Source organism: Pinus tabuliformis, chromosome 8 (assembly GCF_031772625.1).
Source record: "Pinus tabuliformis cultivar Carrire ecotype Pingquan chromosome 8, CPIR1, whole genome shotgun sequence".
Classification (NCBI taxonomy): domain Eukaryota; kingdom Viridiplantae; phylum Streptophyta; class Pinopsida; order Pinales; family Pinaceae; genus Pinus; species Pinus tabuliformis.
In genome coordinates, this window is record NC_142294.1 from 1128975096 (window position 1) to 1129047184 (window position 72089).

The window sequence follows — 72089 nt, forward strand, 5'->3', positions numbered from 1 at the left end:
TGCTTTTCACGGGTTATTCACTTTTTGCATATATACATCAATACTTAGGCTAAACCCCTTTTTGTGGGTTTTTCGGGTAAAAAGGGATTCTACATGGTAGAAAGGGATTTTACATGGGGTTTTCATTTTTCTTAGGTAAAAAGGAATTTAACCTTAGGAAAAGGGGTTTTTTGTGGAAAATGAATGAATATGAAAGTATGAAGGTGGGAAGGGGAAATTAGTGAATATAGGGATGAATGGGGATGAATGGGAAGTTAATTAATTACTCTTGTAGACCTTCATTTGCTTTGTGTAATTGCCTCATGGACATAGAAACATATGGTAAAACATGATAAATGTACATTTTGTCCAATCAACCATTAAACTTCTGCAAACTTTCTTCTATTTCCCTTTGCTTATCTTATCATTTTTCTTCACTTAATGGGTGCATTTAAGCTAGCAAACCCTTTTCCTTTCCTTTTATCCACAAAAGTAAACTTTCTAAATCTACCCTTATAACCTCCAAGGGCTCAGATTAAGCTGCTGAAAACATTATTATTCTCTACCTAACTACTGATCTGCCAAGATTAAACAGTTTGGTCAGATCTTTATTCTCTAACTATAACATCAAATCTAAAGCATGAAGCATTCAAGATTAAACTATTTGACTGTCATGGATTGTGGCATTTAAGACAAGCTGCACACAACCATTATTTTCCAGAGAAATAGTAGTGGCATTTAGACTTGCTCACTTTCAGAGTTTATTTGTTTTCTTTTCTTTCTAACCTAACATTTTCTTTTTGTCTTGATTTTTTAGGACATCTAACCTAACATTTCTTTGATATGGGCATCATCATCAAGATATATTTTTTTCACCTAACATTTTATTCACTATTGTAATGTCCATATCCTAACTTAACATTTTTTTTTAAATATTCTATCTTATCAAAACCAAAAAATGCTACAAAATTGGCTCCAAATGGGGGCTGCTTTCTCCTGTAGAATGCAGAGAACCTGCAGAGCCATGTGCCTTCTCCTCGGGCTATGGAGTCCTTCCTGTAAGAAAAATCACACTGAAATCTTGAAAAGTAAAGAAAACTGGAGTATTTACAATGAAAGCTATTTCAACTTCTTAGTACTAAATGTAATGTTTGAGAAACCTTCCATTTATAGAATAAGTGGAATATAGCCCCTCAAGATTCTACAGCACAAAAGTGTTGTTACCCTTCACTTCAGCAATTGCTAAAGGTCCAAACCATAGATTGTCAAATTTGTCATGCTTTCCTTTCTCTTCTCTCCTGGCATCCCATCTTAGAACTAGATCACCTTCCTTAAAGTCCTTTTCCCTAGCTCTTCTATCAAATAGGGTCTTCATCTTATTCTGATATTTCATCAATTTGTATTGAACTTCATCTATGTTTTCATTAAGTTCAATAATCTGATTTATTCTTCTTGAAAAATCATCAGGTTCATATGTTGAATCCTGCAGGAATTTGAAAACAGGGAAGGCCAAATTGGTAGGGAAAGTTGCATCTTTCCCATAGACTAATTGAAATGGAGATTTGTTAGTTGATCTCTTTGGAGTAATTCTATTTGCGCATACTGCATAAATCAAATGTGAATCCCAACTCTTCTTAAGATTAGCTAAAGTCTTTTTGATTACCTTTACCAGGTTTTTGTTGGATGACTCTACAAGGACATTACCTTGAGGGTAGTATGGAGTTGAATGATGTAACAAAATCTGATATTTATGGCAAAAGTCAATCATTTTAATACTAGAAAAAGTTGTTGCATTATCAGTGACAATTTGAGTTGGGCAACCAAATCTAGATAAGATATTCTCCTCAATAAACTTAATTACTACTGAATCAGTAGAATTCCTGACTGGAATTGCTTCCACCCATTTAGTAAAGTAGTCTGTTGTAGTGATGATCCATCTATGCTGATTACTTGAAGTGGGGTGAATCTCTCCAACAAGATCTAATCCCCATTGAGAAAAAGGTGTTGAAACTATTGATGGAACAAGTGGAAGAGCTACTAATCTTTGTTTACCAACAAACATTTGACAAGGAACACAACCTCTAACCTTTGCCCCTACTTGTAAGAACAATGTAGGCCAATAAAATCCTCCCCTCATAATCTTTTATGCTTTTTCTCTCCAAGCATAATGTCCACCACAAAATCCCATATGAAACTGATCAATGATTCCTTCAGTTTCTGATTCTATTAAACATAATAACAAAATATTCAGTGGATCTTTCCAGTATAAATTTTCATTTATAATGCAATACTTGATTGATTTTAACTTAAGGGTTTTACACTGGGTTTTGGAGAATGATGTTGGACACTCAAAATGGATCAGGAAATTTACAATATCTTGATACCAGTTTGACAACAAGAATTTTTCATCAATGTGTAGAGGACTGATCTGCTCTGAAGGTAGAGGTTCTTGTGGATTCTCCCCTTTGGGAGGAAAGGAAGGTTCTTGTGGATTCTCCCCTTCTGCAAGGAGAGAAGGTTCTTGTGTATTCTTCCCTTGAGAATGAAGAGAAGGTTCTTGTGTATACTTCCCTTGTATTTCTAAAACAGAATTGATTCCAAGTAATTTGCAGTTGGATTTAGCTAGAAGCTTGGCTAATCCTTGAACTTCTACTAGCTTGGTAGTCTTGATAGTTAGATCAAACTCTAGAATTTTGGTGATCCATATACCTCTTTTCCCATCAGTATCTGGTTGGGTTAGGACAATTTTCACAGCACTATTAGGAACATAAGCAGTAATATGTGAATGTAAGACATAGATCCTGAATGACTTCAGGGCTTGAAGGAGGGCATAGGCTTGCTTCTCAATGATGTCATACTTAAGCTCAGCATCTCTCATAACCTTGCTAAAAAAGGCTATGGGTTGGTCATGGGAATCTTCATTTTCTTGTAATAGAATGGCAGAAAGGGTTGTTTTAGAGGAAAAAGAGAAAATACTAAATGGCTTAGTATAATCAGGGTTGGCTAAGGTGGGAGCTTCAGAGATAACCCTTTTTATTTGTTCAAATGTATGCCTAGAAGAGTGAATCCATTTGACTTCATGGTCCTTTCGGAGCATGTCAGTTATATTTTTACAATCTCTGCATAATTTGGAATAAACCTCCTTAGAAAATTAATCTTGCCTAGAAAAGCTTGAATCTCCTTCTTGTTTCTAGGTAAGGTCAATGTTTCAATGGCAGATACTCATTTGGGATCAATTACTACTCCCTCCTTTGAAATAATATGGCCCAACAATTTTCCTTCTTTGACATCAAACAAGGAATTCTTAGGGTTCAATGATATTCCAAATTTTCTACACCTATCAAAAACCTTCATCAAGTGCTTTAGATGTTTCTTATCAGATTTAGAAAAAACAGTTATGTCATCAAAATAAATAACCACAAATTTCTTTACCTGGCCTATAAAAGCTATGTCCATAGCTCTCTGGAACGTTGCTCCAGCATTGGTTAAGCCAAATGGCATCCTAGCGTACATGAATGTACCCCAAGGTGTAGTAAAGGTTGTCTTCTCTTTGCCTATTGTATTAACATTCACCTTATTGTAACCTGAAAAACCATCAACCATAGAAAGTCTTTGTGCTCCTGAAACCATTTGAAGTAACTTATCCATTTTGGGCAAAGGATAATTATCTTTTAATGATGCCTTCTTCAAATTTCTAAAATCCACACAGAGTCTTATTTCTCCATTTTTCTTTCTAACAGGAACTAGATTTGCAACCCAATTAGAATATCTAAGAGGGAGGATGATCTGAGCATCTAGAATTTTCTTAATCTCCCTTTCTACAGTTGGTAGAAAGGTTGGATTTATCCTTCTAAGTTTCTGTTGATAAGGTTTTGCTTCTGGCTTCAAAGGAATCTTATGCTATATTAATGAAGTATCATAGGTCTTTAGATCAACATAAGTCCAAGCAAAAACATTCTTATAATTTTGCAGTAACTTAAGATATTGAGCTTTGATCTCAAGGTCTAGAGATGCACATAATTTGATGTTTTTGATATCTTGATCAGTTCCAATGTTAATCTCTTGTATGTCATCTTTTGAAGAAATGGGTTGAGGGTTTCAAAGGACATCATTTTGATCAAACAATATTTCTAAAGGAATGAGTCCTTTTGGAATAAAATTATTTGATAATTGAATAATGTCATGATTAGCAATTTGGGTTTTAAAAACTGAAGTATCATTTACATCTACATTTTCATTTATTTCGGTTCTATCTTCATCAATTTGTAGAAATGAAAAATCATCTATTACCTGCAGAAATGATTTCAATTGTTCATCATCTTCAAAAATTTGCCAATGTTTCAGATTATCTGGGATAGATGGCCTATATTTGACTTGTATTTGATAGAGTAAATCAGTATGATCAGGAATTTTAAAAGAACTGGTAGAGACAACTAAGGCATATGCATGAATATTATGATATCTGGGAATATGAGTCAAATTAAAAGCATCAAAGAAGTTTTCAACTGAATCCCATACTTCATTTCGGTAGGACCTAAGTCTAGGCTGCTTAGTCTGGCAAGCATTTCTTACTTGCTTAACAATAAGTTCTGAATTAGTAAAAACACTTAAGTTTTGAACTTTCCAGCTTTTGGCTAATTGAAATCCTAAAAGGAAAGCTTCATATTCAACAACATTATTGGTAACTTCAAAATCTAATTTACACGATTGGGTTATATTTTCTTTTTTAGGTGAAATTAAAACTACTCCAGCTCCTGCCCCATGTTTTGTGCAAGAGCCATCAAAGAACAGTTTCCAAATATCAGTTTGGTTTGGTTCAGGACTTTCAACTACATCTTCAATTTTGACTTGAGTTTTATGTTGGTTTGAAGTGAGTTGAAAACAACCAAAGTCTTGATCTATTGCATAAATTGGATGGTTTCTTGGCTGGTCAGTTTTACAAACAGTATGTATAAATATTACCTCTCTATATAATCTTAATTGCTCTCCTCCATAAACAGGAATAGTAGCATGTGACATATCCATCTGTATATTTCCCCATAATTTGGCACAGCAAGACCTAGAAAGGAGCATTCCAAACTTGGGAGGGATATATGTGACAACAATATCAAGAACTACACTTTTAACTGGAATTTGGGCAAGGGTAACCACTAAATCCTTGATCAATCCTAAAGAGGGCACCTTTTTAGAATCAAATGTGTACAGGTCATGGTAGGATTTAGTTATGTCGAGTTTCAAATGGTCCATGATAGATTTTGGCATAAGGTTGTGTGATGCTCCTGAATCAAGCATACAATCATACAACATGGAATCATTTGCTTTAAGAGTTACATAGAAAGGAGGCACTTATCTCATCTATCATGTTTGACCTAGGGCCAAAAAATACTACTGGTTTTTCATCTTGCAGACTTATGACATCACGTTCAACATCAACTGAGGTATTTTGTATCCATTTTGTGAATTGGCTTTTGTAACCAGGGTTTTTAGAAAGTTCTGATAGTGGAATTGGGATCTTAACCCTCTCTAATTCTTTTTCAACATTAAATGTAGTCAAAATGTTTTTACCAGCTTGGGTAGTATCAATTGATTGATCTAAAGGCTGAATAAGAGTTGTTTGAGCTTCAGCAATTTTGGTACGTGGTTCAATTATTTGAGTTTCCTTTGGAGGTCTCCCAGGAATAGGCCTAGGCCTAAGATCATACCGCTTGTTTAATTCTGCAATTAAAAATTCAGAGAAAGCATGGTATCTAGAGACTTGTGAAGCTTCTTGATTTTCTTGAACCTGATTTTGTTGTGAGAGAGGAATGATGGCTATTTGATTGGAAGAAGAATCCATACTATTAATATCTTCAGTAATTGTCATAGTATTATCATCAGGTTGTTGGTCATCTATCAGTAGAGGAGTAGGAACCTGTTGATCATTTCTAGGTCTCTGAAGAATTTGTAGTGGTGGATTTCTTTTATACTGACCTTGATTTTGGTTTTGAGGTCTAGTAACTGTTTGTTGTATTGTCCTAGGCTGGGTTTCAATCTTTGAAATCCTATTTGATAGATTTTTAAGAAGAGATGTTATTTCATCTATTTTTGAGTCTTTTGATTTAGTCTTAGAGGAACTAGAGGCTTCTTGAATAGATTTGAGTTTTCTTTGGGCCTTTTCTTCCTTGAGTTTTAAAGAAGTTGAGGCTGCCCTATTTGCTTCTACTTCTATAGCATTTGTTTGCATATCTTCAAGAGTCCTTGAAGTTCTCTCTTGTAACATAACAACAAAGTCATCATCAAAAGCTTTAGAAAATCTAGACTTAGTTGCTGCTACAAGATGCTTACAGTCAGTAGGCATTTTGTGATAGAGTTTATTGAATCTTTTGATAAAATCTGATACTGGTTCACTGAAGTTCCTTTTAAGCTCTTAAAATTATATGAGGAAGTAAAGAGGATCCTTTTTCACACCCCATTGATTTTTAAATATGGTTGTAATCTCTTCCCAATCTCTAATGGAAGCTATTGGTAACTGTCTAAACCAAATCCTCACATTTCCTTCAAGTGACTGTACAAAAAATCTCATATAAACGTTTTCTTGTTCAATATTCATGTTGTTTGCAAAGTCAAGGAAGGCTTGAATATGGTCCTCAATTGAGGGACCAGTTTCTCCATTGTACTTGGGAAGGTATTTTAAGTATCTAGCTGGGAATGCATCAAGGTTATTAGGTAAGACTAAGGCAGCATATCTAGCCTGTACAATAGGTCAGAAAGCCATGACAGGAGGTGGTGTATGAGGTGCTTGAGGCATATGAGGTGCTTGAGGTGTATGAGGTTGTCTAGGTGGAGTATGAGGTGTTTGTGTGGATGTAGAGGATGAAGAAGAAGTAGAGGAAGAAGATGGTTATTGAGGGATTGGTGAACGAGTTGGAGGTGAAGGAGGAGGAGATCTCCTGAATGATTTCAAAGGAATCTTAAGAACTAGCTTTGGGACCTGTAAAGTAATACCTTCCTTTGTTTCAAAGAGAGAATTGGTATATATAGAAAAGGTCTCCTCAGATTGTTTAGAAGAAGAAGCTTCAGGTCGGTGAAAAATGGAAGGAAATGGATAGGTGGTAGGGGATATGAAATCTGTGGGTTTATATTCTGGTAGATCAACACCCAACTCAAAAATTCAGTTTAACGTGACCTTGGTGGCAATGTGGGTATTGGATGAGATTCTAATGAATGAATAAGGTAGGCTGACTTAAAATCAACTCCTCTATTTAGAAGTTCAGCAACCCTAGGTGATAAATGGGAGTAATCAGGATCAAATGGGATATTACTATAGGGGTCAAATGATTATAATTCTTCAGACTATAGGACTAAAGAAGAAGATGAATATGGATGGTGTCCCCTTTTAGAACTGAGTTTTCTTAGAAGCCTTTTAGGATCTAACATAGGACTAACTATGTCAGCGTCTGATCGAGATCTGGTATGTTTAAAAGGTGCCAGCTTGGGAGTGTGGAGTCACCTAGGTGAATTATTTTAACCTTTCTAAACCTTTAATCACCTTTAAAGGAAAAGAATGAATGAATATCGTTATCCCAAGGGAAACTTAAATGAAATTCGAATCCCCGACAACGGTGCTAGTCTGATTTTGTACCTCTGAGATAGTAGTAGGTCAGCTACCAATGCCAGAGCATCTAAAATAATTGTTTTGGGGTTTTTGGTTTTAGTTTTTTGGAAGACCAATGAATGAAGACAGATGTATAATTGAAGTAATTAATCCTTTAGGTTATATTAATATCTTAGCAGAGGGCTGCTATAAGACTTTACACAGTGATATAGATCAAAATAATGGTGAGAAGAAGACATCAAATAATATGATTATCACAGTTTCCAGACTGTAAAACAGAACAATCATAAGTGGGAAAACCTTTTGAACTACGTTCCAAAGGTTCAAGGTAGTATACTTAAGCTTACACAAGATGTTGATGATTTACTTATTAGAGGGGATTAGCTAAACAGACAGTTCATTAACCCATTCTCTTAATAGATGATCACTTCAGGAGCTTATAGGAATAAATTGAGACACAATTCTTCCTACCTAGATATCTCTATAAGTCATAAGCGTATGAAGAAAAACATAATGATTGATAACTGGAAAAACTTTCAGGATAACACAAACTATGTAAAACCATATTCAGAATCCTCTGCTTTGTATTAAAGTTCCAGAAAGACTGAGCACATCAAGTGTCCAGAAAATCTTCCTTCAAAGGTGGCTCCCAAGTTCAAAGTAGAATTAATAGTCAAGACTTAACAAGCAATGAACAATGAATCTTGAACTTTGAACCTATAACAACTCGAGAAGAGAGTTATTTATACAATTATGGAACTAAAAAATATCCTAAAACTAATTGAGATTTATTCTAGGAAAGGAAAATATCTTCATGTAAGAAGGTAAGGGTAGCATTTGAACTGCTTCTTGTTGTCCCTTTTATTTAGGTTGTGTTGTCTTTATTTGTCTGATATTTTTCCCTTTAAGCTGCTAAATTGTTTGAATCCTTTGTGCTGGTTGATTCCTTCATTCTATCTCTCATATGATACTCTTTAAACTCTGTAAATATCCTTTTAACCCTACAAAGTAACCTTTACTGTTTCTTTTTACCTTTACAGTGAATTTGAGATTTTTACTGTGTTTTTCAACAGTAAATCACTTTAGATTTTATGTTACAGGGTAAAGTAAATTGATATGATCTTCCTATTTGTCTTCCAACTGTACGCAGGCTTTTTTCTTTGTAAGCCTGGAACAGAAGCTTTACTTGCAAAACACAAAAACTATTAAGAAAAACATAGGTGACAGAAGGTCTTAAATGGCTTTACTAAGCTTGAAAGGACATTGGAAGGAGTCCAGAGCATATTGGAAGGAAAAATGATGGTTTAATTAGTCGCAGAGGCTTTATGGAGGGTTTACTATGAAAACAGAGAAAAATGTTGATTTTGGCGTTTAAACGAAAAAACAGTTCTTTTTTGAATTATGGCACAAAAATGCACAGTGGTTATTTTGTCATTATGCGGGAGGTGGTTTTCGTTTTCTTCGCACCGCTTTATGAGGCGAGGGTGGTTTTGGGAGAGATCACCTGAAACAATCTGAGCTGACACATAGTAATGGGAGGTCAGTGAATACCACTTTTCAGGTGGGTAATCCCTGTACAAAGAGTCAACCCGAAATTTGCCAAGGGCCGTTGGATTTGGATGTATGTGATCAGATGGTGGTGGAGTGAAAGAGTAGTATGGAGGGTTCTAGTGGTTAATTATGGCAACAATGGCTTTATTATGGTTAAAAACCCAGATTAGCGGTGAAATGGAGGTTTAAGGTTAATTCTTCATTTAAATTGTAAAAACGATTTAACAAAGAAAACCTTCGCAAAACACATATGGCGAATTTGAAATTTTATGAAATCGGGCGGATAATGATATCGGGTCCGAGTTTATATCATCGCAAAACGCAGTTTAGCAGGGGAAGGCCCATCGCAAAGGAATGCGATAGGGGTTGGACGTGGCCTAGGAATAAATCATATATGATATGTGATCGTGTCCGGGTTCCCATCGCAATCAAAGATCACAATGGTGGAGGGTTATTGCATTAGCCGGGACTTGCAATGGAGGCGGATGCAATATGAATATGGATTATAATATATAATGCGTCCGGTACGGGTCCATCATTGATCGCATATCGCAATCGGAGGAGGGTGGATGCACGTTGAAAGGTTGCGATACGATATTTTATTAAATGTATAGTTTTTATAATAAAACTAAGGGTTTCGGGGTATTTTAATAAGAGGAGTTAATAATATATGGTAAAAGGACCTTTTTAGGGGTTTAATACTATAGTTAGTGTTAATATGGAAATATAGGTGGAAAAGGGAAAATATGGCGAAAAGGGGAAATATAAGTGGAAAAGGGAATTACATTAAGTATTATGCTTTTCACGGGTTATTCACTTTTCGCATATATACATCAATACATAGGCTAAACCCCTTTTTGTGGGTTTTTCGGGTAGAAAGGGATTTTACATGGGGTTTTCATTTTTCTTAGGTAAAAAAGAATTTAACCTTAGGAAAAGGGGTTTTTTGTGGAAAATGAATGAATATGAAAGTATGAAGGTGGGAAGGGGAAATTAGTGAATATAGGGATGAATGGGCATGAATGGGAAGTTAATTAATTGCTCTTGTAGAACTTCATTTGCTTTGTGTAATTGCCTCATGGACATAGAAACATATGGTAAACATGATAAATGTACATTTTGTCCAATCAACCATTAAACTTCTGCAACCTTTCTTCTACTTACCCTTTGCTTATCCTATCATTTTTCTTCACTTAATGGGTGCATTTAAGCTAGCAAACCCTTTTCCTTTCCTTTTATTTACAAAAGTAAACTATCTAAATCTACCCTTATAACCTCCAAGGGCTCAGATTAAACTAATGAGCACCTTATTATTCTCTACCTAACTACTAATTTGCCAACATTAAACAGTTTGGCCAGATCTTTATTCTTTAACTGTAACATCAAACTTAAAGCATGAAGCAGTCAAGATTAAACTATTTGACTGTCATGGGTTGTGGCATTTAAGACAAGCTGCACACAACCATTATTTTGTAGAGAAATAGTAGTGGCATTTAGACTTGCTCACTTTCAGAGTTTATTTGTTTTCTTTTCTTTCTAACCTAACATTTTATTTTTGTCTTGATTTTTTAGGACATCTAACCTAACATTTTCTTTGATATGGACTTCATCATCAAGATATTTTTTTTCACTAAAATTTTATTCAATATTGTTATGTCCATATCCTAACTTAACATTTTTTTTAAAATATTCTATCTTATCAAAACCAAAAAATGCTACAACATTGGCTCCAACTGGGGACTGCTTTCTCCTATAGAATGCAGAGAACCTGTAGATCCATGTGCCTTCTCCTCGGGCTATGGAGTCCTTGTTGTAAGAAAAATCAAACTAACATCTTGAAAAGTAAAGAAAATTGGAGTATTTACAATGAAAGCTATTTCAACTTCTTAGTATTGAATGTAATGTTTGAGAAACTTTCCATTTACAGGATAAGTGGAATATAGCCCCTCAATATTCTACAGCACAAAAGTGTTGTTACCCTTCACTTCAGAAATTGCTAAATATCCAAACCATAAATTGTCAAATTTGTCATGCTTTCCTTTCTCTTCTCTCCTGGCATCCCATCTTCGAACTAGATCCCCGTCCTTAAAGTCCCTTTCCCTAGTTCTTCTGTGAAACAGGGTCTTCATCTTATTCTGATATTTCATCAATTTGTATTGAACTTCATTTGTGTTTTCATTAAGTTTAATAATTTGATTTATTCTTCATGAAAAATCATCAGGTTCATATGTTGAATGCTGCAGGAATTTTAAAACAGGGAAGGCCAAATTGGTAAGGAAAATTGCATCTTTCCCATAGACTAACTGAAATGGATATTTGCCAGTTGATCTCTTTGGAGTAATTCTATTTTCCCATACTGCATAAATCAAATGTGAATCCCAACTCTTCTTAAGATTAGCTAGAGTCCTTTTGATTACCTTTACCAGGCTTTTGTTGGATGACTCTGTAAGGCCATTACCTTCAGGGTAGTATGCAGTCGAATGATTTAACAAAATATGATATATTTGGCAAAAGTCAATCATTTTAATACTAGAAAAAGTTATTGCATTATCAGTGACAATTTGAGTTGGGCAACCAAATCTAGATAAGATATTCTCATCAATAAACTTAATTACTACTGAATCAATAGAATTCCTAACTAGAATTGCTTCCACCCATTTATTAAAGTAGTCTGTTGCAGTGAGGATCCATCTACGTTGATTACTTGAAGTGGGGTGAATCTCTCCAACAAAATCTAATCCCCATTGGGAAAAAGGTGCCGAAACTATTGATGGAACAAGTGGAAGAGCTGCTAATCTTTGTTACCAGCCAACATTTGACAAGGAACACAACCTATGACCTTTGCCCCTACTTGTAAGAACAATGTAGGCCAATAAAATCCTCCCCTCAGAATCTTGTATGTTGTTACTCTCCAAGCATAATGTCCCCCACAAAATCCTGTATGAAACTGATCAATGATTCCTTCAGTTTCTGATTCTATTAAACATAATAACAAAATATTCAGTGGATCTTTCCAATATAAATTTGCATTTATAATGTAGTACTTGACTGATTTTAACTTAAGGGTTTTACACTGGGTTTTGGAGAATGATGATGGACACTCAAAATGGATCACAAAATTTACAATATCTTGATACTAGTTTCACAACAAGAATTTTTCATCAATGTGTATAGGACTAATCTGCTCTGAAGGTAGAGGTTCTTGTGGATTCTCCCCTTTGGGAGGAAAGGGAGGTTCTTGTGGATTCTCCCCTTTTGCAAGGAGAGAAGGTTCTTGTGTATTCTTCCCTTGAGAATGAAGGGAAGGTTCTTGTGTATACTTCCCTTGTATTTCTAAAACAAAATTGATTCCAAGTACTTTGCAGTTGGATTTAGCTAGAAGCTTGGCTAATCCTTGACCTTTTACTAGCTTGGTAGTCTTGATAGTTAGATCAAACTCCAGAATTTGGGTGATCCTTCTACCCCTTTTCCCGTCAGTATCTGGTTGGGTTAGGACAATTTTCACAGCACTATTAGGAACATAAGCAGTAATAAGTGAATGTAAGACATACATCCTGAATGACTTCGGGGCTTGAAAAAGGGCATAGGCTTGCTTCTCAATGATGTCATACTTAAGCTCAACATCTCTCATAACCTTTCTGAAAAAGGCTATGGGTTGGTCATGGGAATTTTCATTTTTCTGTAATAGAACAGTAGCAAGGGTTGTTTCAGAGGAAAAAGAGAACATACTAAATGGCTTAGTATAATCAGGGCTGGCTAAGGTCAGAGCTTCAGAGATAACCCTTTTTATTTGTTCAAATGCATGCCTAGAAGAGGGATTCCATTTGACTTCATGCTCCTTTCAAAGCATGTCAATTATATCTTTCACAATCTCTGCATAATTTGGAATAAACCTCCTTATAAAATTAATCTTGCCTAGAAAAGCTTGAATCTCCTTCTTGTTTCTAGGTAAGGTCAATGTTTCAATGGCAGATACTCATTTGGGATCAATTACTGCTCCCTCCTTTGAAATAATATGGCCCAACAAGTTTCCTTCTTTGACATCAAACAAGGACTTCTTAGGGTTCAATGATATTCCAAATTTTCTACACCTGTCAAAAACCTTCATCAAGTGCTTTAGATGTTTTTGATTAGATTTAGAAAAAAACAATTATGTCATCAAGATAAATAACCACAAATTCATTTACTTGACCCATAAAATCTATGTCCATAGCTCTCTGGAACGTTGCTTTAGTATTGGTTAAGCCAAATGACATCCTAGCGTACATGAATGTACCGCAGTGTGTAGTAAAGGTTGTCTTCTCTTTGTTTGTTGTATCAACATTCACCTGATTGTAACCTGAAAAACCATCAACCATAGAAATTCTTTGTGCTCCTGAAACCATTTGAAGTAACTTATCCATTTTGGGCAAAGGATAATTATCTTTTAATGATGCCTTGTTCAAATTTCTAAAATCCACACAGAGTCTTATTTCTCCATTTTTCTTTCTAACAGGAACTAGATTTGCAACCCAATTAGAATATCTAAGAGGGAGAATGATCGGAGCTTCTAGCATTTTCTTAATCTCCCTTTCTACAATTGGTAGAAGGGCTAGATTTACCCTTCTAAGTTTCTGTTGATAAGGTTTTGCTTCTGGCTTCAAAGGAATCTTATGTTGTATTAATGAAGTATCATAGGTCTTTAGATCAGCATAAGTCCAAGCAAAAACATCCTTACAATTTTGCAGTAACTTAAGATATTGAGCTTTGATCTCGAGGTCTAGAGATGCACATAATTAATGTTTTCAATATCTTGATTAGTTCCAATGTTAATATCTTGTATGTCAGCTTCTGAAGAAATGGATTGAGGTTTCGGAGGACATCATTTTGATCAAACAATATCTCTAAAGGAATGAGTCCTTTTGGAATAAAATTATTTGATAATTGAATAATGTCATGATTAGCAATTTGGGTTTTAAAATCTGAAGTATCATTTTCATCTGCATTTTCATTTATTTTAGTTCTATCTTCATCAATTTGTAGAAATGAAAAATCATCTATTACCTGCAGAAATGATTTCAACTGTTCATCATCTTCAAAAATTTGCCAATGTTTCAGATTATCTGGGATAGATGGCCTATATTTAACTTGTATCTGATAGAGTAAATCAGTATGATCAGGAATTTTAAAAGAACTGGTAGAGACAACTAAGGCATTTGCATGAATATTATGATCTCTAGGAACATGAGTCAAATTAAAAGCATCAAAGAATTTTTCAACTGAATCCCATACTTCATTTCGGTAGGACCTAAGTCTAGGGTGCTTGGTTTGGCAAGCATTTCTTACTTTCTTAACAATAAGTTCTGAATCAGCAAAAACACTTAAGTTTTGAACTTTTCAGCTTTTGGCTAATTGCAATCCTAAGAGGAAAGCTTCATATTTAGCAACATTATTGGTAACTTCAAAATCTAATCTACGTGATTGGGTTATATTTTCTTTTTCAGGTGAAATTAAAACTACTCCAGCTCCTGCCCCATGTTTTGTGCAAGAGCCATCAAAGAACAGTTTCCAAATATTAGTTTGGTTTGGTTTAGGACTTTCAACTACATCTTCAATTTTGACTTGAGTTTTATGTTTGTTTGAAGTGAGTTGAAAACAACCAAAGTCTTGATCTATTGCATAAATTGGATGGTTTCTTGGCTGGTCAGTTTTATAAACAGTATGTATAAATATTACCTCTCTATATAATATTAATTGCTCTCCTCCATAAACAGGAATAGTAGCATATGACATATCCATCTGTAGATTTCCCCCTAATTTGGCACAGCAAGACTTGGAAAGGAGCATTCCAAAATTGGGAGGGATATCTGTGAAAACAATATCAAGCACTACACTTTTAACTGGAATTTGGGCAAGGGTAACCACTAAATCCTTGATCAATCCTAAACAGGGCACCTTTTTTAATTCAAATGTGTATAGGTCATGGTAGCATCTAGTTATGTCGAGTTTCAAATGGTCCATGATAGATTTTGGCATAAGGTTGTGTGATGCTCCTAAATCAAGCATACAATCATACAACATGGAATCATTTGTTTTAACAGTTACATAGAAAGGAGGCACTATCTCATCTATCATGTCTGAACTAGGGCCAAAAACCACTGCTGGTTTTTCATCTTGCAAACTTATGACATCACCTTCAGCATCAACTAAGGTATTTTGTATCCATTTTTTGACTTGGCTTTTGTAACCAAGGTTTTTAGAAAGTTCTGACAGTGGAATTGGGATCTTAACCCTCTCTAATTCTTTTTCAACATTAAATGTAGTCACAATGTTTTTACCAGCTTGGGTAGTATCAATTGATTGATCTAAAGGCTGAATAAGAGTTGTTTGAGCTTCAGCAGTTTTGGTACGTGGTTCAATTATTTGAGTTTCCTTTGGAGGTCTCCCAGGACCAGGCCTAGGCCTAAGATCATACCTCTTGTTTAATTCTGCAATTAAAAATTCAGAGAAAGCATGATATCTAGAGACTTATGAAGCTTCCTGATCTTCTTGAACCTGATTTTGTTGTGAGAGAGGAATGATGGCTATTTGATTGGAAGAAGAATCCATACCATTAATATCTTCATTAATTGTCATAGTATAATCATCAGGTTGTTTGTCATCTATCAGTAGAGGGGTAGGATCATGTTGATCATTGCTAGGAATCTGAATAATTTTTAGTGGTGGATTTCTTTTATACTGACCTTGATTTTGGTTTTGAGGTCTAGTAACTGTTTGTTGTATTTTCCTAGGTTGGGTCTCAATCTTTGAAATCCTATTTGATAGCTTTCTAAGAAGAGATGCTATTTCATCTGTTTTTGAGTCTTCTGATTTAGTCTTAGAGGAACTAGAGGCTTCTTGAACATATTTGAGTTTTCTTTAGGCCTTTTATTCCTTGAGTTTTAAAGAAGTTGAGGTTTCCCTATTTGCCTCTACTCCTATAGCGTTTGTTTGCATATCTTCAAGAGTTCTTGAAATTCTCTCTCGTAGCATAACAGCAAAGTCATCATCAAAAGCTTTAGAAATTCTATACTTAGCTGCTGCTACAAGATGCTTACAGTCAGCAGGCATTTTGTGATAGAGTTTATTGAATCTTTTGATAAAATCTAATACTGGTTCACCGAAGTTCCTTTTAAGCTCTTCAAATTCTGTGAGGAATTAAAGAGGATCCTCTTTCACACCCATTGATTTTTAAATATGGTTGTAATCTCTTCCCAATTTCTAATGGAAGTTGCTGGTAACTGTCTAAACCAAATCCTCACATTTCCTTCAAGTGACTGTATAAACAGTCTCATATAAACGTTTTCTTGTTCAATATTCATGTTGTCTGCAAAGTTAAGGAATGCTTGAAGATGTTCCTCAGCTGAGGGACCAGTTTCTCCATTGTACTTGGGAAGGTATTTTAAGTATCCATCTTGGAATGCATCAAGGTTATTAGGTAAGACTAAGGCAACATATCTAGCCTGTACAATAGGTCAGAAAGCCATGACAGCAGGTGGTGTATGAGGTGCTTGAGGTATATGAGGTGCTTGAGGTGTATGATGTTGTCTAGGTGGAGTATGAGGTGTTTGTGTGGATGTAGAGGATGAAGAAGAAGTAGAGGAAGAAGATGGTGATTGAGGGATTGGTGAACTAGTTGGAGGAGAAGGAGGAGGAGATCTCCTAAAATATTTCAAAGGAATCTTAAGAACTAGCTTTGGGACCTGTAAAGGAATACCTTATTTTGTTTCAAAGAGGGGATTGGTATATATAGAAAAGGTCTCCTCAGATTGTTTAGAAGAAGAAGCTTCAGGTCGGTGAAAAATGGAAGGAAATGGATAGGTGGTAGGGGCTATGAAATCTGTGGATTTATATTCTGGTAGATCAACACACAACTTAGATTCAGTTTCAGGTGATCCTGGTGGTAATGTGGGTATTGGATGAGATTCTAATGAATGAATGAGGTATGTTGACTTAAAATCAACTCCTCTATTTAGAAGTTCAGCAACCCTAGGTCATAAATGGGAGTAATCAGGATCAAATGGGATATTACTATAGGGGTCAAATTATTCTAATTCTCTAGACTGTAGGACTGAAGAAGAAGATGAAGATGGATGGTGTCCCCTTTTAGAAATGGCTTTTCTCATAAGCCTTTCAGGATCTAACAAAGAACTAACTATGTCAGCTTCTGAACGTGATCTGGTATGTTTAAAAGGTGTCATCTTGGGAGTGTGGAGTCGCCTAGGTGAATGATTTTAACCTTTCCAAACCTTTAATCACCTTTAAAGGAAAAGAATGAATGAATATCATTGTCCCAAGGGAAACTTAAATGAAATTTGAATCCCCGGTAACAGCACCAGTCTGATGTTGTACCTCTGAGATAGTAGTAGGTCAGTTACCAATGCTAGAGCATCTAAAATAATTGTTTTGGAGTTTTTGGTTTTAGTTTTTTGGAAGACCAATGAATGAAGACAGATGTAGAATTGAAGTAATTAATCCTTTGGGTTATATTAATATCTCAGCAAAGGGCTTCTATAAGACTTTACACAGTGATATAGATCAAAATAGTGGTGAGAAGAAGACATCAAATAATATGATTATCATAGTTTCCAAACAGTAAAACAGAACAATCATAAGTGGGAAAACCTTCTGAACTACATTCCAAAGGTTCAAGGTAGTATACATAAGCTACACAAGATGCTGATGATTTAGTGATTAGAGGGGATTAGCTAAACAAACAGTTCGTTAATCCATTCTCTTAATAGATGATCACTTCAGGAGCTTATAGGAATAAATTGAGACACAATTCTTCCTACCTAGATATCTCTATAAGTCATAAGCATATGAAGAAAATTATAATGATTGATAACTGGAAAAAATTACAGGATAACACAAACTGTGTAAAACCAGATTCAGAATCCTCTGCTTTGTATTAAGGTTCCAGAAAGACTGAGTACATCAAGTGTCGAGAAAATCTTCCTTCAAAGTTGGCTTCCAGGTTCAAAGTAGAATTAACAGTCAAGACTTAACAAGCAATGAACAATGAATCTTGAAATTTGAACCTATAACAACTCAAGAAGAGAGTTATTTATACAATTATGAAACTAAAAAATATCCTAAAACTGATTTAGATTTATTCTAGGAAAGGAAAATATTTTCACGTAAGAAGATAGGGGCAGTATTTGAACTGCTTCTTGTTGTCCCTTTTATTCAGGTTGTGATGGCTTTGTTTGTCTGATTTTTTGCCCTTTAAGCTGCTAAATTGTTTGAATCCTTTGTGCTGGTTGATTCCTTCATTTGATCTCTCATCTGATACTCTTTAAATTCTGTAAATATCCTTTTAACATTGTAAAGTAACCTTTACTTTTTCTTTTTACCTTTACAGTGCATTTGAGATTTTTACTATGTTTTTCAATAGTAAATCACTTTAGATTTTATGTTACAGGGTAAAGGAAATTGATATGATCTTCCTATTTGTCCTCCAACTGTACGCAGACCTTTTTCTTTGTAAGCCTGGAACAGAAGCTTTACCTGCAAAGCACAGAAACTGTTAAGCAGAACATAGGTGACAGAAGGTCTTCAATGGCTTTACTGAGCTTGAAAGGACATCGGAAGGAGTCCAGAGCGTATCGGAAGGCAAAATGATGGTTTAATTGGTCGCAGAGGCTTTATGGAGGTTTTACTGTGAAAACAAGCAAAAACATAGCAAAATGGTGATTTTGGTGTTTAAACGAAAAATCAGTTCTTTTTTTAATTATGGTGCAAAAATTAACAGTGGTTATTTTTTCGTTATGCGGGAGGTGGTTTTGGTTTTCTTCGCACTGCTTTATGAGGCGCGGCCAGTTTTGGGAGAGATCACCTGAAACAATTTGAGCCTGATACGTAGAAATGGGAGGCCGATGAATACCACTTTTTAGGTGGGTAATTCCCGTACAGAGAGTCAACCCGAAATTTTCTGAGGGCTGTTGGATTTGGATGTATGTGATCGGACAGTGGTGGAGTGAAAGAGTAGTATGGAGGGTCCCATTGGTTAATTATGGCGGAAATGGCTTTATTATGGTTAAAAACCCAGATTAGCGGTGAAATTGGGGTTTAAGGTTAATTCTTCATTTAAATTGTAAAAATGATTTAACAAAGAAAACCTTTGCAAAACATATATGGCGGATTTGAAAAGGTGGATGGTTCCTTTTCTCATCAGGTGTATAGGAAGAAGACGCATACTGAGCAATACTTGCATGCTTCTTACCATTTCCTGCTCAAAAGTTAGGTGTTCTTAGCACGCTTGCCACCCGTGCTGTTAGAATTTCGGATGAGGAGAGCCTAGAAAAGGAGAAGGCTCACCTCCTGGATGTCTTTGAGAAGAATGGTTATGATAGACGCCTCGGTCAAAAAGCCTTCCTCAAGGCTAAGAAGGAGCCGTCCATCGTAAAGTTTCCAAGGATCATATCATGGGTGTGAACCTTCCGTACATCCAAGGAACCACGGACAGGATTGCAAGGATTCTGAGGAAGTACGATGTGGCCGCGACCTTTAGACCTCTCAACACTATCCGTGGTTCCCTCAGGTCGGTGAAAGACCCGATTGACCCTAAGGACATGAAGGGCGTCTATGTCATTCCCTGTTCCTGTGGACCCCTTATATTGGTGAGACCGTCGCTCTATTAATCAACGGATTAGCGAGCATTCGGCTGACTTAAGACATGGAAGGACCAAGTCCTCGGCCCTGGCTGAGCATGTGGGAAAGACTATGCATCATGTGTGTATAGAGGAGGCTCAAGTCATTGCCAAAATTGCGCACTTTCACCATCGCAAATTTAGGGAGGCCCTGGAGATCGAAAAAAGGCCGGTCAACCTTAATAGGGATGATGGCTGGAAGATTAGCAGTTGCTGGGTCCCAGCCTTGTCTTCTTAGCCTTCTCTTTTCCTTTTGTTAGGTCTTAGGGTTTTTGTCTTCCACCTCCTTTAATTTCTTTTGTTGGTTTTGTCCTACGATCTTGGAACGGTTGAGTTTGTTTCGAGCTATTATTGTATATATGGGGCTTATTAGTATTATATTATTTAAGTATCCCTAGGTTAACCTTAAAAATTAAGTTTCCCTTAAACGAATTCTTAAAAAAAAAAAATAAATAAATAAAATAAAATAAAATAAAATAAAAAAAAAAAATTTAAACCTTATAAATATCAATAATTATCAGTATTGATATGTCTTTATTCTTCTTTATTTAGATATCTATATATTTATTACCTACTAATGACACCATTTATTTTTATTTTTCATTAAATAAATAATTTATACTATTATTAGTTTATATTTTTTCATTTAATCATTTATTTATTTAGTAGATTAATAATTTATTTATTATTATTTTTCTTCATTTATATATTTATATATTTAGTTAATAAATAAATAATTTGTTTATTTTATCTTACACCTAATATAACTAATTTTATATATCTATATGTAAAATTTATTTATTTATTATTATATTATAATTTATTTATTATTTATAATTTTATAATTAAATAATTTATTATTATTCTATAATTCTTTATCTATCTTACACCTAATATAACTAAAAATGATACCATTTAATTTTATTTTTTCATTAAATAAAATATTTTATACTTTTAGATTCATTAATATATAATTTATTATTAATTTATATTTCTTCATTGATTTATTTATAAATAATTTATTATTATTTTATAATTCTTCATATGTTTATAGTTTTATCTCACACCGAATATAACTAATTTTATACATTTATATATAAATTTATATATATTGATTTATTTATTATTATATTTAATTTAATTTTTATCTATTTTTTACCTAATATAACTGAATTGGACCTTGCTTCCTTAGTTAGGTAACCGTTGGTGTCTCTGCTCTAGCTATTTAAACAGGCGAAGCTGGATCTGTTTTTCAACTTGTCCTGACGATGAACCACACTAGTTGGTTCGAAACGCGTCGACAAAAGATTCGCTATGTGATTTTGCCGAAGATTATCTTACTATAGTTAGTGTTAATATGGAAATATAGGCGGAAAAGGGAAAATATGGCGAAAAGGGGAAATATAGGCGGAAAAGGGAATTAAATTAAGTATTATGCTTTTCACAGGTTATTCACTTTTCGTATATATACATCAATACTTAGGCTAAACCCATTTTTGTGGGTTTTTCGGGTAAAAAGGGATTTTACATGGTAAAAGGGATTTTACATGGGGTTTTCATTTTTCTTAGGTAAAAAGGAATTTAACCTTAGGAAAAGGGGTTTTTTGTGGAAATGAATGAATATGAAAGTATGAAGGTGGGAAGGGGAAATTAGTGAATATAGGGATGAATGGGAAGTTAATTAATTGCTCTTGTAGACCTTCATTTTCTTTGTGTAATTGCCTCATGTACATAGAAACATATGGTAAAACATGATAAATGTACATTTTGTCGAATCAACCATTAAACTTCTGCAACTTTTCTTCTACTTACCCTTTGCTTATCCTATAATTTTTCTTCACTTAATGGGTGCATTTAAGCTAGCAAACCCTTTTCCTTTCCTCTTATTTACAAAAGTAAACTATCTAAATCTACCCTTATAACCTCCAAGGGTTCAGATTAAACTGATAAGCACCTTATTATTCTCTACCTACTACTGATCTGCCAAGATTAAATAGTTTGGCCAAATCTTTATTATTTAACTATAACATCAAATTGAAAGCATGAAGTAGTCAAGATTAAACTATTTGACTGTCATGGGTTGTGGCATTTAAGACAAGCTAAACACAACCATTATTTTGCAGAGAAATAGTAGTGGCATTTAGACTTGCTCACTTTTAGAGTTTATTTGTTTTCTTTTCTTTCTAACCTAACATTTTCTTTTTCTCTTGATTTTTTAGGACATCGAAGCTAACATTTTCTTTGATATGGACATCATCATCAAGATATATTTTTTTCACTATCATTTTATTCACTATTGTTATGTCCATATCCTCACTTAACATTTTTTTTTTAAATATTCTATCTCATCAAAACCAAAAAATGCTACAACAGGACCTTCATAAACTTGTTGTAGATCTATTTGGTGTTGCTACGGGCATGATGATAAATGACCAAAAATCTTCCATTGTTTTTCATAATTTGGAGCGGCAGGAGATCGAGGTCACTCACACAACTTTCCCTTTTTCAATTGTGGAATTTGATGTTGGATTTAAATATATGGGTTTTCTTTTAAAACCATTTTTTCTACTTAAAATATAATTGGCATTGTTTATTGGTCAAATTGTAAAAGTGCCTTTCCTGGTGTTATTGTTGGCTTTCTCGAGCTGGCTGATTGGTGCTGTAAAATCGGTTTTACAAGAAATTCTTGTTTACTGGATGTCCTTAGCTTGGATACCTAAGGGTATTTTGGAACATATCTGAAGGCTATGTTTTGAGTTCCTTTGGGACTCAAAGGACCATTATATGTTTCCTTGGCTACATTGGAGTATATTGGCTATTCCAAAACTCCGGGGGATGGGGCCTAGAAAATATTTTTTTTATTATTTTCCAAGGATATGGCTACTAAAAGTGTTTGGAGGCTTCTTACCATAAAGTGTTTGTGGACACAGGTGATTTTTCAGAAGTACATTTCCCCTCTTACATTGGAAGATTATATTCGCATCCAAAGAAAACCAAGGAAGAACATTTCTTTTATTTGGCATGTGACCCTACATTCTTTTGTTCTGGTGGCCTCTAGCCTTTCTTGGTGAGTGGGAAATGGGCAGCGAATTAATATTGGTTTGGTTCTATGGCCTGGGTTCTTAAATGGACACATCCTCTTGTTACCACTTATATAATTTTTGTGTGATAGGGGCATTACATGTCTGTCCCACATAAACGCTCTAGAGCACACAACTATGTGGCATTAGGGATAGTTTTCCACCTAGGATCTTCATTTGCCAAATTATTTTAGTGTGAAATGGTTTCTCTTTCTCACAGCCTTACCGACATCTCATCTTACGCTCATTGATTGCATGGATCAATTGGTGTGGGCGATCACATTGCATGGTGCTTATTCTCCAAAACTTGGTTACACCTTTCTTAGTACAATTGAGTTGAGGCCGAACATTCGTTGGTGGTGGGGTGTCTTATGGAAATCTTGATGCCCATCAAAATTAAATTTGTTGGTATGGGCCATTATGTCTGAAAATATTCCAATGTGGGATATTATGAAATGCCATTATAATATTGGGCTAGGGTGGTGTGCCTTTTGTATGGCCTTGGGGGAGTCGATCAATCAACTTCTCTTTTAATTCCATTTTGTAGTGAAAGTTTGGGATACTTATTGTGCCGTCTTGTGCCCTAATTTTCAATGGCTAGGTTTATCTTTCGAAACTTCCTTACAAGACTGGGTGGGTGATTAGGCCACTTATCCTTTTCAAGATTATTCTTTGGTTCTAAGTTGAGGTCTTTGAATCATGTGCAATAAAAAAATCTTTATGGATTCTCCATCATGTCCTGAAAAATATATGGAGGAGAGTTTTTGAATTCTATCTCCTTTCTCCTAGGTTCATTTTTCTTCTCATGATCGGGTCATATTTCCAAAGTTGCCTAATTATACAAAATAATGGGGCTACTTCGACGGGGCATTACAAGGGGATGTTTCATCTTGTGGCAGGGGTTTCATTCTTCATCTAAATGAGAATCATTCTTTCCATGTGATGATGGGCTTGGGAATGGGATCTAACAATTGGGATGAGGTTCTTGCATGTCATGCTCTTATCTCCTTTGTTGTTGAAAAGGGAACCTCTCATTTTCATTGTTTTGGGGATTCACTTGTTGTCGTTAACTGGGATAACAAGATTCAATGTTGCAGTAACTTATTGCCTATTGATATTGTGGGTGACATTCAACATATTATGTTATTTTTCACATCCTTCTCATTTTGCCATGTTTATAGGGAGAGGAAGGGACCACTGATTGTCAGGCTTTCTAAAGTATGTGTTCTCTTGAATATGGTATTATGGGTGGTAATTGAGTTCAGGAGCACTGAGCAATTCTACTTTTATCGCAGGCCCTAATTAGATGAGCCTTTTTTTTATTTTATCACATGCCTTACTATATCTATATTATGCTGATTAGAAACCATTTTGTTTGTAGTTTCTTATGAAAAACTTATTTTTTGGTTCAGATGATTGTTAGAATAAGAACTTTCTTTCTTGTTCTCTTTTTTACGATACTTTGACTAATTGTATATCTCATATACCCATAGATGGTTTTTTGGATGGTATCTGAATTTGTAGATCAGTTCAGTATCCAACATAATGCACATGAAAATGTGTATATACATAATGTATTTTCCTTGAAATATAAATGACAATACAAGTTTCTTTTTGCAAGAAAAATGGAAATATTTCTTTTAGTTTTAAAGTGGAAAAAAATGTAATTTGTATGAGGGATCAATGCTACTACAAACAATGAAGTATTAGTAATACTCTAATGCTTAAAGATCACACAAATCACATTGGTGTAGATCATAGTTATTATAGATTCCTTCTTAATTATTATTAATGTACTTTGTAGAAAGGGTAATATCTACTTGTCAACCTTAGTCATAACCATCCATTGAATAAAATACCTTATAATTAAATTTGAATCATTATCTTTATTTCATGTCCTTAGAGCCAATTATAACTCCAAGGCAGATCACGTGGTAGCTAAGGGAGCTTTGTTGGAAGAAGGTGTCAATCATGAAAGGGAGGAAGGATCAAAACACACTTTGGGAATCTAGAGCATGCTCCCCACCATAGGAAAAATTCAAGTTCAGTTTCAAATTTTTATTGCTCAACTAGGATTTATGGGGGTCAGTTATCCCAACTGCTCCCATCAAATCCAAAATTTTCATGTTCCACCATTTAATACTATCTTGTTGTCACACACGAGAAGGGGAGAGTGCACATCCTTATGTATCCCCACTCCATTCTCACTTATGTTCTCGTGAAATCTTGGAAGAGACCCTAGATCCAATTACCTGGGAACTCTCCTATGGGATTTCAAGTCTCCTTCTAATAGTTGGTTCATAATTGATATTCATGGAGAAAATCAATCTCGAGGAATCTAAGGTTGAGATGAGTTCCTTGTCCTCAACCCTCGAAGACTATGTTTGCCATTGTGGGACTTTTTAATTTGGTGAAAATTTTAAAATGGTGTAACATTATTCCAGTGGGCTTAGTATGAGTTCCTTGTCCTCAACCCTCAAAGATTGTCTCCCAATGTGGGGCTTTCAAACTTGGTGAAAATTTAACACTAGTATAATGATATTCTAGTGGATTTGGGACATTGTAAGGAGAAATAAACAATTAGCATGAAATTCAGGGACACCCATAACCATTTCTACATGTAGTATACAAGGCTTGATATACATCCACCCAAGTAGTTTACTCCAAAAAAAAGACATTGACGTGGAACATGCATGCCACCACTATTTTGTGGGGGAAAAGATTAAGGTGCTCTAAAAGGGTATTAGGAGATATGAGCATACAAAATAAATGAATCACTATATGAACTCCCACATGACTCTTATGTTATGGAAATAAGAAAACTCTAAACTCTTTGACAACTAAAGAAAGTTCAAACACTCTTATGGAACTAAAAGATCTTCACATGCACATACAATGCCTTTGGGCATCAAAGACGAGGGCATTTTTAAGGATTCAAATATTATGCCTATGTATAGTATTCTAAGTGACTATTTTGGTTTGAAAAGACATATATATATATATGTAGGTGAATATCCCATCAAAACCATGTAATTTACTATTAAAACTGGTAATTTTTCGAAAAATATTATCAATTTAATCATATGTAAAAGATATGACAACTTTTAACAAAATTGGGGATTATTTTTTCATAAATGTCCAAAAAATAACCAATTGGAAGATTTTCCCCTAAAAAATTCCCTATCAAAGACTAAAGAAAAAAATAAATATTTGTAACCTTAGGAAAATAGTGCAAAAATAGAGGCCTCCTTGGATATCATTGGTGATTTCATAACTCAACTTTCTTTCTTTTTCAAATTTCATGCTGCAAAGATGATTCCTTTGAAAATTTATATATAGTCAAGAAATAAATTAAGTTTTAGGTGCCCTTGTTGACTATATAACTACAATATATGCAAAGAAAGAAGTCTTACTTTGGTCTTATAATGACATTCTTTTGGATGTGGTCAAAAGAAAGCATGTACTTTAGTTTCTCTAAAACCTTCTCCCCCTAGTGTGTATATTTTGGATAAATCTAAACAGTTTCCAATATTAGAAGTCTAAGGTCACAAAACCTCTCTCATTTAACGAAACATCTACATTACTTTGCAGATTCAATTGTATTTAACCTCCATCTTGTACCAATAGATATATTTCACCTAGAAAAAGTGTTACAAGTTATATCTATGCTCCAAAGTTTTCTACTTTATTGTTTCATTACACCTTGTTGATTATTAGAGAGTATTTGAGTAGGGTCCTTAGCTGTAGGGAAGAGTATATGCTTTCATTTCCCCATGGTTTATATATTTTGATGTTACTACTATGTATGTCACCAATGCTAGTTTTGGGTTCACCTCCCAAATCTAACCCTATATTTTCTATGTTTATTAGCTTTTTAAGTTATTAAGTATATCTTGGGTAGTTACTTGAAAACATATGTTGAATGGATTAAGTTTGGTTTTACGCATATGCCTAAATATTTGTTGAGATCAACATCAACATCAACTAGGGCATATTACACAAGATGATATTGTAAAAGTAAAATTTTGTATAGCCTTAGGTTTTGGATTTTCATTGTTAGATTTTCTAACAAACATAACATCTTCATAATTTTTATCCCCAAGTGTGAGCTCAAAAAGGAACAAAGGACATAAATCAAAACAAAAATATATCATTCAAGTGAGAAACCATACTCGAATGATTAAGATGATTAGGTTAAAGAATATAAAAAACAAATTTATTTTAAAAATGATAACAATTATTCTCTAGAAATTCATATCGAGGAACCAAATCTTCCATCAAGGGATGTAGAAGAATATAAGAATACTAGAATTTTCCTCTTAAAGGTGGTAGTTATAAATAAAGCTCCACTAAAAGGAATAAAGATACTTCATGAATTTTATAATTCTAATTCTAATAAGGAATTGGTACTCCATATAAATCATGGAAATATGAATTCTAATTTAAAGTTAATCATCATGGAATCTCCTCTATTGGGGTGGAATAAGGTTAAAAGGAAGAAAGGGAAAAAATGAAGTAATAAGGATTATTTTTCAATGCAATAGAAATTAAATGTCTATTATATATGTAGTATTAAATACATAAGCATAGTGTGCACATTATCAATAAAATCTACATTCAATATGGTGGGATCCTCCCTATGGGTGTGATGGATCGTCAAAGGGTCCACTAGATTTAATAATAGTGCAAGTATGATGTGCATATAATATTGCGTAGTTAACTATTCAACATTTTGGTTATTTTCAAGCATATATTCTTGTAAATTATACCCAAAATTTGGCTAGGATTCGTTTGAATTACAAGTTTGAACTATATAATCCACATATTGTAAGTGCCCCAATTGTTTTTTAGGGCATTGAATCCAATTAGGCATTCAAAAACACAATTTAAACATGAAAACTCACAATCTTTCCAAGAATTGTATCACCAGATTCCGACCAGAAAATACAAAACATAGAATAGGTAGACGACTCCATGTAATAAGGTGGATTGAGTCAATTATCTTTGTTATTGTTATTTAAGGCCCTCTAAGTAGTTAGACTTGAACAAATATAATGTAGCCTTGTTAAATAAGGTACACTAGGTAGTTAGTATTAGGTTAAAATTAGAGTTTTCTTTCTATCTATAATTGAAGATAGAGTTCTCCTTATGGATCATGTATTAGACCCTCATGTATTGGACCATTTGCTTATGATTAGGGTTTTCTTGCTACCTATAAATACATATGAAGTCCTCATTATGGAACATGTATGGAGTATATTGTATTGGATCTTAGATCATCATGAGGTTGCCAACCCCTCTAATATGAAAGTGAATAGGAGTTGATCCTTTTGTAAAATGATTATTGTGTGGTTGTATTCTACTTTAAGCATGCTGATATTGAATAGAATATTGAGCATTTCTAGTAGAATTTTTGTGATTCAATTCGAATGGTTAACTATCATAACAGCTACTATTAGAGATTTTCTTGAGAAAGAAAGCAATCATAATTCAATGTGCCTCCATTTATGATTTGATCCCTCATAACACACCCTCTTTAGCTTGTCGGAACATCTGTGAAGAACAAATCAGACCTCATGTTCTGTGGGCATATTTTTGTGGTGCCTTCGATGCATAAGATAGATGTGGGGATGGCATTATCATTCATGTTAATGATCACAGATCTCTAAAAGACTTAGTGGGCATTGGTACAGGTTCAAACAACTTTGCAGAATTAAAAACCCTAAAAATCCTTTTGTGTTGGTTAAGACAGTTGGGGATTGACTCGGTACAGATTTTTGGTGACTCTCTGAATGTGATAAATTGGACAAACAATGTGCAGCATTGTCAAAATCTTACTTTGGTTCCTATTTTAGAAGAAATTTCTTTCATAAAATATGGTTTTGTTGATTTTTTTGTCTGTCATATTTATAGGGAGAGGAATGTTGAAGCGGATCTCCTTTCTAAAAAAGGTATACAATAGGCTTTGGACATCTAGCACAAAGTTTATTTAGAAAATGGGCAGGTAACTGAGTCGAATCATTTGCCTTACATATAATGGCCTTGTCAGTGGTTTTATTTTTTCCTCTCGATGTCACTGTTATTTATGGTTTTTGGGCTGTAGTGGACCTCTATTGGGTTTTTTTCCATATTTTTTTTGTGTTAAAAGCTTATATATTCCTGATGTATATTTATATGTGACATTTGAAACTCTGAACTGCTAAATTAGTTTTTGATATGGACGGGTTGTTTTATCTGATGTCCGGAGAGACTCGGTTATATGGTTCTTGACTCTTTAGTGCTATATTGTGCTTTTGGTATTGAGTAGGTGATGTTTTTTTCCACTTTTCTCAGTATGTTGCGCTTTCACCTTTTGTGTATTGTGGAATCACAGTCTTTTCCATTAATTCTTTAATGCATCTAATTATGTAACTTTTTACTCTCTTAATAAAAGTTTGATTTTTCCCTTAGAAAAAAAATATTCAAATGGAAAAAAAATGGTTATAACATTTAGATCCATTCTTTTGAATTTATTTGTAGAATTTGAAGAAACAAATTACATATTTGAGTTCCTCTTTAAAAGATAGGTTTTCTTTAAATACAAAATAAGAATATGAGAATTGGATATATAATTGATTTAAAATAAACTATTCTAGGGTTTTTCTATGATAACCATGAGTATGGAAAACTAAATCTATTTTCGTATAACACCCAGATTGTAGTCAAACTAATGCTAGTTGAAGAAAAGTAGTTGTATCTTTTTTAAATTGAGGTTGTCATAGAAAATATGAGATGTATTGTGGAATGTGTGTGTAGGTGTTAGGGCTTTAAATCCCTTAAGGAAATTATTGTTGCACAATTATATATATGTTTTTGATCTCAATTGCAATATGACCAACACCACTAGATGTAAAGTGAAGGTGATTTCCCAATTCAAGTCATAATAACAATTATGATACTTAGTATCAAGGTAGTTAAGGCCATTTAAAATATGTTTCTTCAAAACAATAGTAGAACCAAACTTATGACAATATTGAGAAACATGAGAAGGGAGGAAGAGCTCAAAATCTTGTATATGGATAATTGTAATTTTTGGGGAACCAAATTATTTCTAGCTTCTCTTTGATGACTCCACTCCACTATATGAAGAGAACATCTTTAATAGATGTCAGGAGTAGGTTCTGACTACCGATTATTCCCTCCTAGATCCACCTCAAACCTTTTACAACTATGGATGATGTTAGGTGTAAATTTCTGAGTAGAGGTGCCAAAAATATACTTTTTACAGCTGGTGACAAATCCACCTAACAAAAAAGAGAACAAAAGAAAAATATGTTGTGAAACCCTATAATATTCAGTAAGACTTTCATATCTGCAAAAATATGTTAGAGAAAATCAACAAAAGAGCTCACAAATTCTGAAAATGCATGCCAAAAAACATAATAAGGAACCTAATGGAAAAACTTAAATTTTATTAATGATGTCACTTGCTGGAGTAGAACATATACTCGGGTATTTAATGTCCTCCTTTGTAAGAGGGTCCATTTGTGTCCCTACAGTTCATGTAGTTGCTTTCTCTCTCTTCTTGTTTGCAAATGGGAAAAAAAGAAGATTGTTGAACTCAATGTGGAGAGCTACTGAGTAATGAAAATAGAGTGATGACAACGATAATGATCATTTATAGAGAGTGATGGAAAAATCTTTCTATTTATAATAAAATGTTAGGATAGACCTAGATATAGTCAAACAATAAAATATTATTAGACCAAATCAAGATCTAACCATTTGGAGTACTATTTTATATTTAAGAGAAGAAACGATTAATGAAATGGTCAAAAATATTTATTTAGTGAACTAACTCAGGAAATAATGATTAATTGAGTTAATTAAGAAAAGTAGTTAAAGTAATTAGTAAATAAAAATGATTTATTAATTACTTTAAGGAGATATGGTCGTTAGAAATAATTAATAAATAGTGATTTAATCATGATTTTATTGGAGAAATGTGTGAATATTAAGGAATACTAAATAAATAATGGTTTATTTAATTATTCCTGGGTAATATGGTCGAAAGGGGTTAGAAATAATTACTAAATAATGATTTAATAATTATTTTAAGGGAATAATAAATAAATGGTGATTTATTCCATTATTATTATGAGTTTCTGGGTTATTTTCATAAATAATTTAGGAAAATGGTTCTCTAAATTATTTCCTAAGGTGAAAATGGGTTTTAATGTATAAACTCACACTACATGGGATACTTTGATCATCATAGTAAAAAATGGCTAGGTGATCACTTTTTTAGGTGATAACAAATGATATTTTGAATAAGGATTGTTCTATTTATTTGGATCCATATATTGATTTTGGTGGGCATTTGGAGCATTGTTCTTACTTATTTTTTACTTAGGACTCATCTATTAGGAGTTAAAAATGACATTTGGACATGGGACACAGGTTTATGATTGATTGTTTTGGAGCATTGTAGCTAACACTTGTACATGAGACTCTAGTTTTGGAGTTAATTTGTCCTTGTAATTAGCACCTATACATAGCACATTGGCTTATGGTTCTACATCCTTACTACAAACATTCATGGAAATACCTTTTGAAGGGGAATGGGATGGAGGTATTCTTAGTAGGGCCAAATAACTCACTAAATGTAATAATAATGTAGGTATGTTGGTGATTTAATTTAAGGTGAGTCCACTATAGTTTTTATCATTAAATAAGATCCACTAACTAGTTATCCTTGAATAAATGTGGTGTAGCCTCATTGAAGAAGTCCATGATGTTATTAACATTTGGCTATGATTAAGGTTTCTTTGGTATTTATAAATAAAGATAGCATTCTTATTATAAATCATGCATTGTAGTATATTGTAGTGGAGTTTAACTCATCAAAAGACTTCCCCATTAAAGAAACAAATCAAAGAGATTTAATTTGTTTGCATCTCAAGAAATTTGATCACTCTCGGTGCTTGGTAGATTGATCTAAATTAGTTTAATTATTAATTATAATAATTATAATTATAAGTATTAATTTTATGTTTTTGATTTTATTTTTGTTTTTAGTTTTTTGTAATTTGACTTAGTCAGAATTTTTTATTGACAATTATAATTATTAATTTCTTACGTTAATTTTTTTTACTGAGTCAAAATATTAAATATTATAACATCTCTACCATACAAAAGTGGAGAACACCTCTCAGCACAATTAATCCATATTAAAAATATGTATATAATCCTAACTTTAAAATTTTACTATTAATAAAATATTATTATTTTTTAATATAATATTAATAATTATCTTTAAAACTTACATATAAAAATAAAAATTGGAGTTGTCTATAATGCGACTTTTTGAGATTCCGGTGACGGAATAAGAAATTGAGCTGAAATCATGATTTGTTGCAGTTAAAATGGTTTTTTAACTGCATATTCGGATTCAGCACCCTGAAAAATGGGACAGTTTCATTGTGCAGAAATTAGTTATCAAACTTGGATTTCCATAAATCACTGCCGGATTTTCACCGAAAAAATCGCCGGAAAGGCTTTCAAAAATCGCGTTAAAGACTACGGCATAAAAATTATCTAATTTTATATATATATATATATATATATATATATACCATGATTTCTTTAGTTCTCATATTTGAACGGGATAGGCAAATTTTAAACTACACATTAATCTGTTGCCATGTAATAAATTTAAAATAATAATAAGGGACTCCATTTTTTAACACACTCAAATATTATTAAAATGTTTTCTATATTCATTTTTTTCATAAACAATCACATATCACTGCATAATTAGCAACTAAGGTACATCAACATTATTAAGGTAAAAGCCCCGAGGATTAGTTCAATTGGTCAAGTCCTTGTTGTTAAGCACCTATGTTATTAGGAGGTCATGGGTTCAATTGTATCAACACCTTCAGGTCAAAACTTATGTTTAATCTAGTGAGGTGATCCCTTCAAGTGGATCTGCCTTGAACAATATTATGTGGACGTAGTGAATCTAGTGAGAAGTGATCCCTTCAAGTGGATCTTCCTCGAACAATATTATGTGGATGTAGTGAGTCACTGATCTTTGGTGACCATGAACCACATAGAAAAAAAACATTATTTAGATAAAACGATAGTTAGGAATAAGAATCATATGTTTCACAAACTGAAGAATGTTATTTCTTCTTATTAGTCTCTGCCAATCAATTTGTATGTTTGATCACTATTAGTTATCAATTTGTATGTTGACCACTATTAGTTTAGCGTTGACCAGTGCAACTTATATTGTTTAAATTTGAATTTGAATTTTTCAATATTATTAAAAAAAATAAATTTTCCAAAATTTGATTGGACCATAACTTGAAGGTATTATTATAGCCATTACACAATATAATGTCATGTGGATAACCTCACATATTTTATGCCATAACTTAGTGATATGGTCACAATATTCATGCATGATTTTTAAATATTTGTGTAGTGATTTTTAATTCTTAAGCTTTGCAGGAAAACCATCCAAAAATAAAATCCTTGAAAATAACTCGTACTCACATAAATAGCATATTTACCATTAGTTACTTCCAACTATAATTTAAGCATGTTTTTGCATAAAAAATGGATAGGAATAAGATGTAAATTTACTTATGAAGAGTTCTCACTATTATTTGTGTTTTCCTCGACACTTACATAGGAGTAATAAATGTATAAACTTACTAGTGGCTACTACCCACTAACACTGAAGGAAGTCCTTGTGCTTGAGCAAGAAATTAATTTACCCACTTCAGATACCAATTTATTAATTTGTGTATTTGATCTGTTTATTACCACTATTAATTTAGCATCGACCAATGTAGGTTGTAATTTTCTTATACATTTTTTCCCATAGCATAATTTCTAATTTAGTGGCAAGGACTAAGAAACACTTGAGATGTAACATAGTATGGTAGAGATGTTGTAACATAATGTAATGTAATGTCTTGTAAACAATTTTACTTCTAATTGAGTGGAAAGGACTAAAAACGCTTCAGATCATAGTATGGTAGAGATGCTGTAACATAATGTAATGTCTTGTAAACATTTTTAATTCTAATTGAGTGGCAAGGACTAAGAAACACTTGAGATGTAACAGAGTATGGTAGAGATGTTGTAACGTAATGTAATATAATGTCTTGTAAACATTTTTACTTTGTCAAAATAAATTGAAACAAAAAACATTTTTAGTTTGTCAAAATAAAATAAAAATAACATTACATTAAAATAAAATTAACTTTAAATTAAAATAACATTACATCTCAGATTTTTTCGACACCAATCTGGAGGATCATAATCTCATAGATATCCCCCCCTGTTATAGACATTTTTGTGCCTTACAGCATTGAGCATGAAATGTCCATAATCTAAGGGATCCAAAGTCCCTAAACATGTTGTTCCTACCCCTAGAAGAACAAGGCTAACTAACCACAGCAATTCACAAAAGTTCTCCACCTGAAACCACTCAAAAACAAGTCAATTCAGGATCATGTCAACTGCTCCACTGAGCATCTGCGCTGAATGTCAACTGCTACACTGGCTACCTGCGTTGAATGTCAACTCCAACACTAGCTACCTGCGCTGAGCGAGTTTGGACAAGTGGCAGGCTCATTCCTCAATGTGTCAATGCTCAGGAAGCTTCCAAAATGACACTTGCCTCAGGGAATTCGACTGGTGATGAGTAAGAGGTTCCAAATCTCCAAGTGGAAGCAAGAACCTCCAAGTGGACTCAAGAACTGAGAGAGGGAGAGGACACTAGTCAGATCTCAAGCTGACTCATCCTCTCTCCAAAATAACTATATATAGATCTCTCCTCCATGAGATCTAGAGGCTGGAATTTGGTTATTGCAAAGAATTGATGTTGGTTTGAGACTGGAAATATTGGGTGCTTAATGCTTTGAAGGGAGCTGAAGAAGGAATTCCATTCTGCTGGGAAGGAGATGCTGGATTGGAGCCCGTTGGGTTGTATCTCTTCCTGAACCCTGTTATCAATCAATAAAGCTATCTTGGTTCTTTCCTATATGCTGGTGTATTTTGTATGATTGCATTAGTGTATTTGATTTACTTCTAATCCTGAATCATTTATGAATATGAATATTTGCCTTTGTGTTGTGTTCTTCTCTTGTCGCAAGTAGCTGTTCTCTTGTCACAGGTAGCTGTTCTCTTGTGATCTCGTGGAAATCAAGTAGCTGTTCTCTTGAGCAAGCGAGGAGGCAAGTAGCTGTGAACACCCAAAGAGAAGGGGATTTAGATCGAGGGACAAACGGAAGACAACGGTAAGTCTATCGATCTCCCCTCTTTCACATTTCATAAAGGAAGAAACCATAATAGTTGTATTCGTTTGTTGCTAAGGTACTGTCACACCTTAGGTGGATAGGATCGTCCTGCATAGGCATTTTTCCCCACAACAAATTGGTGACTCCGCTGGGGATAATTTGTTTATTCATTTTATTTGTGTTTCTGTCATTTGTTTACTTCATAGATTCAACAGCAACAATCGAACTGCTTCTGCAAAGTAGACTGTTGCTGCCTTGATCCTTCACTGGATTTTGTCTATGATCTGAACAATGGATTCACAAATGACTTGATGATCCTTTATGATAGTCTTTAGTACCCTCTCAAAGCATCCCTTTGATTATACCTTGCTTGTGTTTCTGATTTGGCCTGAAACAGTTGATTTTTGAGCATTTTATGACCCAGAACCCAGGGGAAACGAGAGTTTCTCCTTCAGCACAACTGCTGTGAAGGCAGTCTGCATTTCAACGCAGGTCCCGTGAGGGCTACTTGCGCTGAATGTAAAATCCTTAGTGTTGAGGTTGCGCTGAACCAGTTTGGCTTTGTGCAGCTGGGGTTCTTTGCTGTCTGTTGCCCTGTTTTGATCTCTGTTTTTTGCAGCCTTTAACCAGCATAGGTACCAGTCTGATAACTCCTTTTCTTTGCTTAGATTCCGCCTCCTTTTGTACAAAAAGACTGTGAATGTTTTTATGTGTTTATGGCGTCATTTACAGTTTTCCTTTGCATGAGTAAAGTAGTCATCCTATAGCCTTTGATTCAGATCCGATTGATTGTGATCTTAGAAGAGAGTTCATTGGCTATTTGCAGATTGATTATAGATTTGCTTTTGCTTATTGGTTTGAATTTGTCTCTTTTGAAGTGTCAAAACAAGTCTTTATTTCGAAAATCATTAAGTGTTGTAATCTCTTCTATCTTCTCTGATTTCGAAAAAGTGAACTTGTTTGTATTGATCATTTTAAAAGCAGATTCAAAGTTGTACAAAAAGCTTTCTTTGTAGGCATTTATACTAAGAAAGTGGAAAACAAACACCTGCATTGTGCATTTTGCATTTGATAGTTTGCATGATTGATTTAGGGAAGAGTGCATTAGAGTGTGCTGATTGCTCTTTGAGAAAAGATAGTGTCTTTCTTTTCCCTTAGTAGCTAGGATTTTCAAAGTTGAAAAGATAATAAAGCTTGCTTATCATCTTAGACTGCATTTAGGAATTTGTATCATACATCTCGTGGTGAACCTTGAAAGGCAAACTTTAAAAAGATCAACCTAAAATAAACTGAATGAACCTAACAACGCTTTGTAACATAACGCACAACATAGAGGTCTAGGCTAGAGACGTGTTCCGGCGTCGTTAAGCCTAGTGACTGTCGATCTCGGAGAAGGTGGGTGATTCCTCCTGAGGGACGATAGCGCTAGTACGGATTGTGCTCCCACGTACCGTCGCGTATATATTGGGAGACCCCTATAGGCATATATCTTTTATCCTTAGGAAGCCGTGTCGGCCGCCCTACTGATCGCAATGCAGTGAACACAGCATTCACGAAGATCGACCGCCCGTACCTTAAAAAGTATTCTGCGGTTTTGCGAAAAGTTTGGCACACCCTCTGCCTAGAACTCCAGAGCAGTTTCTTTTGGCCTTTTTCAGACTCTATAACAGAAAAAGTCCATCCGAGCATTTGTCACTTCGGGCTCGTTAAAACATCGAAGGAGACTAGAGTCATCTTTAGCTTTTTCTCGACTCTTTAAAAGTGAAAAAGCAAGTTGTGTCTAAAGCGTCGTTAACAATTTATTTTAAACGGAACAATCACCCTTAATTCCTGCGTTGATCTTTAGGTTGAAAAGATGGAGCACACCAACCAAGGAATTCCTCTTGGTGGAAATCCTAGTCCCTTCTCCTCTTGGGGAGATGTTGGTGCGCCCCACATGGCCACATTGTCACTTCCAGGACTGACAATTGGCCTACCAGTCTGGCTCTTTTCAACCAATGTCGTTCAGAATACCACCATTCCTGAACAGTCGAGTCAACAGTTAGATCAGACAAGAGTTGCCTCCCAGCCTTCCACTTCATCTTCCTCCCCTCCTTCCTCTTCGCTTGACGGAACTGGTCGAACTAAAAACCAGGTTCCTAAGGAGAAGAAGAAGAAAGAAAAGAAGAAGAAGGAGCCTAAGGCGACTGGGGGCAAACAAGTGTCATCTAACAAAAATCCACACACAACACTCGTAAGGCCTAAATCGCCATGCGTCATATGCAAGGGAGACCATTTCCATAGAGATTGTCCCTGTATCCCCCGGATACTAAGGGACTGGTCTCCCCGTTTGCACAATTCGGTAGCATCGACCTCTGAAGCCATGTCGACTGCTCACCATCAACTAGTGCGAGTGAAGCCACAGGACAGAGCGGGAAAACTAAATTTCCCTGCAGACTGTGTGAAGGCGATCACGCCATCCACCGTTGTCCCTTCTTAGACGAGGCAAAAAGAGTTATGGAAGATCGCCCGATTTTACGAGCGCATCTCCCTCCTGGATATCAAAGACTCTTGCCAAGTCCCTCACTAGTTGAAAACCCGGCTGACCCACCCAGGTGGTCAGCCGAAGCACCTGTCATTGAAGATGAACCGTCTGGATCCATGCCTGACGAAAGTCAAAAGGTTGATACGGCAGTTGACCCGGTTTTGCCTTCAGAGGCCTCATCTTCGAATGACACCATCACAGAGGAGAATAAAGACGACACCGTCCAGATTCTCTTCATCAGCACTGAATCTGATGAACAAGGGGGCAATGCCACCATTCCTTTATCGCAGGAAGGAAGTTCATCGGAGCAATATCCGGCCGTCTACTCGGTCCCACCACCAAGCAACCTGGTTGTGTCCTTTGACTGGAACCAACTAGGCAGACCCCGTTTGCCAGCCAGTATACCATTCAGAATTATTTGTCAAATATACAGAATGGTAATGGCTGGCACTATCATTGATGAGGGGGCATCTGTGAGTATCCTTTCCTCTATTGCTTGGAAAGCACTTGGTTCGCCAGCGCTTTTACCTGAGATGAGAAATCTATCAGGTTTTGATAAAGGAACCAGTCGACCTTTAGGGATCCTCCCCAATGTGCCTATAACATTGAAAGGGAAGACCGTTCAAATGAACGTGATGGTCGTTCAAGGACCCTTGGATTATAACCTACTCCTTGGACGAGACTATATATATTGCATGGGAGCTATAGTCTCCTCACTCTTTAGAGTAATATGTTTTCCGCATGAAGGAAGAATGGTCAAGCTCGTAGACCAACTTTCGTTTCCCGGATCACGCATCGCAAATAGTCATGTACCATCCCTAAATGGTCTATTCATGCAAGAAGTGTCTCAACCCACGGTCCGTCCTCCTGATGAGCGCGAGTAATCCGGGAGGATATGACTGGAACCCAGGGGGCATGCGTCCTAGCCTGCTTCGGCAGGGAAACTTTGGGTATAGAGTAGGTTTCCACGGGAGAATATGACTAGTCCGTACCCCGTCCGTGATTGGAAGAGGGGTTGTTCTAGAATAGGATTCTTTTGTCAAAGTTACGTGTTTAGCGCCAGAGTCATTCACCCTTGTCTATTTCGGTAGACATTGCCGAGGAAGTGTTTTGTTTGAAAGAGTAACGAGACAATCTTTGGGTAACCTGAAAGAGGTAAGCCTCTCTCTTTAAAACAATTGTTTTGAAGGAAAAGAAGTAGAGGTAACCTTGAAATCGTACTTTATACCTGGGGGCATGCAAACCTTTTGGAGTGTTAGCAAGGGACGGCTATTTATTTTTTTAAATTTTTAGGACCTCTAACCCTTTAAACTCGTAGGATTAGTCGTTTCCAAACTTGCATAAAGAAAGGATAAGGAGCAAAGCTTAGTGAGATGAAGCTCCATAAAAAATAGAATCTTGATGAGACACTCTTATCTTATGACTGGGTAATCGAGCAGTTTTAGCATAAAGTTCATGCTCGTTAAAAAATAAACGCAAAATCGAGCAGTTTTAACGCGGAATTTATGCTCGTTAAAAAATAGAAAAGCGATTGTGAGCAAGCTTTCCCCTAGAGTTCAAGCTCATTCAGAAAAAATGAACCGGTAAATAACCACTGTGATCGTAAATTTATCAGCCATAAAAGCCTTGGTCGTGTTTGCACCTGCCACCTCCACTTTTCATTTGGCCGATCGTTCACCTCCATATGATTGTTTACCCATTTTGAGGAATAGCTGTGAAGAGTGATTTCACCTAGCCATCCTTGTGACACTGCCGTGATTGGAAAATTCCAACCTGTACCTGGAATCTGCTGCTAATCATGTTTATCACTCGTTCCTCAAAAGACGAGTCTACTTTAAGCTCTTTTCAATTGACTCGTAAAATATGAAAAGATTGCCGAGTTTTGGCCTTCCAGCTCGTTAAAGGACAGGAAGAGCTATCCCTCCTCTAGATTTTAATCTTTTTGGACCTGAGGGATTATTGCACAAAAAGATCGAGCGCTTGTTTTGTTCGGCTCGTTAAAACTATCGAAAACTCATCCCTTCTGTATTGTTTTATACTTTTTCGGACTTAAGGGATTAGATGACGAAAAAGGAATTTTGGAGTTGACTTTATGTACCTTTTCAGACTCTCTAAAAGTGAAAAGGACCGAGTTATCCTTTTCGTTAGACTCGTTAAAATCATTAAATAGCGACAAACTTGTCTTTAGACGAGAACGAGTTTCACTATCGCTAGGCTCGTTAAAACGTAGCGATGGGCTTGCCCGAAGGGCAGGTTATAGAACAAGCATATGTTATCCTCCTCAAGCTTGACAAAAATAAAGAGGTACTGGTCAGCAATGACTGGGGAAAAATTGGGAGAAACTAAAGAAAACTTTGATGGTAGCAGGTCGCTCTTGAACATGACACTTTTCCTCCGTACCACAATCGGGTTGGGTTGTCTCATTCACCGGTCACACCACCATGGTCTCGCCATACCATCCATATTTGGGGTAATGCTACCGATCCATCGCATCAGTGTCGCCATATGTTCAAGAGAAGTCGTTCAGAAAGAGTCAACCGGGTCCCATCCACTGCCATACATTATCCTTCATCCATTCATGACCGCCACCCTGAATCATATGTCACAGATCGTTTTCACCTCCATTAAAATCATTAGCTCCGTTCCGTGTCACTGATGTGGGATTCATCAAGGCCCTCCTTTGACGGATCGCTTCTTGTCGACATCAGCTCATTATCCAAGAAGTTGATCTAGGAACAACCCCTTCAGTACTTTGAAGCTTGCATGCCTCAATGGCAAGTTTCTCACTTCCGGCGACAGGTATACATCAATGACCTTCGACCAGAAGATTTTGCGTGGTGTTCGACGTCAAGTCCTTTATTCACACCACGTGAATTGTACTGCAGTACCTTGAGGGTCATTATCATTATCGGTGATTCCCCTCGCGCTTGTTAACGGTTTACATCATTGACCAGTAATCAAGCGATGTCTTTCCATGTTCGACTTCAGCGCAATTCTCACATGGATCGACTTGTACTTAGAGTGAAGATCGGACGAGTTTGAAGACCCCGGATCTAGTTTCATCCATCCGGGCTGCGATATATATTCAGGAAAGATAAAGACATTTGACAGGTACATCATTGCAGCAGATGATCATCCTACTCAAAGGATGATAATTTCGCCAAAATTATCAGTCTACCATCAGACGATCGTCTGTTCTATGTACAAAAATGAATTTATAAAGCTGAGCATGGGAATGCCCGCCTCAGCTAGGTCATGAAAGCAGTATGAATCATAATGTATTGTATTGTATCTTATTACAGGTCTCCTCCCAGCAAATGGATGAACTTCGGACCCTCCTGGATAAAGCATTTCACCCGATAAACGGCCTCATACTTTAGGGGGCAACTGTTATAGACATTTTTGTGCCTTACAGCATTGAGCATGAAATGTCCATAATCTAAGGGATCCAAAGTCCCTAAACATGTTGTTCCTACCCCTAGAGGAACAAGGCTAACTAACCACAGCAATTCACAGAAGTTCTCCACCTGAAACCACTCAAAAACAAGTCAATTCAGGATCATGTCAACTACTCCACTGAGCATCTGCGTTGAATGTCAACTGCTACACTGGCTACCTGCGTTGATTGTCAACTCCAACACTAGCTACCTGCGTTGAGCGAGTTTGGACAAGTGGCAGGCTCATTCCTCAATGTGTCAATGCTCAGGAAGCTTCCAAAATGACACTTGCCTCAGGGAATTCGACTGGTGATGAGTAAGAGGTTCCAAATCTCCAAGTGGAAGCAAGAACCTCCAAGTGGACTCAAGAACTGAGAGAGGGAGAGGACACTAGTCAGATCTCAAGCTAACTCATCCTCTCTCCAAAATAACTATATATAGATCTCTCCTCCATGAGATCTAGAGGCTGGAATTTGGTTATTGCAAAGAATTGCTGTTGGTTTGAGACTGGAAATATTGGGTGCTTAATGCTTTGAAGGGAGCTGAAGAAGGAATTCCATTCTGCTGGGAAGGAGATGCTGGATTGGAGCCCGTTGGGTTGTATCTCTTCCTGAACCCTGTTATCAATCAATAAAGCTATCTTGGTTCTTTCCTATATGCTGGTGTATTTTGTATGATTGCATTAGTGTATTTGATTTACTTCTAATCCTGAATCATTTATGAATATGAATATTTGCCTTTGTGTTGTGTTCTTCTCTTGTCGCAAGTAGCTGTTCTCTTGTCACAGGTAGCTGTTCTCTTGTGATCTCGTGGAAATCAAGTAGCTGTTCTCTTGAGCAAGCGAGGAGGCAAGTAGCTGTGAACACCCAAAGAGAAGGGGATTTAGATCGAGGGACAAACGGAAGACAACGGTAAGTCTATCGATCTCCCCTCTTTCACATTTCATAAAGGAAGAAACCATAATAGCTGTATTCGTTTGTTGCTAAGGTACTGTCACACCTTAGGTGGATAGGATCGTCCTGCATAGGCATTTTTCCCCACAACACCCCCCCTCCCCAAAAAAAAAATCCTGCCCACTTGGAGAAACAACAGATCAAGGGAGGATAGTCTATCTAGAAGACTAGATAGATTCCTCATTAAGGAGCAAATGCTAACCTTGGGGCAGGGATATAGACAGTGGGTGGGCTCTAGCGGAAGATCAGACCATAGGCCGGTCTATTTGGAAATCAGAGGGGGTATGAACAAACCAAAAGGTCCTTTCAAATTTAATGTTGCATGGTTGAGGGACACTGAATATATCCATCTAGTATCTAATTACTGGAGGACTCATCCCCCTAATAGTTTAGATAAAACGATAGTTAGGAATAAGAACCATTGTTTCACAAACTGAGGAATGGGATTTCTTCTTATTAGTCTCTGCCAATCAATTTGTACGTTGACCACTATTAGTTTAACATTGACTAGTGAAACTTATATTGTTTGAATTTGAATTTGAATGTTTCAATATTATAAAAATAAATAAATTTCCAAAAAGTTGATTGGACCATAACTTGAAGGTCTTATTATAGCCATTACACCATATAATGTCATGTGGATAACCTCACATATTTTATGCCATAACTTAGGGATATAGTCACAATATTCATGCATGATTTTTAAATATTTGTGTAGTGATTTTTAATTCTTAAGCTTTGCAGAAAAACCATCCAAAAATAAAATCCTTGAAAATAACTTGTACTCACATAAATAACATATTTACCATTAGTTACTTCCAACTATAATTTAAGCATGTTTTTGCATAAAAAATGGATAGGGATAAGATGTAAATTTACTTATGAAGAGTTCTCACTATTATTTGTGTTTTCCTCGACACTTACATAGGAGTAATAAATGTATAAACTTACTAGTGGCTACTACCCACTAACAATGAAGGAAGTCCTTGTGCTTGAGCAAGCAATTAATTTACCCACTTCAGATACCAATTTATTAATTTATGTATTTGATCTGTTTATTACCACTATTAATTTAGCATTGACCAATGTAGGTTATAATTTTCTTATACATTTTGCCCATAGCATAATTTCTAGTTTAGTGGCAAGGACTAAGCAACACTTGAGATGTAACATAGTATGGTAGAGATGTTTTAATGTAATGTAATGTAATGTCTTGTAAACAATTTTACTTCTAATTGAGTGGCAAGGACTAAACAAAACTTCAGATCGTAGTATGGTAGAGATGTTCTAACATAATGCAATGTCTTGTAAACATTTTTAATTCTAATTGAGTGGCAAGGACTAAGAAACACTTGAGATGTAACATAGTATGATAGAGATGTTGTAACGTAATGTAATGTAATGTCTTGCAAACATTTTTACTTTGTCAAAATAAAATTAAAATAAAAACATTTTTAGTTTGTCAATATAAAATAAAAATAACATTACATCAAAATAAAATTAACTTTAAATTAAAATAACATTACATCTCAGATTTTTTCGACACCAATCTGGAGGATCATAATCTCATAGATATCCCTTCCCCAAAAATCCTGTCCACTTAGAGAAACAACATATCAGGGGAGGACAGTCTATCTAGAAGACTAGATAGATTCCTCATTAAGGCGCAAATGCTAACCTTAGGGCAGGGATATAGACAGTGGGTGGGCTCTAGCAGAATATCATACCATTGGCCGATCTATTTGGAAATCAGAGGGGGTATGAACAAACCAAAAGGTCCTTTCAAATTTAATGTTGCATGGTTGAGGGACGCTAAATATATCCATCTAGTAACTAATTACTAGAGGACTCATCCCCCTAATAGTTTAGATAAAACGATAGTTAGGAATAAGAACCATATGTTTCACAAACTAAGGAATGGGATTTCTTCTCATTAGTCTCTACCAATCAATTCGTATGTTGACCACTATTAGTTATCAATTTGTATGTTGACCACTATTAGTTTAGCGTTGACTAGTGAAACTTATATTGTTTAAATTTGAATTTGAATTTTTCAATATTATTAAAAAAAAAAATTCAAAAATTTGATTGGACCATAACTTGAAGGTCTTATTATAGCCATTACACCATATAATGTCATGTGGATAACCTCACATATTTTATGCCATAACTTAGGGATATGGTCACAAGATTCATGCATAAATATTTGTGTAGTGATTTTTAATTCTTAAACTTTGCAAAAAAACCATCCAAAAATAAAATCCTTGAAAATAACTCATACTCACAAAAATAACATATTTACCGTTAGTTACTTCCAACTATAATTTAAGCATGTTTTTTCATAAAAAATGGATAGGAATAAGACGTAAATTTACTTACGAAGAGTTCTCACTATTATTTGTGTTTTCCTCGACACTTACATAGGAGTAATAAATGTATAAACTTACTAGTGGCTACTACCCACTAACACTGAAGGAAGTCCTTGTGCTTGAGCAAGTAATTAATTTACCCACTTCAGATACCAATTTATTAATTTATGTATTTGATCTGTTTATTACCACTATTAATTTAGCATTGACCAATGTAGCTTATAATTTTCTTATACATTTTTTCCCATAGCATAATTTCTAATTTAGTGGCAAGGACTAAGAAACACTTGAGACATAACATAGTATGGTAGAGATGTTGTAACGTAATGTAATGTAATGTCTTGTAAACAATTTTACTTCTGATTGAGTGGCAAGGACTAAACAACACTTCAGATCGTAGTATGGTAGAGATGTTGTAACATAATGTAATATCTTGTAAACATTTTTAATTCTAATTGAGTGGCAAGGACTAAGAAACACTTGAGATGTAACATAGTATGGTAGAGATGTTGTATTGTAATGTCTTGTAAACATTTTTACTTTGTCAAAATAAAATTAAAATAAAAACATTTTTAGTTTGTTAAAATAAAATAAAAATAGCATTACATTAAAATAAAATTAACTTTAAATTAAAATAACATTACATCTCAAAAATTTTCGACACCAATCTGGAGGATCATAATCTCATAGATATCCCCTCCCCAAAAATCCTGCCCACTTAGAGAAACAACAAATCAAGGGAGGACAGTCTATCTAGAAGACTAGATAGATTCCTCATTAAGGAGCAAATGCTAACCTTGGGGCAGTGATATAGACAGTGGGTGGGCTCGAGCGGAATATCAAACCATAGGTCGATCTATTTGGAAATCAGAGGGGGTATGAACAAACCAACAGGTCCTTTCAAATTTAATGCTGCATGGTTGAGGGACACTAAATATATCCATCTTGTAACTAATTACTAGAGGACTCATCCCCCTGCAGCAGAAAGGACTATATCAGAAGGATTTGCAAAAAACCTAAAAGAGCTCAAAAGCCTCTCAAAGCAATGGGCTCATAAGAAGAGATCGCAGGAAGACCATACACTCAAACAAACTGAAGAAGCCATTGAGGAGTATGAGAATGACCATGAGGGGATCTTCTCTTCCCCTGAACACAAAGAGCAAATAACCTCACTTCTGGCTAAGAGAAACTAGATTCTTAAGGACAAAGAAGAGAGTTGGAGACTGAGAAGCAGAGCCATTTGGCTTAAGGAAGGGGATGACAATACCAAGTTCTATCATAAATTTTCAAATGGGTGCAAAGCTATAAATACTATTTGGTAGCTATCAGATGAACAAGGAGAACCAATGAACACCTTCCCCCGACTCGCAGCTATGGCCACTACCCACTTCAGGAACATCTATAAGTCACCCCCAAATGCCACCCTGGATGACATCATGAGGATAGCTCAACTATTCCCAAGGTTTGTAGAGCAAGAAGAAGGTGGGGAATTAACAAAGGAGGTCTCCCTAGGAGAACTAGAGGAAACTCTCAAGTGGTTTATGCTAGACAAAAGCCCTGGTCCGAATGGCTGGAATGTGGAATTCTACTTGGCCTTCTTTGATACTCTGGGGGGGAACTATTAAAAGTTATAGAAGAATGCAAATCTTCTAGAAGAATGTATGAGGCCTATAACTCAACCTTTATCGCCCTTATACCCAAATAAGAAAATCCCACCCCCTTTAATGATTTCAGACCCATCTCCTTATGTAACTGTATCTACAAGATCATCTCCAAGAATATAGAAAATCGCCTCCGGCCAATCTTATCAAATCACATCTCAGCTGAACAATTTGCCTTCCTACAGAACACACAAATTCATGAAGCAGTTGGAACAGCGCAAGAAATTCTACATTCTATTCAGACCCAGAAGCTAAAAGGTATGGTCCTGAAAGTTGATCTCTCAAAAGCCTTTGAAATAGTCAACTAGCTATACATTAGAATGCTATACATTAGAATGCTATTAATGCACCTGGGTTTCCCATATGAATTCATAAGATGGATTATGAGCTATATCACTAATGTAACATTCAATGTTCTCATAAATGGTGCGGCCTCTCCTTTCTTCCACTCTGAAAGAGGCCTTAGGTAAGGATGCCCACTGTCCCCACTCCTCTTCTTACTCATCATGGAAGGAATCAGTGTTTGATAAAGGAGGAACATCAAAGAGGCAGACTAAGGGGGATCCGCATCACTAAAGGCAACACATTGACACACTTTCTCTTCGTTTACGATGTGCTACTCTTCCTAAATGGGAGTATTGGCGATGTGACTACAGTTATCAATTCCTTCACTATATTCCTAGCAGCCACTAGCATGTTGGTTAATAATGAAAAGTCCTCTACAACAGCTATAGGATGCTCACCATACGAGATTCAGTATGCCCTGAGAAGATTCCCTTATAACTTACAGCAACTGGACAAGGGACTAAAATACTTGGGCTATAGATTAAAGTCACATGGTTATAAGAATGCTGACTGGATCTGGCTCATAACCAAAATGGAAAAAAGGTTAAACATTTGGTACCTCAAATATTTATTAAGAGAAGGAAGACTGATACTCATAAAAACAATGCTGGAAGAAACTCCAGTATATTGGATGTATTTAGCATGGATTCCTAAGGGAATACTGACCAGAATAAAAAAACCTATGTTGCAAATTCCTATGGAGAGGGAAACTGCCCAGAAGGATTTTTGCCTGGTCCAATTGGGACTCTCTGGCACTCCCAAAGAAATGGGGAGGATGGGGTATCAAAAGCCTTGGCACTTTCTCCACAGCCATGGTGGCAAAACTAGGGTGGCAGCTAGTCACATCGCATAGACTTGGACTAAGGTGGCTATATCTAAATGCATATCTCCTTTAAATCTTATGAATTGGATTCGCCAACCCCAATGGACATAAGCTGGAAAATAGAACATATGGAAAGAAGTCCTACAAGCAATTCCCCTTATCAGGGATGGACTTACATGGAGAATAAAGTTAGGAGATGTTGTTAGAATAGGGATGGATCCCTGGATTGGATGTGGGAATGCTCACAGACTCCCACAGGAGCTTAGAACATACCTCACTTCCAGAGGGATCTCTCACCTTAGCCAAATCGCAGACAATGATCGTTCTACTTTTTTGCAACAAGCATGGAAATCTGGGAGGGCACTAGAGATCCCTCAGTCATGGCAACAACACTGGAAAGAATACACGGAGGCCCTCATGGAGTCCCATATCAAGATACAGGAAGGGGAGGATGAGCTAATCTGGGCACATGCAAAGCATGGAAAATAGTCACCAAAAGTGGGATACATAACTCTTATGAACCCACTCAAACCTCCGATGTGTGAACCATGGTGGAGAAGCTTATGGAAATTAAAAGCACCCCCCAAGTCGAGGCTCCTCATGTGGACCATTCTAAGACATAAAATCCCAACATGAGAAAATTTGAACAAAATATCTTTTCATGGACCCTTTTGGTGCAGCCTTTGCAAAGTTGACAATGAAACTGTGAATCATCTCTTCCTTACTTTCCCATGCACAAAAGAGCTACAAAATACTATTCACTCACAAATACCCTCGCTCCCTTTGTGGCAGGGAACAACTATTTAGGAAGCCTGGGAGGGATGGTGGTCCATTGTATCCTCAGAAAAAACAAAGAGCATCCCTTTATTTACTTGTTGGGCCATATGGATTGCCAGGAATAGAATTATTTTTCAAAACTCCCCACCCCCCCCCCCCCACACACACTAGCCGGCCATCACTGCACAAATCCTAGCAGACTACCAACAAATTCTAGAGGAGGAAACAAACCCCATCCCCAGGCATATCATACCTGAGAGTATAAACTAATCTCACCCCTGGGCATACTTTGACAGCTCAGCTCAAGACATAGGATGTGGGGGGGGAGGTGATGTCATTCATCTTACAACAAATCATTATTACAAAATCCAAATGGGACTGGGTAGAGGGATGAACAACTTTGCTGAGCTGTCAGCAGCAAAATACACTATACACTTTGCTTTGGAAAAACAGGGAAAAAACTTACAACTATTTGGAGATTCAAAAATAGTATGCAATTGGATAAACAAAATCACAAATTGTCATGCATTCTCTCTGAGACACATCATGGAAGAAATATACAGACTCATAAATTTATTTGACACATTTACTTGTCAACATATATACAGGGAGCGGAACACAGCTGTCGATCTACTATCCAAGGAAGCAGCGCATAGGCCTATAGGAACATGGAGCATACTGGAGCAAACTGATGGAACCTTCCATCAGTAGTATCATAGACCTTTTATAGAAATATCATAATAGTTACGCTCAATGGGAGCTAGACACATAAGTTTTTGTTATATATTTTGTTGTCCTTATATAATATTATATAAATGTTTTTTCAAGCAGTACTATACATGACAGTTATTTTTTGATACTCTCTACGTAGAGTAAATACATAATTCATATTGAAATCCCAACACAGAACAGTGTCTCCTTGCGTGGAGTACACCTCCTACTTTTTTGAATTCTCAATACGATAGGCTTCTAGCCCATAGTACAATATATGCCACTAGCATCTGCAAAATGTAATTTTCCTCATTAATGAAAATTATGACTTTTTCCAAGGGAAAAAAAATTAACTTTAAACTAAAATAAAAAAGTAAACTTGACTTAACATTCCGTTAAAATAAAATAAACTTTAAACTAAAATAATAAGGTAAACTTGACTTGGTCAAGTTACCCGTTGTTTTTGAACTTTAGGGTTATGAGAACACATGGTATTGACCCATGGTATTAATGTGGAATAAATTATATTTAAAGGAGGAAATTTAGCGAGCCTAGATCCATCTTAATTTTGTATCTACCAAGCGTTGAGAAGGATCAAATCTCTTGAGATGCAAACCACTTTTAGATTGAAGAGAGATTTGTAGATCTAAAGTTAAGATGGCTCTCTGTTGGTTTAAAAAAAATGATACTTTAAGTGAGTATATAGAAATAAATGAATTTTAAGATTGAATATCATATTAAGTATAATTAGTTAAACTATATTTTATAAGTTAATTAATAAATTGATTCAATTATGGTTTAATAATTAATTAATTAAATTATGTTACAATTATTAATTTAAGTTTATCTTACATATTTTTTAAATTTAAATGTCTAAACTCTATTTTGTTTTTTATATAAATAATTACATCAATGACATAAAACAAATAATTTGAAAGAAATGCATTTTGATTTAAAATAATAATTTTTTTTTTAATTTAATAAATTAAGTGTTTGTTATATATTTTTAAATTAAAGATAATATTTTTTTAAAAATTTATATTTATGTTTATTATTGCTTGTGTAGCTATACGAATTAAATAGATGTTGATAAGCATCAATCTATAATAAGCATCAAACACTTACTTATTATAAATATCAAGTTTCTAAAACTAAAACAAATCATAAAAATTAACAAAATAATAAAATTATTATTATTATCATATAAAAAGAATCAATATATAACTTAAACATATGTACATTAAAAAAACATGTAACAGGCATAACTACTTTGGAAATAAAACTTTTGATTTGTATATATTACTAAGAATATTCTGTGGAAGTTAAATCCCTATTATTCACCTAATCATTATTGACATTTAAATTAAACTTTCAGAAGCTCTATTCCAAAACAAACATGCCTATAGCATAATAAATCGGGATTGGGGAATATTTACGCTAATATGAGTATCTATTTTGGAATTGGACTTCTAGAATTCTAATTTAGTTATCAATAATTATTAGGTGTATGGTAAGGATATAATCTCCACTAAATATTTTAGAATATTCTTAATAGTAGTCATAGATCGAAGGTTTAGATTTATTTTAAAAGTAGTTATGCCCTTTCTTGGTTTTAATTAAATTGATTAATTGAAAAAATGTCACATGAAAATGAGTTGGTTTTTATAGCTTATTAATACCACATGTCCCAAAAACCATAAGTCACTTCATATGACACATTTTAAAATTTATCAATTTAAGTAAAATGGAAAAAATGGCATAACTACTTTGGAGATAAAGATAAACATGATTTGTGGTGGTTAAATCTCTACCATCCACTTAATAATTATTGATAATTAAATTAAAATTCTAGAAGCTCTATTCCAAAATAGTCATGCTTATCTGTGTTAATAATAATAATAATTACCGGAACCATATAAATTAAATATTTAGTAAGTGCCAATAGGCATCAATCCATAATAAACACCAAATATTAATAATTACTAGAACCATATAAATTAAATATTTAGTAAGATCCAATAGGCATCAATCCATAATAAACATCAAAGAACTTACTTCATAATATATATCACATTATTAATATTAAAAAAAGCATTATAAATTTATTTTAAATTATTATTATTTACGAAAATAATTATTAAATAAGTTAAACATATATATACATTTGGAAAAACATGGAACATGATACAATACCCATGGGTCAATATCATGGTTTATCATTTCATATGGCATCTGTTCATATGACATTTTTTTAATTAGTCAATTTAAGTAAAAGAGTAAAAATGACATAACTACTTGGAAGATAAATCTCAACCTTTTATGTGTGAAAGAAAGAAAGAAATTATTTTAACGTCCACAAGGCTAAAGATAGCTTATGGGATAGATTACTTCTTCATATGCTTGATGTATTCGGCTCTTTTTCTATGAAGCTTCAAAATAAATGCTCCCATCTTCTTGACAAACCCCTCGCTAAATAGGTTATCCCAAGAGCTAGCTGCCAGCATATCTGCATAACTTTCCCTGTTGTCTTTGAAGGCCTCACATTCTAAAATGAAACATTTTTCTATTTCCACTTTTCTGAAAGAACAAAAAATGCATACTCTTTCCTCCCACACTTCCTTTGGCCTTTTCCAGCACCCTATTTCACAACGGAGTTGATGAGAATTAATCTTTAACTGAGCAATAAGAATTTTGGTTCTCCAAGAGATATTGGCCTGTATGTATGCTTTTGGTTGATGACTATGAGTGGGATTAAACACTTCAATATAGTAATTTTTCTTTCTTCCTAGCTCCTTATCCCAAATACGCTCAAGGAACTTTTCCATAACAAAAGTTTTTATCTGTTTGCTATTTATGGGACACGCGTTCAAGCAAATACCACATTTACTAAACCATTTGTTATTTTGCTACATCCAATTTTTTTTGCTCTTGCACAATCTATCAATTAAGACAATCTTAAGCCATCTACCCTCTTCCATTTGCTCAATTTTTTTTAAATACCTTATGACTCGCACCATAGCACTTGCTTCAATAGAATTAGTCTCTATTTCACTTAACAAGATATCATAAGGAACTGCACTTTTAATCTTAAATTTGTTTTTAATCAAACGCTTCTGAATTTTCTCAATTTGTCTCCACTACATGTCAGATGTAATGCTGGCCCATAGTTCACAACCATAGAGAATCACCAGAATCACTAGAATATTTTTGAATATTTGATGGAGGTTAAATCTCTACCATCCACCTAATAATTATTTATAATTAAATTTAAATTATGTAAGTCCTATTCCAAAATAGGCACATCTATTAGCATAATAATTTACAATAGAGTTAGAATTTATTTTGTATGGTTTTTTTTTTTTTTGCAATATGAGATGTATCATGATGTAAGCCTTTTGATGTCCTAGTTATATTAAAAGTGGTAAAAAAGGGTAATTAGTTACATATAATGTTGGTATGTTGTTTTAGAAATGGTCATATAAGTACCATCATATTTTTTTTCCCTTTTCTACTAAAAACATAACTTTCTCAATCTTTTTAGTTGTGTTGTTGCTACAAGAATACTAATGTTGCAAGTATATTACTGATAGAAAACACTCAGCATACATGTACATTTATAAAACATAAGAGATTTTATGTCACTTGGATCCTTTGATTATTGACAAAACCTCAACTTCTTGTCACAATTGGTGGAGTTTTTTCTATGAATTTTTCTTCTTTCCTATGATATTTCAATCTTCTTTTATACTTGATGGGGTCTCCACTATTCCTACCAATTCTAAAAAATCTCAATTTTAAGGTTCCACTTGCTTTAATGCCTCTAAATTTTTAACGTGATCCACCCAAATTGCGATTGTTTGAGGGCTTAGATGAATCTTTTCTCCCCTAATTGAACATGGAGAAACAATTTCCTCCTTTTCCATACTCTAATATTGTCGAAATAAAATTCCTTTGGGTTCCAAGTCCATATTTGTTGGTACCAATCCCTTCAAAGATGCTAGATTCCTATCGTGCCACATTATTCTCTTTTAATACTTCTTGATCCACATCTAGGGAAATCGCAATTTCCTCATTTACTAGATCCTATGGTTCCAAATATTTATTATATTAAAGTTGGGATGGCCCTAGTATTTAGCTCATCTATGGGTAGGTTTGAGTCATTTGTTTCATCCTTGCAAATCACTTGATGCCATATATTGGTGCCAACCCAACAAGTTAACTTTTAGTAATGCTCCCTAACTTACCTTGGCATTTTTGGGTAGTTTTGCAAAATGTCTTATTTCACGATAAACTCTATAATGAGAAAAAACATTTTTTTAGTCAACTTTTGAGACCAAGAGTAGTTTTCACCTATCAAGTTTATTTAAGCTAGAGACCCATTGTTGAAGTCCATTTCAACATAAATTCAAACGTGTATAGTGATATTTTATTCCTTTTTTTCCTCACTTTTAAAATGGAATTTCCCAAATACATTTCCAATGTCTCTAAGGCAAGATAAACCCCAAATATGTAGAGGAAGATTTGGATGTTTAAATCAAACCATAGATGCAGACGAATGCGTCGAAGAATGGGGTGTAGGGATTCATGCATAATACATAATTCCTTAAAAATAAGGGACTTGATTTTAGTATCAAATCACCATCTTCTTCAAGATGGAACACAACAATGACAAACCCCTTAGCACAACGGAAAATTTGGAGAGCCAAGACACTAAAATCTAGTTGTTCATACCAACAAGGTGCAACGTAATGCCATTGAATTGATAAACAAACATCATTTTGTTGTAAATGGTTACCATAGAGACATCATTTATCTCTAAAGAAGTAGAAATAGTGGTATATTCTCATGGACCATCGGATGATTAGAAGAAAATGAGTCATTTTGCATAATATATTGAAAAGTAGTCTTACTCAGAATATTTTTGGAGTGGAGAGGGATAGATTGGTGACCAAGGTAAGATATATCTCTCACAAAATTCACTCAAGCTCCATGAATACTTGAGAGTGTGACCGACACAAAGGGAGTCATCACCATTTAGGAAACACTAGGAAAATAGGTGGCATATAGCACCATTGAAGTAGTAGAAGAGAAGATTATTCCAAAGCAATGAAGTTCGTACATCACTAGGCCGACATTGATTGGAATGGAAAGTGGTATCACCCATGGTATTTACCCATGGTGTTGAATGATTTAACTCAATAAGGCAGTAATAATATTATAAATAATGGGCCTAACCTTGCAAAAGGACATATTCCTCCACCAAGATATAGTTGTAAAAATTTTCCTCGTTTAATAGAGTTATCCTTTTGTATTCAGTGCGTGTATTTATTTTTACATTGTTTTTGTGATTGGATTCTTGGTAGATATATATTTTTCTCTCCTCCACTCTCGACATTCATGGCTCCTAGATCTTAGCCCCCAAGATTTGGATCAATGGTATCAAAGCCAATTTATGACTCCATGGAAACCAAAGTTTTATAAGAGTTTTTCAATTTACAATGTGGATTTGAAGAAAATATCATCATGCCTTGATTTAATGCTCAAAATATCATCATAACTTGGAATAATCCATCCATTTGTTTTTTTCCTCATACTTCACAGTGGAGGAATCATCGATTATTGGCAAATGCAAAGCAGAGGAGAGAAACATGCATAACATAGGAAGAGGCAAAACATACACAAGCACAAGTATTCTTAAAGAAGACTCAGGTCATTCAATATTCTAGTTTCAGAGTTTTAGAAGCTTGTGTGATATGAGAACATAGAGAATGGGCAGGGCATAGGTTCAACCCTTGCTTGTGGCAACCCTGGCATTGTTTGTGGGTGTCGTGAGTTTCTTGTGGGTGACCCCACACAACCAGAAGAACTCAAATGAGAAGATTTGGATGACCAACAAGGGCTCTAAATTTCCTCTACCTAATCCATCCAATTCTCTCTCAGAGACTACCTCCACACAAAGCCCTTCGCTCCCCTCCATGGTCCCTTGCATGACTGCTCGGATCTTCACAACCCTAGCTACATATTCCATATTTGTTTTGTAAGGGTGATACTAGTTGAGGCTATACTTCTACTCATACAGCTATAGATCCCTCTAAGCAACTGACACACTCTTCAAATTCAAGGCTAATTCCTACACACTTTTTTATAACTTCATCTCTTGGCAGATGGCCAACATCTTGAAAAAGGACTTCTTGTTCTATAAATATTCCATCAACGTCACCTCCAACAAGTTGAACAACACACTTTCACTAGAGAACCTAAATTCATACATCTTCATCACTGGCATCGAGGTCAAATTGATGCCCAATCTCTTTGACAGATACTCGTTCGAAGGCAAAGAAACGTTCTCCACCAATTCTCCCAATGTTGTGTATACCATGTACAAGCTCAACGTGGGTAGGAAAAGTATCAACCCAACCTCATAATTAAACCTGAATCAAACATGGTATGACAACATGAACAATAACTTGGAGGTGCAATATACACATAGTGATCTTGAGTACACCACCCTGCCAATGGTCTACCAAACCTTCAGATCCATGACTCTAGACTCAAACCTGAACGAGAAATTCAATTTAACCTAGATATTGCTTGCCCATGAAAATTTACATACCTGGTATGACTTCATTTATGGGAGTGGATTTACACTCTATCGAATCAAAGGTATTTTAATATTTATTTTTATCATCATATTGCAATTGAGCATTTCCATGTGATTGGAACTAATGATACCATTGGCACTAATGTTTACAAGGATTTTATTGGTACTCTCCCAATGCAGGTTGGTGATAATAATTTCTGGGTAGTTGTACATCCTGATATTGGAAATACACCCCAATATTATAATTCCTTTTTAAACGAGTTGGAACTATTTAAGATTAATGATAGCTTGGGGAATCTGACAGGGATGAATCAAGTGGTTGATGCTCAAGTGAATTACCAAGGACCTGGTTCTAATGTGACTCCTTCTCCAATTTCCAGCAACAACAAAAACAACAAAGGTAAGGGTCTTTTGATATGGGGAATTGCTAGAGGGATTGTTGCACTAGCAGTTTTTCTCATTATCTGCTACTTTTTTCATCAAGCTGTAGTTGGTCAACGGGTGAAAATCACCCTGGATGGTTTCCCCTACCACTCTATGGAGGTAACTTACACACCATTGGCACTAAAGTTTCAACTACTTCTAGAAAGAGTGTTACTAGGAGCTACTTGTCATCTACATCTTTTTATTTGTGGACATTTTACCATTGAAAAGATACAAAAGGATACAAAAAACTTTGATGAGTCACAAATTCTTGGTGTTGGTGGTTTTGGGAAAGTTTATGAAGGAGATATTGATGGTGGCAGTGTCAAGTTTGTAGTTAAGAAAGGAAACCCGCTAGCAGAACAATGTATCCATGAATTCCAAACAGAAATAGAAATCCATTACATTTCCCACACATTATCATTTAATATCCCTTATTGGATACTGCGAAGAAAATTGTGAGATGATTTTATTTTATGATCACATGGACAAGGGACCACAATGAGAACACTTGTATGGTAATAGAAATTTAAATCCTTTTTCATGGAAGCAAAGATTAGAAATATGTATTAGGATTGCTTGAGGTATTCATTATCTTCACATAGGGGTTACTCACACCATCATACATGAAGAGGTCAAGACCAAAAATGTACTTCCTGATGAAAATTTGGTTTCAAAAGTTTCAATTTTGGATTATAAAAAATGGGCCTAAATATTGACCATACTCATATTAGCATTGTGCTCAAAAGTAGCTTTGGATACCTCGACCCAAAATATTATATTAGGCATCATACTCTCAATTGTACTTTACTTACACGATATGTCACACATTGCACTTAGGTGACATCAGAGGCATATTCATCTCCCTCTACCATTCTTGTTGCTAGTGGTGCCCATGGTGAAAAGATTATCTTTGATGACCCATAAGTATTACAGGGTAACTCTATCCTTAGATTTTTGTTAATCATAGTTATGGGTCACCCAAAAACTCACAATTATGGGTCAACCACTCAAAACCCTTGCCATGAAGTCCATTTGCTAATTCATACACTGTCAATATCACATTTGGCCCACAAGCATTACGGGGTAACTATGTCCTCAGACATTCATTCATCATGGTTATGGATCATCCACAAACCCATAGTTATCGGTCAACCATAAAAAACCCTTTTCTTCAACAACATTTGGTTCTAAGTCGTCCACAAACCCATGGTTATAGGTCAACCACACAAAACCCTTCCCTTCATTGGCTCATATTCAACAAAACCTTCTAAGGAGGGAACTTGATGCAATGGGGACCATTCCTTCCTAAGAGGAGAGAATTGATTTGAATGGAAAGTGGTATCCACCCATGGTATTAAATGATGTAACTCAATAAGGCAATGAGAATATTATAAATAACGGGTCTCACCTTGCAAAAGGAAAAATTCGTCCACAAAATGAGTTGTAAAAGTTTTCCTCATTTAATAGAGTTAACATTTTGTATTCAATGTGTGTATTTCCTTTTTCACTATTTCTATGATTAGTTTATTGGCATGTATGTTTCTCTCCTCCTCTCTTAGCATTCATGGTTCCTGGATCTTAGCGCCCAAGATCTAGATCAGACCTACCCAAAGGGCAAATATGTCAAATACACACAACTAAAACCAAATAATAGTTGATGCTACCATTACTAAAAAAAAGTTCGATTTTTTTAACATTGCTCTAAAGTTGTTGGGTAAAGCTTTTATATAGATTCCTTTTTCCAAAAAAATAAAAAACTTTTTTTTAACATTGCTCACATTGGTCTAAAGTTGTTGGGTAAAGCTTTTATATAGATTCCTTTTTCCAAAAAAATAAATTCATAACATCTACTTTAGTAATGATTTATTTTTTTTTATAATCCTAACTTTACAATTTAATGTTTTTTAATTATAAATTTGTTAGTAATGATTTAATTTTTTTATAATCCTAACTTTACAATTTAGTATTTTTTAATTAAAAAAATTTTATAAGAAAAGATTTTGATATATTCATCTAAGCTAGTCTTAAAATTAACTTAGATTTACTTACAAAATTTATTTACAAATCAAAGAAATTAACTTAGATTTACTTGCAAATCACATGAATTAATATATTGTAAAGTCAGATTTATTTTTGAATCAAACAAATTAACTTAATTTTTTTTAATATTTTTAATTTTTTTCTCTCATATATATAATGAACTTATATCTATTTACAAATAAAAAGAATTAATATATTGTAAATTCAAATTTATTTATGAATAAAAGAAATTAATATGTACAATATATTTTAAGGAAAAGTTATATATATAAAGAAAGAGTAGTTTAATAAAGTTACAAATTTATTTGGAAAATAGTGGAAATTATGGAATGATTTTTGTTAAAATTTGGCAAAAATTTTGGGAAGTTTGGATTACAACTGTCAAATTTCAGGATTTTGAATGCCCATAGGATTTTCGTTGGCGCTGAATCCATATCCATCATCAAAAAAAAAAATCAAACACTCCTATGATCACATTTTTTGAAAAAAAAATGCTGGCAAAAAATAACTTTGTTTGGATTACAATAGTCAAATTTCAGGGATTTTGAGTGCTTGGTGTTGAATCCATATCCATCATCAAAAAATTTCAAACACTCGTATGATCAAATTATTTGAAAAAAAAAAATGCCGGCAAAAAAATAACTTTGTTTGGGTTACAACAGTCAAATTTCAGGATTTCGAGTGCCTAAGGGCTTTTCGATGGTGTTGAACCCATATCCACCATCAAAAAACAATTCAAACACTCATACATCAGTTTTTTGTAAAAAAATTGCCGAATTCAGGCAAAAAAAACTTTTAGAACGAATTTTGGGCCATCAAAAAACAATTCAAACATTCATATAATCAGATTTTTTGTAAAAAAATTCTGAATTCTGACAAAAAAATAACTTTTAGAATGAATTTTTTGCCTCGGTAAAAAAGGTATATATATATATATATATATATATATATATTTTCCCCCATTAATAAATTTTGAGGAGAATGTATGCTTATTTTTCTATTTTAAGAGTGATCCTTAAAATAAACTTTAACATTTTTAAGATATAAGACGACAACAAGGTTTGAAGTCATTATAACAATATGTTTGATATGAGCTCAACCTGTTACTTATGGGAATTGAAATTAGGTAGGAGGAGAACAATCATTCCTCATGGGTCAAAAAAGTTGGATCCAATGGTGAAAAGTGAGGAGGTTTTTTCCACTGAACAAAGTTCAATCCCCATGAGGCCCTAATGTTACTTCCCTAAACCTGCTAACAAAACAAAAAAAACAATCATTTCTTCCAACTACCTAAATAATTCAATTAACAATTAATATAATTTACCTTTAAAATTGAAAATTTCTCGATCTTTCCAATAATATAAAATGATAAAAGTAACAAAAAGTTATATATAAACTTTACACAAGTATATCAAAATAGGAAAAAATGTAACTTATATCGAGGTTTATTTTAAAAAATATATAAAAATGATAATTTTGTTGTATATATAAATGGGAAAATTTAGAGATATTTCAAACCATATTTTATTGAATTTCTCAGTGTTTAGTATAATTCAATTGAGGGAATTTGAATTAAGCACTTATACATATGAGATTAGATAATTCCTCGTAACTAGTTATATTAACTATTTGGAATTTTCCCCTTGCACTTCGCATTTAAAAGGTATTTATTGGAAGTCCATTAATGATGTTTACGGTCTTCTAGTATAGGCATTGAGACACAAGCTAAAGGTAATTGACTTAAAAGAATAGATCCTAAAAACTCATGTATAAAGTTTCAACTACTCAACCACTTGTATTAGTTTACTAAACCCATTTTAAAAATATCATATAAAATTCTAAAGAATATATTTTTACAAAATCACAAATAGCATTTTAAAAAGTTTATTAATTAAATTAATATATTTAATATTGGAAGTAAAATTAGTTAAATATTAAATAAAGATATTGGAATTCATTGAAATTTGGTAATATAATTTCAAGATTTTTGTTGTTTAAAATAAATTTTTGAATGCATAAATGGATTTAGCAACCTGAAAAATCTTTAGAGCACTCCAATTATGCTTAAACAATTTAAACTCAACTCTTTAAAAATCTCTATCAGATTTTGATTAAAATTAACCAGAAAAAATATCGTGAAAAAGGTCATTTCATCTATAAATTAGACTACACCTTAAATAACACATAACTATTAATTGAGTTTTTTTTTTTTTTTTTTTAATCTACAGGAATTGGAAATTGAGTCAATTTCATATTTGCATGACAATGGGTTGATTCCAACCACTACCGCTATAACCTCTAGGTGAACCACTTCACGCCATCACACGACCCACGTGTAAACTCTAGGAATTTGAATCTAGAAACCCTTGGAACATAATACTTCATTTTCAAGGTCATTACCAAATGAACTACCTACGCAAGGGACTAAATTAATTTTTAATGTTAAAACAAAATACAAATATTAAAGTTTCTTAAAATTTGTTTTATTTTCAATCTTTATATTTAATGAAATGTACTCTACAATTTTTTATTAAATTTATATTTAGAAAAAAAAATGATTTATTTTAGATATATTATTTACTTCTCTAAATATTATATTGTGTTTATAAAATGAGTTATATATTTAATGATGATGATGTAGAAATATGGTGATAGAATTGCAACTACTTAAGACATTTTAATCTAAATCAAGTGACATAATTCTACTCTACTGCTTTCCAGAAAATAATTCACAATTTACAACAACATTCACAAACACGCAATAAGAAAAACCACACATGCACAATATTTTTCTATGGGAACTCAACTGGGAAAAAGCCCTCAAGCCTCTTTGCATTGATCAGATGAATAGAGAATGTATTACAATTGTTTGCCCACTCTCAGCACAACCTACAAGCAAATAACCTATTTCATTGCTCAATGAGAAGATCTGACCTAGACTTAGTCAATTTCTTCCTCTTATTGTGCCCTTATTTCCTTGCACAAATCCTAAGGAATTAGCCCGCATTTTTCAGAAATTCTCATCCAATTGATTGTGCAATTCCCAAGGAATGATCATCTGACTGCATGCAACACTTGTGTACTCAAACTAGTTTACAACTACTTGTTACACTACCTTGGAATCTCCACCACAGCTAAGGAACTAGAATTCCTTTCATGCACTAGCTATTTTGAGTTGATTGATTAGTTAACTAGATGATCACTGAGTTAGATTATTGCCCCACTGAACAAGTGACCTTCCACTAGTTCCATTAATTGTTACAACTAGTTTAATTGAACACAACTAGAAATAACTGACCTGGATTACTAAAATTTAGCAATCATACATGCTTAACTGGGCTTCAAGACATCTAACTTGAATTTAATGAGCTAACTAAGTGACAAGAGCCATGTCACATAAGTTAAATACCTCCAAGTTGTCTGCTGATGTGGAAATTCAATTTTTCTCAATTTGACTAAGGCAAAGTCATATTGAGACTTTCTTGCTACACTTCTCAACGCTCCCTCTTAGCAATAAAGGGATTATCAACCACCGCTATCTTGCACCTGTGTAATTCGAACTTCCCTCTTGACAAAGCCTTTGTTAAGATGTCAACAGCTTATTCCTCTGTCGAAATGTATTGTAGCAACATTATCCGCCTTTGCACACAGTCTCGTAAATGGTTATACCATATATCTATATGCTTGGATCGATCATGAAATATCAGATTCTCAGATATATTAATGCAACTCTGATTATCACAATAGATCACAGTTGGATCCATCATCTGACCAAATAGTCCCACAAGTATCTTTCCGATCTAGATCACCTCACATGTTGTTTGACTTGCAGCCATGTATTATGCTTCTGCCAAGTTGAGTGCCATAGATCTCTGCTTCTTGTTGTACTAGGGAACTAATGTGGACCCAACACTTAAAATTTGACCTTATATACTCTTTCAATCGGGTGAACTCCCTGCCCAATCTGCATCTGCAAAGTCACACAGCTTCACTCCCTCAGTCCGTTTGTACCATAATCCATACTGGGTAGTGCCTCATAGGTACCGTCAAACATGCTTAGCTACCTTCTAATACAATTTGGTCGGCCTAACCATAGCCTAACTTAGTTGGTTGACTGCATAGCACATATCTAGTCGTGTGTTCACAAGATACATCAGTGAACCCACTAGCAGCCAGTAAATGGTAGCGTCAAACTCTTCTCCTGAAGTGTCATTCTTCTTCCTCCAGTTGGTCACTAGAGGTGTCTCCATGGGCTTACAAATCAACATGTGAAATCTCTGCAATATCTTGTTGGCATACTTTCTTTGAGACACAAACAATTCCCATCACCTTGCCATACTTCTAGCCCGAGGAAGTAGTGCATGAGACCCATGTCCTTCATCTCAAATTCCCTTGCAAGGTCCTCCTTGAAAGAGTTGATCAACTGCTAATCACCTGTTAGTATCATATCATCAACATATAAAAAAATAATAAGAAATTTACCTTATATAGAGGTTCCCATCTGCTTCACTTTTGGTGAAGCCCAAACTAGTGAGATAATTTTTTATCGTAGTGTACCAAGCTCGGGGTGCCTTTTTGAGACCGTACAACACTTGATTGATTCTACACAAATAAGACCCACGATAAAATGTCTCAAAACCTTTTCGTTTCTCTATTTACTTCTTCCTCCTCAATAACGCCATTGAGAAATGTTATTTTTACATCCATCCGGTGGATCTTCCACCCCATTTGTGCAACCAGTGCAAGAATTGATCTAATGGATGAATACCTTGCTACAGGAGCAATGGTTTCCTCATAGTCAATTCCCTCAACTTGAGACAATCCTTTGTCCACAAATTTGGCCTTATACTTCTCTATGCTTCCGTCTACTGCATGCTTAACCTTAAAGATCCATCTCGAACCCACAACAGATTTATTTTTCAGTCTTGGGACCACTTTCCAAACATTGTTCTTCATAATGGATTTGTATTCTTCCACCATTGCATCAACCCAAATAGGTTGCTCTACAACTTCCTAAAATAGGATGGTTCAGTCTCTACAAGATTAGTCACTAGAGCCATTTACCCATTGTACCTCTCAGGTGACCTCCTTTTCCTACGCAAATGTGAAGGAGCACCCACATTCTCCCTCGAATTCTGAACCAATATATCAACTTCCTTGGTTCTTTTTCTACCTTCTCTGTATGGTTTTTATTGAGTGTATGTATCCACTTTGCCTCCTATTTTATCCTCCATTTGTGACTACTCCACAACTTCCCTAGGATCCTCCTGAGATTCCTCCTTTGGAGCTAAAATATCCTCTTCTAGTGGGATCTGAAGCTCCCTCTCAAAAGAGCACTGCATCACTTTCTCCTCGTCAAACTTTACATCCATTTTCACAACTTTCATTTCGAGGGAAGGTGAGTACACATGGTAATTCTGTGGAGTTTCATTGTAACTGACAAAAACTCCCAACTTTGTTTTTGGTTCAAGCTTCTTCCTCAAATCTTTGGAGATTGTTAATAAACAGAGGCTCCAAAAATTCTGAAGTGAGACACATCCAGCTTTCTCCCCAAGAAATCCTCCTCCGATGTAATCATACCAAGAATTTGATGAGGACTCTAGTTCTCCAAGTAGACTAATGGTTACATGCCTCAGCTACCCCATTTTGTTGTGGGTTGTTGGTTGTCGTCATCTCTCTTTGAATGCCTTCTTTCACGCATAAATCCTTGAATTAATTCAAAAAATACTCACCTCCATTGTCACTCCTAAGAGCCTTCACCTTCTTGTCAATCTCTTTCTAAAATAGTGCCTTGAATTCTACAAACTTTGAGAATGTATCATCCTTCTTCCACAGGAAAATGATTGAGCACTTCCTTGAGATATCATCAATAAAAATAACAAAATATTTATGTCTATAAGTGGAGACTGTCAAGAAAGGTCCACAAACATCAAAGTGGACTCTTTCCAAGACCACATGTGCTTTGTTGTCTCGATCACGGAATGTGGATTTTACATATTTCCCTGAGGTACAACCATTGCAGACATCCTGCTACTCAAGTGCTCCTTTAGGTAGGCCAGTGGTTATTTATTACACAATATTCACGGCACCATGGTGCAAATGGCCCAATCTCCTATGCTAAATCTCACTTACATCACAACTATGTACTTTCCTTTCCTTACTACTTAATGCAACACAATCTTCCACATCAAGTTTATACGCGTTCATCACACGAACCTTGATATGCTTCACCTGTCTAGTGGCTATGTGTCTCAAGAATGCTTTCCCTTTGCTAAAGATCACATCATAACCATGGTCTTCCAAAACTGCTACATAGATGAGCTTCATCTTTAGGCCTGGTACAAGCATGGCATCTTTGAGGCAAAGAGGGGATCTGGATCCCTCTTAAATGTTACTATACCAATCCCTATAGCATTGTATCCATTTTCCCCAACCTCAATATGAATCTGGAGATCTTTCTCCTGTAGGCCACCGAAAAACTCCCTATACCCTGTCATGTGGAATGAGGCACCTAAATCCAAGTACCGCATGCTCCCCATCACAGTGTTTCCCATGCATGTGATAAGGGTGAAGTCAAGCTCAAAATGTGAAGCCAAAGCTTCAATGTTTTCTCCTCCTAAGCTCTTGTTTCCATATTTTTTATTTGGAAACTTTGTAGCATAGTGCTTGAATTCATGACAGTTGAAGCATTTTATTTTGGATAAGTCTTTCTTGTTTCCCCCTTGGCTATATTTTGGTTTGGTTTGAGATTTCTTCCCTCTTCCCTCATTTCCCTTTCCAACCAATACAAAATTTTCTTCATCCTCTCCCTTGGATGAGGTTACATCCCTATTATTCTGCTTGATCTCTTTTTATAACAAATCAGACCATAAGCATTCCCAATTCAGTAGTTTCTCCCTCTCGTTCACCGAGTCCTAGTAGTTATGCTAGATTTTGGAAAGGCCTAGAAGAGCTATGCTCACCAGGTCATATTCTGCAACATTCACACCAACCCCTCCAATCTCATCCTGAACTTGTATAAATGTGGTGAGATACTGCGGAATAGTGCCATTCTTCTGCATCTTGATATTTCTAAGTTTGTCTGTGAGGGCCAGTTTTCTATGGTCATTGTTATTCTCGAATAGCTATTCCAATTCTTTCCACATTGCGAAAGTAGTTTCTTTCCCATGGAGATTTGAGACCATATGGTCTCACACTCCCTCCAAGCTTATTGTCCTTGCCTTAGCTACATCTTTCTTCCATTGGGCTAGGTTTTGGGCATCAGGTGATCCTGGTTTTGGAATGTCTGTCTTGACATATTCTATCAATGCATTGTCATCAAGCACTGCCTCCATGTGATCCTTCTATGCAATGAAATTCGAGCTACCTTGTAAGGCATACTCTAATCTCAGCCAGTTGAAGTTCATTCTCCCAACTGTGAAGAGATCCTCCTACATTGAAGCCGCAAATTCAAACCTCCTAAGGAATAACTTCGAAATTCCTGTTCTAATGTGAATTATACTATGATACCATGTAGAAATATGGTGATAGAATTGCAATTACTCGAGAAATTTTAATCTAAATCAAGCGACACAATTCTACTCTACTACTCTACGAAAATTGATTCACAAGCATGAAATAAGAAAATCCACACATGCACAGTATTTTTCTAAGGGAACCCAACTAGAAAAAACCCTTCAAGCCTCTTTGCATTAATCAAATGAATAAAGAATGTATTACAATTGCTTTTCCGCTTTGAGCACAACCTGCAAGTGAATAACCTATCTCACTTCTCAATGAGAAGCTCTAACCTAGATTTAGTCAATTTCTGCATCTATTGAGCCCATATTTCCTTGCGAAAATATCGAGGAATTAGCCCCTATGTTTCAGGAATTTTCCTCCAATTGATTGTGCAATTCCCAAGGATTGATCATTTGACTACATGCAACACCTATACACTCAAACTAGTTTACAACTGCTTGCTACATTGCCTTGGAATATTCACCATAGTTGAGGAACTCGAATTCCTTGCATGCATTAGCTATTTTGAGTTGATTGATCAATTAACTGGATGATCATTGAGTTAGACTATTGCCATACTACACAACTGACCTTCCACTAGTTCCATTAACTGTTAGAACTAGTTTAACTGAACATAATTGGAAATAATTGACCTCAATTACTAAAATTTAGCAATCACATATGCTTAACTAAACTCTAATCTCTCTAACTCAAATTTACTGAGCTAACTGAGTGACAAGAGCCATGCCACACAAGTCAATTACCTCCAAGGTCTCTACTGATGTGGAAATTCGAATTTTCTCAATTTGGCAAAGGCAAAGTCAAATTGATACTTTCTTGCTACACTTCTCAACATATGATGATAATGATAATAATTATGATTAATGTCCATTAAGACCTATACGGTCTAGTGAACCTTAAGAAAGTAAGAGATAAATAGGAATTTATTAACATTTTATTTCTATACTCAAAGAGAAGTGAGAGAACCTTTTCTTGAATCATCATAGTTTTATTAAGTTAAAAAGTCAAAAAATTGGTAGCATGACAAATATTTTGAAACTTAAATCAAATATGAATATAGCTAGTATAACCATATAAATTAAATGGTTGGTAAGCACTTACCGGCATCAATATATGATAAACATCAAAACACTTACTTTATAATACATCTCACATTACTAAAATAAAATGAGGATTAACTATTATAACTTTATTTTAGACTAGCATTATTATTATTAATGATTAAAAAGAATTAATATCAAATTCAAGCTTCAGTGATCCATATTTTGATATTTGTAAACATTTTCGGAAGAAATCACATTGGTAGATTTACTCTGACTCGTTTCAAACCAACTAGTGTGGTTCATCATCAGGACAAGATGAAAAATTAGATCATAGCAGCAAGTTAAATAGGGAGTCAAGACCTCGTAACGGCTACAGGAAAAAATGCTAAAAAAAACTATTTTTGACTGATATGAAAATGGGACAAATTATTATTATTTATTATTAATTAATAATAAATTAATCAATCAAATATAGTATATAATTATAAATAACTAACATGACCCCAATATAAGTATAATATATATATATATATATATATATATATATATATATATATATATATATATATATATATATATATATATATATATATATATATATATAATAAAATAAAAACAAAAATTAAGTCAAATAAAATAAAATGTAATAGCCCCAAGGGTTAGCTCAGTGGGTCAAAATCAGTGCCTCACCATTGGGAGGTCACAGGGTCCATTCTCCCCGAAGCCCTTGGGGTCAGGCCTAGCTAGTGGATTGTGGGGCTAGATTCCCTTCGTGGTCAATTAGCCAGATTTTTAAATAATTAAATACATACACATAAATTAAAATAGAATTTAATTAAGAAAATTACATTTATAACCAAGATAACTACAATCTATGAAATAATAAAATAATAAATAATTAGAATACATTTAAATTTAATTTATAATTATTCTATAATTTTTTTAGTGAATAAAATAATAATAGAATTTAATTAAACAAATCATTGTTATAACCAAGGTTTTAGTTTATAACTAAATAATATATTTATTTCTATTACATTTTATTTTATTGGACTTAATTATTGTTTTTATTTGAATAATAATAATTTTTTTTAACATATTGGAGGTCATGTTAGTTATTTATAATTATATACTATATTTGATTGATTAATTTATTATTAATTAATAATAAATAATAATAATTTGTCCCATTTTCTTATCCAGTCAAAAATAGCTATTTTTTATCTGTTTTTCCTATAGCCGTTACAAGGTCCTGACTCCCTATTTAACTTGCCGCAATGATCTGATTTTTCATCTTGTCGTGATGATGAACCACACTGGTTGGTTCGAAATGCGTTGGGCTAAATCTACCAATGTGATTTCTTCCGAAAATGTTTTCAAATATAAGAACTAATATGATATTAAACATATATACATTTAAAAAACATGTATCAATATTTTTAACCATGGAGATTATCCCCACTTTACCATGGAAATTCTTAAATTGTAAATAGGTCATGTTACAATACTATGGGTCAAAACCATGACTTATTTATACCATGTGACTAGAAAATCATAACTCATTTCAATAATGCTTGTTTATATGACATTATTTTTGCATCCAGAGATGCTCTCTAGGTTTATGAGAACTCATGGTATTTAAATGGAATATAGCCTAGTTAAAGGGGGGATTAAACCAACCTAGATTCATCTTAACTCTATATCTATCAAACCTGGAGAGAGATCAAATCAAATCTCTTCAGATGCAAACTTCTTTTAGAATGAAAAGAGATTTGATCCATCTTTGCGCTTGGTAGATCGAAAGTTAATATAGATCTAGGTTAGTTAGTTAATCAATTAAATTAAAAGGAAAAAAATTATATAACTATTTTGAAGATAAATCTTAACCTTTAATTTGTAAATAGTATTAAAAATATTCTAAAATATTTCAATAAAATAAAGTCCCTAATATTCACCCAATAATTAATTAGAAAAAAAAAAATACACATATTTTTGTTTGTCTGTGGCTTGAGGAGCCGCAACCCAGGGGCATCTACGCTACTAGGACCAGGGCCATCTATGTTGTCAAAGTCTCCTAGGACCCAAGGGAATCTATGCTGTCAAAGTCACCTGGGGGTCGCACCTGACCTGGGCCACACCAGCCCTTAACTAACTAGATTTTTTAGGATGTCGCCTCCATAGTACAGGGCATAACCACCTCCCATGAGGTTTGATTCTGGGTTGCCTTGCTAACGAAGCCCATCCTCAACTCATTGTGCTAATAAAACTTGACAAAATAAATACACAAATGTAAAATTTAAATTCGATTAAAATTAATATAATTATATTAAAATATATATATAGTTAAAATAAATTTGTATATCGTGTTATGGATGAGGAATATACCTCATGAATCCGAAAAGTTGAATTCTCTAAATATTTAGTTCTCTTGTTATGAATGTGTAATATTCTGTCTAAAAATATTTAGTTCACTTGTTATGAATGTGTAATATTCTGTCTAAATTTTGTATTTGACCTCTTATGTTTGATTAATATAGTTTATTTATGTCTTATAAATGCATAAAGTTGAAATCAGTAACATAGATATGATCATTAGAAATGGAAAAATAAATTTTTTATTATATATTTTTAAAGTATGCTTTATTTTTTAAAATTAACATTAAATTAAATATAATAAATATATTATTTTAATTTAAAATAAAAATTATTATTATTATTTTGAATTATAATAATAAAATAATACTAAGTATTATATCATTAAAAATAAAAATAAAATTATAATGATTTGATGATGACAATGATGATGAGGATGAGGGTGATCGTGATGAGGGATGGAGAGTGAGAGCTATGTGGTAGTTAGTATACACTACCACCAAATTTGGTGTATCAAACCTTATGAAATGTAAGGAAATTGTTTGTTTGTTTGTTTTTTTTTTTGTGCTCAAAAATCTTTAAGGGATGTGTTCTTAAGACACCATGTTTTGATGAGTTAAATGATTAGGAAGGTTCCCCTCCACCCAGTTTCAAATCCAAAAAGGGGGCATCTTTAGCCTATTGTGATAAGGCTTAAGGAGTAGGCTCTCCCACCCTTATGAAATCTAAACTCTTGCTAAGTCAGAAATTCCTCGTATATCTGGTTTAGAGGTCATTGGATATACTCTTGGTGTTATAGTGGTAGCTGCTAGGTTTTATTTTGGGCCTCACCCATATTACTCCAACGAGTTACCAATTCATCATGGCTAAAGAAAAAGGGGGGTTAGGAAGGTTTATTTGTAATAAATATTTTGAAATTGTGATTTGAGGTGGGTTTACATGGGGCATTATAAGAGAAAGTGTTTATCATCTTCAACCCTCTTAGAGTCACAGAGATGAAAAAATATTTCAACCCATGGTGTTTGAGGAATTGTCTGACGCCCTATTTCGCTATGGAGCTTGTGAGAGTTTGTTCTTATATTAGTGATAGTGATTTTCTTCTTTACATTAGTTAAAACAAAGAGATAATTTTGATCTTCTAGATTAGGGTTGACCACCTCTATATAGTATCTCAATTTTCTTTTGTCCTCTAATTCATTATTGCACCACAATTTCTCCTTAAATTTAAATGTAATAATGTTTTCATTATTATCATAATTTTGTAAAGTGGCATCTTCCTTTATACCTCAATGATCATTTAACCCAAGTCATGGCATCTTTAGTTAACCTTAATTGAGTTGTAAGTGGTTTTGACTAGATTTTGAAGCAATCTTAGGAAGTCTCTTATTTTCCATGTTGTTTATCTTATTCTTGTACACCATGCACCTAGTTATAGTCATGCTCTCAAGGTGTATGCGATTATAAGTTTGTTCGAAATATTGGGGGGGGGTGATTCTGTGTTTCGGGAATTATTACAAATTTAATTTTTCAGTTATTTAGTGATCGTAAAAACATAATCAAAGAATAGTACATAGTCAATCCATAAACATCATGCACATGAACACAAATATATTAGGTGGAAACCCATAAAGTGAGAAAACTACCTTTCTTCTTTCTTCTTAATCTTGAATCTTTCTTTACATATGTTCATTGGCTCTGACTAGTAGGAAGCACCCACTCCCTTGCAATGTTTTCTAGCATCCACTCCCTTGCACTGTTTCACTAGTACTCACTAACAAGAAGCACCCACTCCCTTTTATTGTTTCGTCGAAACCCACCAATAGGAATCACCCACTCCCTTTTATTGTTTCGTCGAAACCCACCAGTAGGAATCACCCACTCCCTTTTATTGTTTCGCTAGCACACACTCCTTTCACTATTTCATTAGCATCCACTAGTAGGAAGCACCTACTCCCTTCACTGCTTCGGTGGAACCCACCCACAGGAAGCTCCTACTCCCTCAAATCAATTTGTTCACTCCAACCAACTGGAGGCACTAACCCCCAAAATCAATGTGGATGTCCCTTTCATCCATTTTCAAACTAGATCCACTCCCTTATCACAAAATTCAAAATAACATAAAAACCCTTTAGCAAATTTATTCATTTTTCAACAACTTTATTATTAGCAACAAAACATTCTTATGTCATCAGAAAAACCGGCGTCAACAATGACTAGATCAATACTAGTCCATGTCATCAACAACTCAACACTTTGGTAATTCAAAGGCATCATACATTAGCAACAACATCATTATCACTAGTTCAATAATCACTTAAATAGGCGAAAGCTTCATAAACAATCATCAACATATTGCTTTCAACACAAACCCTAACTCAACACTATAACACATCATCATGCTCATGCACATATCCCTACAACATTAGTTTTGAACAATAGAAAACAAAACAAGATATTTATCAACAACATATCAATAATCTAGCTCCTCACTAACACTCTCATTCAATAACAAACCCTAAATTCTAATAATCTCTTCGCACAACGCTTAGTGCAGTGCTCACTTTGTCACATATCTTATGTCAGTTAGATGGACAGTCTTAGAATAAGCTCAAAAAACTTATGTAACATTAATACTCAAACCCTAATCAACATACATTGTAATCTCTGCAAGAAACTTTGGATAGCAGATACAATACATTTATCTTGAATCTTAGACAATCACATGGCCCTGTTATTTCAAGTTTTGATCAATACAATATTCTTCAAGAACAACCAAAAAGTCAATTCTACATGGAAAACAGGAGCTCTAGTAATCCATTACCAATTCACAACAACATACTTTTATCAGGATAACAAGTAGCCAAACTTAATGAGCTCAACACTTTGGAAAATAAGTCGAACTCGTAGTTGCATACAATCATTATTTCAAAAAAGAAACATAATTTTGTCATCATCATACAAGATCTGAAGACAAACATCGATTTGATTGTATTATGATTCTGGAGCCATATGACACTTATTCATAATAATACCTAATACAAAAACTATAACTTCATCATACTAACATTGGTCAACATATACCTGCAACACAAACTTTATATTACACTTGTCATCATAGACACAACATCATTAGGCTCAGCATGTACTTCAAACCTAGATAGTCCAACATTTATCAATACAACAGGTAATCAACCTTAATTAAAAAAAAATCCCTTATCATATGACTTTTCAATAATACATATTAGTAAATTTGACCCTAAATTTCGATAGCTTTGACTTCTTCACTCTCACCTGATTAGGTTAGCAGACTTGATT